The sequence below is a fragment of the Castanea sativa genome, chromosome 3 (genome assembly GCF_040712315.1).
Source record: "Castanea sativa cultivar Marrone di Chiusa Pesio chromosome 3, ASM4071231v1".
Classification (NCBI taxonomy): domain Eukaryota; kingdom Viridiplantae; phylum Streptophyta; class Magnoliopsida; order Fagales; family Fagaceae; genus Castanea; species Castanea sativa.
This window is the reverse complement of record NC_134015.1, coordinates 25,824,126-25,896,214: the sequence shown is the minus strand read 5'-3', so window position 1 is coordinate 25,896,214 and position 72,089 is coordinate 25,824,126. Positions and strand designations below refer to the sequence as shown.

Below are 72,089 nucleotides of genomic sequence, written 5' to 3'. Positions count from 1 at the left end.
GGTTAAAGACATTAACCTCCTGATAGTTAAAAAAATCAGATCAATTTTTTTATCCGAATGAAGGATAGATGATTAGATGGTAAAAAGAGAAGGGGCAGAAGAAATTTATTTAAATATTTTAAAAATTAAATAAAAGGGGGAACAAATATCCTTCTCTTTTTTTACCTTTTGTTTGGATGTTTTGAATATATATATATATATATATGTATTTTTTTAAAATAAAATTATTAGAGGATAATTTAGATATTTAAATGAAAAAGAAGACAATAAGATATCATATAAATTTTTAATTACATCCCTCCTTTTTAATTTAAAAATTAGATATAAATTAATATCAAAAGGAAAATTTAATATATATCTTTTTTTAAAATTAATATAATTGAAACTCCTCCAAATTTTCCTTCCAAACTACCCCATTGAGGAATTAAAAATGAGGATTTTGAAGGGATACTTTTCCCTCTAAATTTGCTTAAACTCTTGCCCCTTTTCTTTTAAAGAGACCAAAAACTCAAAATTTTCTAAACTTACAAATTGTTGGTATACTTGTATTGCACTACACTCACTACCCTCTTTATTAAATATTAAATATAGAAATTCTCTTTTTTCTCTTTTGGGACAAAATTCTCCTCTTTATTAAATATGTAAATTCTCCTCTTTTATAGTTTTATTATCACTACAGGTTCAGAATATTTACTTTGATTATTCTTTGCACTTTTCTTTTTCCCCTTTTTTTCTTTTTTAATGGATGAAAAGGTTAAAGACAAAAGCTCATAGTTATAAAATCAGATGAATTTTTTTAACCGAACATGGTTAAAAAAAAAAAGAAAAAAAAGAATGGAGAAAAGAAACCTGTTTGAATATTTTAATATTTAAATGGAGAGAGGAACATATATCCTTCTCTTCTCTTACTTTTTCTTTGGATGTTTTGAATATTTATTTTATTTAATAAAATCATTAGATGATAATTTAGAAATTAAAATGAAAAAGGAAGAAAATAAGATATCATATAAATTGTAAATTATATGCCTCTTTTTTAAATTTAAAAAATTATATATAAATTAATATGAAATCCTCCAACTTTTCCTTCCAAACTGCCCCATTTGAGGAATTAAAAAAAAAAAAAAAAAAAGAGAATTTTGGAGGGATGTAAATCTGCTCAAACTCTTTTTCCCATTTCTTTTTTAGAAAATATCTAAACAAAATTAACTAAACCACTATCTCATTTCCTAATACAACCCTCTCTTTCCCATTCCCCTTCATCCAAACATAATGTTAGAGAATTTGTGGAATATGGTAATATCAAAAGTTCAAGACATAAGGACCATCTCGGTTGTTATTCTAATATTACTTGAAAGAAGCTATGTTAAAGTTATATATTAAATATTTCCTATAAATATATTTTTGATAATGACATTGATAATTTTGTAATGGTATTACCTTTTGTTTTTGTGACACTGACAGCATTGCATTTGCATTTGCATGTTTAAAAATCAAGCACCGTCTTTTACCAAAAAGCAAAAAACACACACCAATAATTGTTTTTTATGCTCTAGAATGGCAGTTAAGCCTTTTCCTTTTTAAATTGCTGTAGCCAACCTTCTAGTTCTAATCATGCATATCATTTTCAACGACTATTGCTTGTTGCTTGTAGACACTAGATAAGGACCTTGGCACCTTTATGCTGTGATATTAAGCCAATTGCCAATTCGCATACAAAGACAAACATTGCAGCTAGGCATTAAAATATGATGTATCAACTTATTATCTGATCAATATTTGACATTTTTTTTTCCTTTTTGAATATCCTTACGGTTACCTACAAATAATGATATATATATATATATATATATATATATATATATATATATATATATATATATATTAAGCCAATTGCCAATTCGCATACAAAGACAAACATTGCAGCTAGGCATTAAAATATGATATATCAACTTATTATCTGATCAATATTTGACATTTTTTTTTCCTTTTTGAATATCCTTATGGTTACCTACAAATAATGATATATATATATATATATATATATTAAGCCAATTGCCAATTCGCATACAAAGACAAACATTGCAGCTAGGCATTAAAATATGATATATCAACTTATTATCTGATCAATATTTGACATTTTTTTTTATTCTTTTTGAATATCCTTACGGTTACCTACAAATAATGATATATATATATATATATATATATATATATATATATATTTAAGAGTGGGGACAATCTTTAATCCAAACCTCTTCTTTTGTAGTTTTGTAGTAGTATTATTCAAAATAATTTTACAACACCACCTTATTTTCTTACCAACCTACACATTAATTATAACTTCAAAAAAAAAAAGAGTTGGTTGTAGTGAGCCAAGTTTGAGATGGTAAGCAAATTAGAGAATGTTGTGAATTTTGGTTACGACCTTATTTTGTCAAAAGCAGCACTAATATACAGAAATTCTACCTCTATTAAAGAAGTTACCTCCAAATTGACACGATATATTTTACTTTTAAGAAAATTTTAAGTACATATGGTATCTCATTGTGTAATACTCCAACGTTTTTTATAAAAGCAATCAAAGAATCATTGATTCTTTGAAATTTTATTTTGAGCAAAGATCAAGCTATCGTCCTATTACATATTGACATTTTTTTTTTTGCTAAACTATTACATATTTGACATATTGTGCAATTTGGTAACCAACTATTTTTAATGTCAATTCATACCAGATCAGTGCATGTATGTATAGAAACTTAGTAAGTGTACCATATCAGTGCATGCATGTACGATAAGAAAATAAAGCAATGATTTTAATATCTAATATAGATTAAGGGTTGAAATGTGGGACCAATTATCTTTGAGTGGATCTTTCTCTCTTTCTTTTCCTCGGCTTTTTTTTTTTTTTTTTGTAATTGTTAATGTATACACTTCTATATGACACCATATTTTTTATATATAAAAAAAGGCTTTATGGTAAAAGCTTTTTACCAACACATATATGGTGAAAAAAAAAACTTTTTGAGACTTCAACCATTAGAAAGTATACAACTCTTTGTGTCATCAATTTTAACCGATAAGAGTTAGGTAGACATCAATAATCGAGGAGAAAAAAGAAGCCCCAAAAGAGAGAAAGAACCCCATGCAAGGCCATCGTAAAAACTAAAAAGTCCATCAGTTTGAGATTGAAGAAAAACATTTCCAGGTTCCAATCCTTTTCCCTATGTTGGGTTTGGGTTTGGGTTTGCGTCATCATTTTAACCCATAGTAATTAAAAGTACTTGAGACTTGATAGGCCTTAATCTAGCATTCGTGAGGCAATAACTTCAATCACCATCATTTAACACACACAAAGTTCTCTCCACCTTTTTATTTCTTTAAGTTATTTAGCACAAAAAAAGAGCCAAAAAGAGATTCTTCTCAATAAAGATCATTAACTTGAAATTCTCTCCTCTTTGAAACCAAACTCAGTTAATACCAAAAAAAAAAAAAACTTTTTCGTTTATTACACATGATAAAAGCTTTCAATCAATGACAAAAAAAGGTTCATAGAGATTCTAAACATAGAGACCCCACAAAAAAAGTAAGCACACGAATGGAAAGTAAGATTAAATGAAGCATGGAATTTGGTTGCCCTTGTGATACAAGAAACTCATATCCCATCCGTCTATATAAATCCATGATTTGCTTGGCTATGGTTAATTGGTTATAATAATAATTGTGCACCACCTTGCAGAAATAATGCATGCAGGTTAAAGTGGGGGAACCAATCCCACGCCAATTAGGATTCTCTCCAATATGCTTCTTTTCATTTCAGGTAAATTGCTTTAATTCAATAATTGCCCTTATTGTGAGTTCTTTTATTTTATAGTTTTGGTCATTTTTATCTTTCACAGGAATAAGTTCAGAGATCAAAATGGACAAAAAGAATAATAAAAGAAGGTCAGGTTTCACTATGAAAATCATAGAATTAACCATTCTCCTAAAACTTGCCCCACCCCGCACCCCCCCCCCCCTCCAAAAAAAGCATTTATTTTGGGAATGTTTTTATGTGATATATGTTTTTGCTTATGTATTTATTGTTCACTACATTAATTTCTCTACATTTGCGAATCTTGAGATCAGTTGTCGATATTGAAAACATACAACACCTAATTAGTAATTAGTGATGAAAGCAGTTCAACCTTAGATAGTGATTAAGAAGATGTTTATAATTTGTTTTGCATCTTAAACACGGTGAGTAGTTTCTACCCAAAAAAATGGATTCAGATCCTCTAGAGTTCCTAGGGTACTCTACCAAGTAGAGTTCATTAAATCCTAACCACTCTTTAATGATTTAATGGTCTAGATTTTGCCATGTCAGCATTTCATTAACAATCATCTTAATTGTTTTGTTTACAATATTATTTTATTATTTCAAGAATATTATTAATGAAATACTGACATGGCAGAATCTAAACCATTAAATCATTAAAGAGTGGTTAGGATTTAATGAACTCTACTGGTAGAGTACCCTAAGAACTCTAGAGGATCTAAATCCCAAAAAAATACAGTGAGTAGTTATTTAGATATTATCCTTTTTTCTTTTTGGGATTTTCAAGTGTTATATTGGACTTAATGTGAGCCATGAGAATCAACTTAGACTTTTGACTTTTAATTTCTACAATTTTTTTTACGACAAAATTTGACTTTAAACATGTTTAGAGTTATAAACTCATGGAGAGAAAGAGAGCTAGATGATGAAAGACATGAGTTTTGACTAGAGGAATAGTGTTTTGTTTTCAATCAGCAGAAATATAGTTGAGTTAACTAGAGTTAGGTAAGGTTACATGTGTTTAAATTAGTCATGTGCATTACATATAATAAAGACATGTGTCATTTTATTAGAGTGTGTTAGAGTTATAAGCTCTAAACATGTTTAGAGACAAACTCTGTCCATTTTTTAAACCAAAGATATAGATATATTATATAGAATCAATGAGTACAATTGGAAGGAGGAAAGCAGGACAACTCTCTGTCTAGCTCCAAAACATGTTTAAATCCAGTAAATTTTGTCATTTTTTAAACCAAAGCTATAAATATATCAAGGAGAATCATTAAGTATAATTGGAAAGAGGAATAAAAGACACCCCTCTATCCAACAAGAGAGGTAAGAATGACAACAGGATGGGTTTCCTATTCCTCTCCCCATTTACCCATCCCACTACACTCAAATTTATATATATATATATATATATATATAAAATAAAAACTTTATTTTGAATACATTAAATTAAAACTCATAAGACATTAAAAACAAAAACAAAATTAACATTACAAAATTTTCTCAAAGTGTAAGAATACAACAACAAGTGTTAAGAAACACAAAAACAATTCAAACAAAATAATACAACAAATAAAAAATATAAACAATTTAAATCTTAAAATATAAAAATATAAATTCAATAATTCAATATAAAAAAAATCATATTTGAATGTAAAAAGCATGCGCGCGCGCACACACACACGTGTGTGTATGTGTGTGTAGGTGTATGTTTTATTAAAAACCTATAAAAATATTTTTTAATAGTTTAAATATAAATAGGGTGGGTGTAGAGCAAGTATCGGGGAAAATGTTAACCCCAATCTCTGCTTTATTTGCTATGCAAGATGTTTAAAACCTATTCATTAAGTGCGGGTACCAATGAGATGGGTTTAAATTGCCATTGGACATATGTCCTCCACCTCCATAAACTCACGAATCTTAGGTTTGTAACAAACTAAACCTTTTATCGGTGTTTTAGATTAAAATCTAATGGATTTAATCATGTGTGAAGACATTGACATAATCATGATAGTATTTAAAAATTATTGATGACATAGCAAAAAAAAAACCATATGCATATCATATAATTAAATTCGTTAGGCTTAAACAAAAAAAAAAAAAAATGTAAGATGTTTACAACTTAATGAACGTAAGAGGAATCAAAAAGAACGTACGTACATAAAAGAGGCATGCAAAAATATTTTGGACTATTTGAGATGTTAATTAATGGAATGATCAAAAGTTTTAAGTTGTCAATTTTATTCATCTTCTTCTTTACCGAAGTAAAATAAAATAACTTTCTTAAGTGTTGTACTCTCAATTCATTACCTTTAATTATGTTATACATATACACATATTGCAAGAGTCACTTGGGTGTGAAAAAATAGAAGAAACAAAATTATTCAGCTCAACAATCATATTTCATCATACAATGAAGACCTAATGGGAAAGTCATTATCTTAATCATCTGCTTAAACTCCAATTAATCAGATTATCAAGACTAGCATATTCTACCATATCTAACACGCTAAAAATGATTGACATCTGACCTAACAACATTAATATCATTCATCTCAATAATTATCGAACGCCCAAAGAAAAAGAATGTGTTAGTTTGGTAGTTTAGGTCACTAGCTATTTTATATTTATTATATAATACTCCAAGCTTAATGCATTAATTAATGGAGAGTGACGAGGGTGCAAAGATGAAGACAAAGGAACTATAGCTGGCCTTATAAGAGAGTATAGGATTGATGGACCCAGTATTGTTTTTCAACATCAATTGTTGTAGCAAAGAGAAAATTAAGATGCCATCTTTACTATTCATGGTCCCCGCTTGAGTGTATCCGTTTCTTTCTTTTTTGTTTTTGTTTTTTCAACTAGGTGAAAAGGAAATAATGTAACAATTTAATTACTATTCTTCTAACCCCAATCACCCACATCAAATCATATCCAACCTATTAATAAAGTTGCAAATCTAACTTCATTTTCACTTTCGAAATGACAAAAAGAAAAGTAATTTAGAAAGTAAAAAAAGAGCAAGCATGTAGAATCTTTTAAATTCATTTTTTAGAAAGATTAGAATCTGAGTTTTGACGAGTCGGTCCTCTTGCTATTGTTCTCTGGGCTAAAAAATTGGTGAACTTTATTTTATATCACTATCACGTCGGCTTACACTTTGGTCTTTTGAGTTTTGGAACTCCATGCATAGCTCAAAGACAAGTCTTATCTCCAAATAGTTTAAGGATAATTTTGCCTCCAAGTATTACAATTATTAGTGATACACAAAGTGATTTGTGCACTGAAGGCTAATTACTGATAATATGTATTGGTTGCTTTTGAAACTACGCATCATAATATTAGTCAAAAAAGAGAGGGGAAAGTGGGGGAAGTGTCTTTGAACCTAGATATGAGGAAAGTTTATGATAGGGTGGAATGGGTATAACCGGAGAAAATTATGAAAAATTGGGCTTCAATGATAGATGGAGAAGTTTAATAATGCTATGTATTTTCTCTATTACTTATTTTTCAACAAAAACACCATAAATGATATCTAAGAGGAGTTCAAATCAAGATTTGATGCACAAGTTATCCATCAACATGAAAATTATCTTGGTCTTCCTTCATTGGTGGGTAGATCAAAAAGAAAAAATTTCTTGGATTTGAAAGAAAAGTTGGTAAATAAAATGGCTGGGTGAAAAGAGAAGCTTCTAGCATTAGCTGGGAAGGAAATTTAAATTAAAGTTGTAGCTCAAGCTGTTCCGATATACATAATGAGTTGCTTCAAGACCCTAGACTCCCTTTGTGATGAGTTAACTATTATGGTGAGGAATTTCGATTGGGGTCCAAAGGGTAAGGAAAGGAAGATGGTGTGAATCAGTTAGGAGAAATTATGCATTCCTAAAATTCAAGGTGGTTTGGGTTTTAAGCTTCTTAAGGAGTTCAATCTAGCACTATTAGCTCAACAATGGTGGAAACTTCAATCTAGAACCTAATTCTTTAGCCTATCGTGTTCTTAAAGCTAAATATTTTCCAAAGTGTGATTTTATGGATGCTTCTTTAGGGAGGAGATCTTCTTATCTATGGAGGAGTATTATGTCTGCTCAACATGTTGTTAGGAGGGGTTTGAGTTAGACAGTAGGGAATGGTCAAAAGATTAAGATTTAGGTGGAGTTTGGATAGCGCGTCCACGTCCAGCGTCCACGTCTGGGTTTCTTTTTTTTTTTTTTTTTTTTCAACGCATCTGTCACTGTTCATTGGCCATGAACAGTGATTTTAGGCCAATGAACAGTAATTTTTGACATGAACAGTACTTTTTACATATTTAAAAATTATTTTGCTACAGTGTTTTCAGCAATAAGTTCTATCTAAACGAACTCTTAGTCTGATAAATAGCTTCCCACTCCATCGAATTTTAAAGTCACTTCTCCCATGAACCTCTCCTAGGTATGTGATTTGATTTGCAGTGAATGTGGGGAGTGGAAATACAAGGTAGTGAAGACTGTGTTTCTTCCACAAGAAGCTAAAACCATTTTGGGTATTCCTATTTGTTCAACTCTTCTAGAGGATTTAGAGATATGGAATGCTTCACCAAATGACAAGTTTTCTGTAGCTTTAATGATGGGCTGCTTAAAAAAATTTGGAGGAAAGTTTGGAACTTACAAATTCCTAGTAAGTTTAAGCATTTTGCTTGGAGAGCCTGTAAAAATATCCTACCTTGTCTTTCCAATCTTAAAAAGAGAGGTATTTTGGTGGATAGTGTGTGAGCTATGTGGTGTGGAAGGGGGAGTCCTCAAGTCACTTGTTTTGGACCTGTTCTTTTGCTGCAAAAGTGTGGGAATTAACCTCTATTTTTCAAGCTCAGCATAGGGTGCATTTTCAAAACTTTATGGACTTACTCTGGTTCCTTTGGGATAGCCAAAAATGCAATGATGATACTCTCTTTCACTATTTCTACTGCTTGTGATATGTGGACAAGAAGGAATGAGAAAAGAAATGATAAGAAGTTTTTATCGGGTCTTTTGCTTGTGTAAGGGGTTAGACAGCACCTCAGTGAGTTTCAGTTTACAAATGTGAAGCTTCTTCTTGAAAATGAAACTAATGAAACTAGTTCTCATGCATGGATTCAATCTTCTGCCCCTTTGTTCAAAGTTAATGTGGATGGTGCTATTTTTTCTTTTCAACATATGTGTGGTGTGGGTGTTGTGATAAAGCATGATAAGGGTTTGGTGGTTGGTGCTCTCAATAAGAAGTTGAATTTGCCTTTGGGGCCATTTTGAAATGGGTTTCTTATTTGCAAGGGATTTTACAATTCATGAGATTATCCTTAGGGGTGATTCTCTTGTACTATCTAATGCTATTGCAAGGAAAAATTCTTCTCTATCATTGATAGCTTCTATTGTGTATGCAATTATTTCTCTTTCTCATACTTTTCATAGGTTCGAGGTTTCTCATATCTGTAGGAATGACAATAGTACTACCTATTTGTGAGCAAAACATGCTCAAGGTGTTGAACAATATGTTTATCATCATACTTATACACTAATCGGTTTTTAGTGTAGGCGGATTAAACCCTAAATTTCTTATTCAATCATTAGAGATTTTACCAGTTGAACTAACTTAAACTGACTTTTTTTTGGAGTTGACTAAACATAGTTGGAGAATACTAATTAAAATGTCATGGGAACAAGCAAATTTCCTAGTGTGTCTATTCATCTTTCATCAATTGTTTGAAATAGATTTGAGAAAACTACATTTTAAACCCTATATTTAAGATAATAACAAATTAAGCCCTGTTGATGCCCATTTTGGCAAAAGTGCCCAATGATAAAAGAAGCCCAACAATATGAAAAAGGGGTGAGGAAAGAAAAAGTAGCAAAATAAAAACCATTAAAACCCGAATGACAGGAATAATGGTCCACAAGCCCACAAAATAACAAAGTGGCTCCAAAGCAAACAAACAAGCCAAGGAAGCCCCGAAGAATGAAATGGTAAGCCCAAGAGAATCGTAAGAAATAGAAAGAAAGCAAAAATGGGCCGGAAGAGCCCAAAGAAAGTAATTAGTAAATGAGATTGGTTTGAAGGCCAATAGACCCAAAAGCAAAGGATGTGATAATTGGGTTGGGGGAGCCCAAACGATTTAGTAAAAGCCCATGGGAATGTAAGAAGTAGGAAAGAATGAAATGGGCCGAGGATACCCCAAGGAATGAAATGGGCTGAGGATGCCCAAGGAATAAAATCGGCTGGGGAAGCCAAGATGTTATATGGACTGATCCAACAAGAATACTGGGCAATGTGAACTAAAGGATTGAATAACACATGAAATTGGCATGACAGGCCCAAAGGAAGTCCAGCAAAAAAAGTTAAATGATATCATGGCAAAAACAATGCAGTGGCATGGTAGGAGTACTAGCTAGCCCACGAAGCAGAAGTGAAAAGAGACAGGGGCTGAATCAAAGGAGAAAAAGCTCACACCCAAAGAAGAAACAAGATGTAAGGAATGAAGACCCAATGACTCATCCACGCCATAAAGAGTTAAACAAGCAGCAGAACACGTAACAGGGCCAGATAAACCCACAGGTAATGGCAAACACATGAACACCAGAAAAGCAATGGACTTATGGGAGTGGAGTACGCACAAGGCACAAGCACCACTTACTTGTACCTAGTCAATACAAGAGAGGTGGGCCATGGGTTAGAGGTAAGAGAGGGTATGGTCTAGCAGTGGAGAGAAGGGGGAGCCTATTTTGGGGTTCCCACTCAAGCTCTTTTACGAAAATGTTCTGCTAAGATGACATACCACCCAAAAGAAGTAAACATGAACTAGAATCACTAGGTGCATGCTATAGGAGTTAGTAAGAGAGAAACCTAGCCCTTATCCAGATGAGAATGCCAAAAGAAGCAAGAGAAGCAAGAAAGCAAAACAAAACTACTTTTGTCTAGGAATGAAGCGCGGCACGACCAACACAAGGTAGTGGTGCTGGCTAGGCAGCCAGCAGACCAGTGGGCAGTCCGAGAAGGACACCCATAACAAGCTAAAAGTAATTAAGGGGTAAAAATGGTAAATCATATCACGACAGATAGTATAAAAGGGCCTTAGCCATGTACAGTGAAGAAAAACAATGGAAGGAGGAAAAAAAAAAAAAAAAGATAAACAAAAGGAATACAAGGAAATCAAGTGAGAAAGAAAATAGGGCCAGCAAACCAGTGGGCAATCCGAGAAGGACATCCATAACAGGCTAAAAGTAGTTGAGGGGTAAAAATGGTAAATCATATCACGACAGATAGTATAAAAGGGCCTTAGCCATGTACAGTGAAGAAAAACAATGGAAGGAGGAAAAAAAAAAAGAGAACATGAAAAATAGAGAAGTAAAGAGAGAGAAAACAAAGAAGAAAAAAAGAAGATAAACAAAAGGAATACAAGGAAATCGAGTGAGAAAGAAAATAGGAGTGATAGGAGTGAAAGGAATGCAACAATAAGCTACCCACTTCTCTCCCTTTCAATAGCCCACTCTTTAGACAGTTAAGAATCTGAGATTAAGCCACTTAGGTCCATTTTCCAAAGTAAGTAATTTCTATGGCAGGATTCTCCTATGAGATTACCCATATTGGAGATTGGTTCCCTTCTTGGACTTGAATTTGCCAAAGAGCCAAGTTTATTCCTTTAGCAGACTAATTCTCTTCCTTCGTTTGTTATGATTGTTCAAAGACTAACGCTATTTTCTAGTTATTAACTTATGCTTGTTATACTTACATTATCATATGTTCCTTTTGTGAAATTGTTTTAAGTATCATCTTTGTCAGTAACAAGTGCCTTAGTTAAAACATTTCAGTTTTTCTGCTATATTATGTTTCCCTTGCTATAACGCTTTTTTGTGACAATATATCCTGCCATGGGCTTGTGACTTTATAAAGATACCAGGGGTTCTGACTTGCATACAAGCTGGCCTAAGGTGAGTTTCAATTAAGCTAGTCCCGACTCTCCTACCCTAGAATTGTTGAGCCTTAGTGCGGTAAGAGTAACTCAGCCCAGTACATAAAAAGGCTCACCACAAACCCTATAATTCCAAAAGTAACAAATTAAATCCTAAATTTTTAAAAAGTAACAAATTAAATCATATAGTTTCAAAAATAACAAATTAAGCCCTAGGTTTTAAAAAGTAACAAATCAAACCCTCAATCCAATGTTAAATTCCAAATACAATGTAATTCCACTTAATTGCGTGAGCTTTAATTTGTTACTCTTCAAAATTTCAAAATTTTAGGGTTCAATTTATAGCTTTTGAAAATATATGTAGGGTTCAATTTGTTGCAACTCTAAATTATAAGGTTTGAAATATAATTTACCCACATATTCTTCTCAAGCAAGTCATGAATATTCCATGTGACCATATCACTTTCAAAATCTCAATGGGTTTTTCCTATTCCCAGCTACTGTAACAATTGTGTGGTGTCACATGAGATGTTGGAGTTTTTGAACCAAACCAAAGGGCGATTCTTGCCTCAAAAGTGAAGTCATAAAAACATGAAATGCAGAAGAAGCATTTCTGGTACAAAAATGTAGTAAAAAAGTAGAAGCATGATGCCTCTCCCAAACCAATAACCCCCCTCTCGTCCCCACCGCACCTTCTAAAAGAAACAAAAGAATATAAGCCATTATAGTGACTAGTGAGTACATTGAATGATTGAAATCTTACTCGTAAATCATATCCCTCACGAAGTTTTGAAATTTTCCTAAGCACTTTCCTGCTTACCAGTACTTAGGACAATGACAAAAGAAAAGAGCAACCAAATTACTGAACTGGGAGTTTAAAATATGAGAGAGGGGTAAAAATCCAAAGGGTAAAAGTTAACAAAGCTCAATTACTAGTACCTTGTCCACAAAAAAATTGACAAATTCAGTGGTACCTAGTTACCAGTTACCATTAAGAAAAATGAATATGGTTTGTTTGGTAGGGGAGACAAGAAGTACAAATTTGCACCAAGTGGCTGGGGACTGGGTTGATTATTTACAATTATTAGCCGACACAATCAAAGAAATGTGGTCTTAGATGTTTTGAGAGCAATGTCATGGACTCTCTCTTAAGAACTAATCGAGTTTTAGTTCATAATAATAGTGGGTATTAAGAATCTCTAAACAAACATTTCCACCCTCAAGTTAAGTTTTTAGTTACTCAAGCTTCTTATTTTAGTTAAACTTTTATTTATACTGTGGAGAATCATGATTCCTGTACCATGAAACAATCTTAATTACAGTAGGAAAGTTAGTAAGGCCATTTAACCAATCTCTCTCTCTCTCTCTCAAGATGGAGAATGTATGGAGTTGAAGCACATCATAATGAGCATAAAATATCAAATCAAATTCATATCACCTTTGACTTTATGGATTTAATAACCATAAATATAAGTTATCCATGCAATGATTGGAAAACATCAGTTATCCATGCAATTTTTTTTTCCATAAAAAAAAAAAAACATTAGTCCATTTATAGTTATTTATTTTTCTCCAGATAATTTATTGCTGTACTTAGAATTTGAACCTTCCACCAGATCCATCGTCTGAGTCATAAGAAGTGCTGGATTCCCTTTGAGTATTTGAACCAAAAGATAAAATAACAGTTGTCTTACTTTCGGTTGTATAAATTTCACATATCTAGAACAAATATTCTTAAGGAGCATCCTATTCACAGAAACATAAAATTTTCTTATAAAATGATGTGATGACATACTTTTTTTTGCTACGTGTGGAAAAATTATATTGTACACACGATCTATTATATCTTTTTTTTTTGGATAGAAATATATTATATCTCTATCTCGTATAAATGTGAATTCTATATGTAAAATCTATTTGTCATATCTACCTTCATGTAAAAGGAAAGTATAGTATACCGAATATACTAAATAATTTCAACCAAATGGAGAAGGTAATTTTTGCCCCTGGCGCATACAAGACTTTTGCAGTCAAATGAGGGTTGGACATGCTAGATGCTACACTTGATAAAAGAGCTTCCATATAATTTCATATGTAAATTTTGTAAAAATTTTTATTCCAAGAAAAGTAATTCTTATTTTGAAATTACAAAATAACAATAATAGAAATGTTGAAATGTTCGCCACAAAAACAAGATGAAACACTTAAAACCTATTTGGACACACAAGAACATTTTTCATGCATCACAAGTGCTATCTTTCGCGCACAAAAGCTTACAAAATGACAAACAATTCTAAATCGATACACATAACATATTGTCTTAAAAGTGCAATATGTTTGACTTTTCATTAATAATGATTCCCTAAGGGACAAATTAAATGATTAGAAAATCTATGATTTTACTTGAAATTTAAATTTAAAGTTTAATATAAAAACAGTTTGAGTGAGAATCATGCATTTTTACATTATTAATTTGTATTATAATGCCAAATATTGGAGGAACATTATTGAAGATGAAAAAAATAAATAAAAAAGATATCTGATGCGCACAATTTCAAAAGATTCAACTTTTCATTGAAAGGATATTAAAAAAAAAATTCCATTGAGAGAAGCGAAGATATACATAGTTTTCTTTTTTTAGACCCAAAGATATACATAGTTTTTATCCATAAAAAAAGTACAGAATTTATACCCTATTTGAGATTAAGGTCCAAGATTTTTAATTTTATCAATTAAATTCTCAAACTTCTGAAACCGTTTCAATTTAAAATCTATGTCCATCATTATTATTTATTTCCGTTATTCTGGGAAATAACAAAAAAAAGAAAAGAAAAAAAAAAGAAAATGGAAACTGTAGATAAAATTTTATGTTTCAGCCATTATTTTTTTTTTTTTTTTGAGAATATTTGAGCCAATAAATTGGATTATGAATATGCATACCCTTGGTGAAATGCAAAATTTCATCATTGGTTTCTTACATTTCTTTGCTCCATTATTGTTTAGCATTACATAAATAAAAATTGGAGATGAACAGAGGTTTCAATTTGAAACAATTTCATAAATTTAAAACCATAATTGACAAAATAATAATTTAAGAACCCAATGTGAGAGTACAATCTTATTCAGCAAAAAAATATATGATATTATAATCTCTAGTTTATTTTTTTTTTTTTAAATGTAATTTCTCAACAAAAAAAAAAAAAAAAACAAACAAACAAACAAACTGGAAATAAGACTAGAATTCACATGTGGTGCATATGAACTTGCTATGAGTACAAAGTGTTGGCACTCTCTCCCCCTCTCTTGAGACTTACATCTGAAGGGACATGAAGAATTAAGAGTTTTTGTCCATGAACTCAATAGGCCGTGTGGTAGAGCCCACACTTCATGAACTGTCCAAAAGTACTTTCTGGATTTGGGTTGATGAAACCCCACCCACCCTTTTCACAATTTTCTGGGCTCATCTTTATTACAATCACTTTTTACAGATAAAAGACCTTACTATAACGTAAATTTAAGTAGCTTTTAATGAGGTAATTAGCAAAAAAGGGTAAAAAAGGAGCTTTCCTTGGGATGCTACAATACCCAAAAATGTTTGCTTCAGCACCAGCAACCCCTGGTGGGATGACACGAGTGAGTGCTAAAGCAATACTTTTGAGGGTGAAAATAACATTTGCCTACTTTGCATCCATTAGTCATTAGTGCTTCCTGTTTAAAAATCAAATACCTTGTAGCAATCAAGATGGCTCAAACACATGCTTCAGAATGTCTGTGACGATCTCTTTGATATCCTCTTCTTTGCATGAGGTTACGAACTTCACTGCAACAACAAAATTTTCCTCAATTAGTGCTCAATTTTATTTGACAAATTGAACTGCTTAGTTTCACTTTCACCATACTTAATAGGAGATAGTATCTCATTCGCTAATTCACCTGTCAATGAGAGAGTGATCTCATATGCCCAGCGCATGAGAAATTTCTTCTTGATAGAATGAAAATTCCATAATATAATTAATGAAACAATTTTTTAGCTATTACTATATCATTAAAGAAGATTAACAATTTTACCCACTTAACATGGTGCAAGTTGTGAAAACAATTTTCCACAAAATTTTGGGTTTTTGATAACTGAAACCTTACAAGGAGGATCAATGCCTTCTCGCAGCAAGTTCACACCTAACTAGAATTATCAACACAAATTCCAATAGATTATGTTTGAGCTTAAGAAAACTTAGATGAGTATTAAGCTTGTATTAGAAAATACTTGGGTTAGCTTGAAATCTCCTAACTCTAAATGTTTTCCTAATTACAAAGAATTAGTTTTTGGCTAACTAAAATCAGATTACCGCCATGATTTTAACTCATGATTGACCACAATATTGAAGTTTATATTTGTTTATGGTAGACCAAAACTTATGGTCCAATTGAGAGCAGAAAAAAATATCCCAATTTAAGGGAGGACTGGTATGATATAGAAAAGATGACAAAAGTAAACGAAACAATAATTCAAGACAGTATATGTAGGCAGGGCAAGAACTGATTATACTTGGTAGGTAGTACCGTAGTAGTGGAAAGAGAAAATGGTCATATTATTAAAAAGTACTGGTGCAAGAAGGACCCAAGTACTGGTAGAGTAGGTGGCAGTGCCAGTAAAGCATCAGTTTCCTTGAAAGCAAGCAAGCTAGCTGGCTATAACTAAAAACGGTAAAAAATGCCGTTCAAATGGACCCTAACAATACTTTTTATACAAAATTTGACAATATTTTTATAAGAAAAATGCTAACAGGTGCATTTAAAGTAATTATTAATAATTTATTTAATTAAAAAAAATTTATGAGAAAAAATTATTAATATTTTGACAATATTTTTTATTTTTAATAAAAGTGTTATCAAATTTTTTCTAATTGAATTCTTAATCGTTGTTTTTAGTGTAAGCTTTTTATAATAGGTGAGTTAACAAACTTTATCTGATTTTCACATATGTTCAATATTATATTTTTATTTATCACTAACAATCTCGCGCGAGTAGGTGTAAAATTTTTTTGACTGTGCGAACCTTCTCCCCAAGATTTTTAATGATCTTCATCGTCATCATAAGTTGTGTCTTTAGATAAATTCCAATACATGCAACATTGAGTAAAGACAGGTTGTAAGAACACCAACACCCCTACTACTCCCACCCACTTTACTCACAAAAAGATTCATCCTTTAGAGAGAGAGAGAGAGAGAGAGCCAATCTACAGCAAGAAAACAAAAACAAACCCAACAGCAAGCCTACTCCTAAGATATGCGCATGCAGGGAGAGTTATTATGGGAAGGCTATTCTCTAGTACAGACTGGTTTTCATATATTTATTATGCCTTTACTCGTCGCATTCACACGTGTTCTTTTTCATTTGTATGTTTGGGAAGGCTGCTCTCTCTAGCACAGGCTGGTTCTCAAGAATCTCAACAACCCTTGTACACCTAGACCTAGGGGTGAAGAGGCATGACTGTATGTGAACAGAAAATGCCAAAGTCCTTGCCCACCTATCAAATCGGATTGTCATTTAAAGGAAGAATATGGTGGTCGCTGGGTCAAATATCTTTGCTGACTGCTTTAATCCAGATGTATACCCAGTGAGTATTACTGATCGATGAAAATCTTGACATTAGATATTGTGTTTGATGACTTCCCCACTGGCCAGAGAAAATTTTGTACTCAACTGAAATTGATTCACCAAAGCGAAAACTTAATTGAAAGGATAAATTTACGTAATCTTCTTTAAGTATTGTCATTTAAGTTTTTTAGGTTGATTTTTTAAAAATATTAAGTATTTTTAATAAACACATAGAGATAAGAGAATATTTTTTTAAAAAAACTTACAACAATATATATCTAAAAAAGCCTAACTTTTGAATTTAATTATTTTTTAAAAAATAACACTATTTTTATTATATTAATCAATATAACCTAAAAACCTATGTTTTGTGCTGTCCTAATTGATAATTTCTTTAAAAAATAATATTGGAAATAATAATTTTTGATTCACTTCTCCAATGTGACTCTTTTACTAATGCATTCAAGCTTTGTTTATTTTGCTGTAAATATTTTTTGGAAAATATATTCAGATGTGTTTCATTGTAAATTTGGTCAAATTTGAAAATATTTTCTATTGCATGGAAATTTTTTTATAAAAATTTGTAAAATGTTTTATTTTAAAGATATTCAATTAAACATTTTACAAATCACACAGTCACACCCCCCACCCCCCCTCCTTCCTTCTCTGTTCTCTTTCCAAGACCCCCACCCCTCCCTTCTTTCCTTCTCCAACTAGCATAGAGTTGGGAAATCGGTGCAATGGCAAGCAAATTGAAACAAATGTGTAGCAAATCGTCAAAACCTCTTATTGTTCTTTGGATCAGATGATGACTGGCATTTCACAATGGTTGGCAAAGCAAATAATGGCAAGGAGGCTTGATAGCGGCCGGAGGCCCCAACAGTGGTTGGGAGGCATCAGTTTTGGATTGATTTGGTAGTTCTGGTTGGAAAATTTTAGGACATACCAAAAACCTAAAAACGTTTTGACTAAAAATATTTTCAATTGAAAACATTTACAAAAAAACAAAGAGGATGCAATTTTGGGCAGTATTTATTACACACTGCCCAAAATGAACTAAACTCGTGACTTAAAAGTCACAGGTTCAGTTTATTTGGCTATGAATCCAGACAAATGTGTAACAAATTTCCCCTTTTTCCTTTTATCACTTCAGCAAAAAGCTCTCCTCTTCTCTCCCTAGTCGGAGGGGGGTATCATTTAGACATTTACTCACCAATCTGGTAGAATTAGCACAAGAGGACAGATTACAGCTACTATCCTCATAGACAAATTTGTACTTCAAAAGAATATGGACTATACCAAACAAAATACTTCGAGGCTGTGATCTAAATTTACTCTAGCATTCTCTATAAACTAACAGGCTTTCCATTGCCTTTTTGTACTTTACGACTAAAATCACGGCTCACATCCAAGTACAGAATATGGGTGGACCCACTAGGGAATTTCATGTAATTCTTGTAGCACAATCTTTGTCACACACTATTTCACAATTATTTTATGTGACAAATTATAACTGATTGTCTTTCATTTTTATATGAATCCAATACTTTTTTTTCATCCATCACAATTGCTACAATTATTTTTTGGGAATTTGTGGATACAGCTCAAAGTCCACCGACATAAATCCCAAACAGAGATATATGAGAGAGAAATATACTATGCATTCCAAAGGAGAAATCCAGGATCATATATATGTTGTCAGGAGTGATTCTATGTAGTTCATGTAAGTAATGTACAACGGACCACAACGATGGCTTTACATTTTGGTGGACCACAAGATTGCTTATCAAATACGGCATGTGGTTATGAGTCAACGTTGATGACTACTAACGTTGATGACTATGGAATGACAAAGATCACCGGTTAATGAATGAACCAGCAGTGCATTAAGAAAAGTTGTCCATCACTGATCACTCACTAGTCACCACCTTCAAAGTTTGAAAACCCTTACACTTAAAGGGTTGGAATTTGGACTTGGAGTTTGGATTGGGACCCCATCAACAATCGAATACAATGAGTACCCCCACATCAACCATCATTACTCGTATCTCATAAGCTAACAAAATTGGGCTCCTTCACTAGGTGTTTATTTGGCCCAATAATAACAGTTAAATGGGCCTAATGAATTTGAGGGCTCCCTGTGTAGGATCAACAAAATGTCAAGCCCAGGTCCCACGGTAATGGTCAGGGAATGGAAAGAATTCAAGCACAACCTATAACAACTAAAAGTAAAAGAAGTCTGGACTTAAATATGCCATTTATACCAAGAGTAATGCTAATTCTTTTTTTTTTTTAATTATTATTTTTATTATGTATCCAAAACTTTATTATGCACCAACCATGACATGCCCACTTCAATATATATGTCAAAAAAATTATGAAATTTGTGTCATTAAACTTTTTAAACTTATTGACATCCCAAAGGATTACAATGCCACTATTAAAGCGTGGCAGTCACTATAAAAGTGAGGTGATTACCAAGTTGAAAGTATGAACTAAGCGGATGAGTTGCTATCTAAAGGTAACATGGCAATTGAAGCACCGTGAAGTTTAGCATCGAAATAACATAACTGCCACACCATCAAAATCACAACTGTCAACGCCTTCACAATTGCCCCTCACTACCATGCCCATGCCACCATGAGTGTTTTTAGACATAATCCACAAACTCAAAATTACAGGGTAAATGTTATTTGAACACAAACGGATTGTTGATGTGGTTTGGTCACCTATAAGGTGAGGATACAACCATATTGGAGTTTTCAGGTAACAGCTTGTGCACACACATGCAAGGTCTGCCTAGGAGATGATGACTAAAAAGGGTTTACACTTGGCAAAATAAAAAACAGAAATAGAAATAAAAGGAGTAAGGAGTGCTCATATAGTGTCATAATCATACTAGCAGTCTTGATGCATATACAATATGATATTTCATCAAATACATTTCATGATTTTAATAGTTTAAGTTATGCTTGAAGATGCAGTGGCATCAATTTTAATAGTTTAACAAACCTTATTGTCAGAGGTTTAGTTATGCTTGATGATGCAGTGGCATCAATCTATCTATTTATAAATTAATGTTTTAAATAGAGTAAGAATTGAGATAACAGCCTTAAATAGATAGTACTGTAAAAAGCTTCATGTATCACACCCTCTCTATGTGTGTGTTTTTGTTATTTTGAGTGCAGAACATTCTCATTAATGAAAGACACTATGCTTACAATACTAATACAAATACTTGCATGAGCCGTTTGCCTCTTTTTCTTAAGTTTTTCAAAGTCAAATAATGTTTAAAACCTACAATCTGTTTCTTTATAAGTATTTATAAGCTACAAGATATTTAGAACCAACAAGTAAGATTAAAGTCCAAACAAATCATTGAAATCCCTTTCTAACAGGCTATGGTTTACTCTTAAAGCAAATCCTTATCCCCCCATACAATGTTCCTAATAGTGGAAGAAAGCAGTATATAATCCACTACGAGCAAAGCAAATGAAATGTGGTTTTCAATGAACAAGCAGAAGAAATAATTAAATAATTCAAGACAAAATTACCTTAAAAAACAACAGAAACTAGCCAATACACAGAATTGTGGTCCTGTCAGCTAAGCACCTTGTTAGCACATCACTTGGAGATAGAAATTTCTTGACTCGACAAATATTGCACACTTTACCTAGTGATTGGTAATAGGCCTAAAAGATTACAGTGGCCTTGATCCTATATGGCAATAAATATTGTATGAGTCAATCCCATGCAGAACCCTCAAAGTCTCTTCTACTCATATTTTATGGCATCAATTTAGCAAGAGGGAAGCATTACCTAAAAGCTTTCGAATTGAGTCCAAAACCATATGCTATATCTATTTTGTTCAATATGCTTGTGGAATTCCAGATCTCAATTCCTAAACTTAATTAATCAACAGGTTGGATTAGCATCAATTAACAAAACTCTGTGAACTATGAAATCAGCAAGTTGAACAATCATAGGTTGAAGTTCCAAATCTTCAATAATCAGAGTTCTATGAATTCCAAAGTCAGCAATAAGTTGTGATCCTCCGAAAATTAATGATTTCTCCAGATTATTTATGATTATACCTAACTCTATTTCTATTTTTACCTTTTCCTGTATACCATAATTTATATCTTGTATATTCAATTTTCTAGATTTTTCACCTACCCACTTTGTCTCCTAAGTCCTATAATTATTCACTTTTTGATCATTGTATCTATTATTTACATTAGTTTCCATGTTAAAGACCCTATATTCCAAGTTCCTATATGAATTCTATTCTCTTGGACTAACGTCTTTACCCTCATATGTCCATCAAATGCAGGAACTTGTGTCCAAATTTCACTACACCCGATCTCCCATATAGGGAATGCCCTAACTAACCCTTGTATTCTTTTCATTGCATTTGGGGCCTGATGCAGCATGTCATCAATAAGGGATGCCCCAAAGTGTATTTACATAGATCCATTCATAATAAATTTACCAAATTTTAGGCTGGCCCTCAAGCTACCACAACCCCTCTAGGCTGTAAACAGGAGGTAAGACAGATGTTCTCAAACCAAGACCATCCTCAGCTGATAGAGCAGACTATTTCACACGCTGCAAGAGTCTAACGTTCTAATCCAAATAGACTGTGTGTGATGAAAATTATTAAGAATGTAATTTTTTTTACCATATGGATATATTATATAAAGAAAATAATAGAAACAAAAGGTTACTTGACAAACAAATATGAATATAGTGGGATGAAAAAAATGAAACTGAAAATTTTGAAACCTAGACTGATAGGTAATTTACGGTTGAACTGTCCAATTAGGTCCAAGTTTGAGATGAAAAAAATGAGTTTATGATATTTACAAGCAGTATCTTACCCCAGGGAAGAACAGGAAACTCCTGCCTCTGTTTAGGGACTGTAATGACATATGAAGCAACCTGCAATAGATAGAAAAATCTTATCCCCAAAAGAAAGAAAATGAATACATGGGCACCAAATTATAATTACTTGAATTGGAATATAAATAGTTAAAAAGGAAAAAAAAGAACATGCCAAAACTGATGCAGCAAGAGAACGAGGAGAACTATAAAGAACCGATGTCTCATCCCTTTCATAAAGAAGATCCATAATATCAATGCATGCTTCAAAGTTCAAAACCTCGCCCAATTTCGCCACTTCCCTGAATTCAAAAACACATAAAAGAAGTACCTAGATGAACCCAGTTATAATTAAGATAAACAAACTATATATGTCTATGACTATTGTGAGGATACTTCCCCAATTAATCGGATTTATCCGCTTTGGGGAGCCAGTCCCTCGGAGGGAACTCTAACCGATGTGGGACTTGATGTCAAGCCTGCGAGTCCAAGGTCTAGCCCTTGCTCCTGGTGAAAATCCTGCCTGCACTCGGGGATGAGCCGATAAACCGTGAGGGACTGGCTCCCCAAAGCGGATAAATCCAATTAATTGAGGAAGTATCCTCACATTAAAGAGTGTTAGTAATGGTACACACATGGTCGCTCCAGAAGCTTATAAACCATGTATGGGAGGGAACTCTAACCGATGTGGGACTTGGTGTCAAGCCTGCGAGTCCAAGGTCTAGCCCTTGCTCCTGGTGAAAATCCTGCCTGCACTCGGGGACGAGCCGATAAACCGTGAGGGACTGGCTCCCCAAAGCGGATAAATCCGATTAATTGGGGAAGTATCCTCACAACTATGTAACTATAGAAATTACGAGTCTGAAACAAAGGGGCTTACTTGAACTGAAAATAAAGCTCTTCGAGGAATACAAAAGCATTGTTTGCCGTACCAATCTCAAAATCCAACACCTTCAAAATGTCATCTATATCTTAATATCATGTAGATCGAACCATAATGGTTCAAGAAATCTCAACGATTCAATGAAATTAACCTGCAATAAGACCACCTCCTACAGAATATCCTCATCAACCACAGTGAACACGACAATATAAAAAGCAAGAAGTTTCTAAAACCATAGTAGCACACAAGTAGCTTACTGCTTCTACAAAATCACGCGTTGTAAAATGTTGTTCCGTGATAGTCTTGTCTCCCAAAGACTTCAAACTTTTCACCGACAATGGACGGGAATCATGTATCTACAAAAACATCAACATTGTAAAAAAAAATTAACCCAAAAGAATAAAAGAGAGACTGCAGCAAATTAAAACATGAAAACCCACTTTGCTCGAAACCCATATAGAAATAAGCGAAAACAACTGCAAGTTGCTCTCTCTTATTGGTTGCAAAAGCCAGTTTGCAGTGTCATCCCCTTGTTGTGTGAACCTTTACAAGAACATTGCAATTTTAGCATTACATCATATAGGAAAGGAACAAAGAAATTGGAAAACAAAAACAAAAACAAACAGTAACATAGAGAGAATGCAAAAGAAATGCTTGAAAATTCGATTCTTCCTAAAAATAAAATTGTTCAAACCAAGTCTGAGGTTTATTGTCATCCTTAACGCACCTAGAAATAATTGAAAAAATAAGATTAAAAAAAAAAAAATGGAACAAAGCCCTCAACTATGTATGCAATCCTAATGTAATGGAGTAATCGACAGCTCAAAACAAATAATAAGGGCAATAAAACAGTGAATAAATAGTGTTGTGATACAATTGAAGTTTCAGTTCATGAAAATTGCAGATTCATAGTGAGTGTAATTTGAGAAAAAATTGAATCAAATTCATGAAATATGTGTGTAAGTGAAAAAGCTGGAGCTGGACCTGGACAAGGAGGGGTAGAACCGATCAAAGAAGAGAGACAATGCGGCGTATTTCACAATCGGTGCGACTTTCAGTTCCTTTTTGTTTGCATTGCATTCACAACAAAGTTGAATATAAATTTGGAGAGAAGTGATTAGATATTGAATATGAAGAAGAAGAAGAAGAAGAAGAAGAAGAAAAAGAGATGACCTGAGCGGATTGGATGAGGAATTGGAGCAGTGGAAGACGCAGAGGAGAGCTTGAGGACCGCTGCTGCTCACTCCACATCCACTTCTTCATCTTTCTCAAAATGTGGAAGCGGGAACCCAATATTTCGCACTTTTCAAGAATGAATTTGAAACTTATAGTGTTAAACTTATTTATAGCTTTTTTTTTTTTTTTTTTGAGAGAGAGGAATAATTATAAAAAATTCTTATTTAGTAAAATGAAATTTTAACCATATTTTTTATATGAAAAAAAAAATTTTGAAGGTTGTTCTTACTCCTTATATTAACTTTTTTTTTTTTTTTTGGTGTGGATAATTACTTCTTACATTAAAATTGATTGGAAGAAATGTTACTCATTATGTGAGTACAATTTTGCCCCAGGGGGGAGGAGGAGGGGGAATGACAATTTTTTTTGTGGATAATTACTTCTTACATTAAAATTGATTGGAAGTAATGTTACTCATTATGTGAGTACAATTTGGGGGTCGGGGAGAAATGACACACTACCACTATTTAGCAAAAAAATTAGTAATCTATCTCTGTTTTAAAAATATATAGGAATCTACTACCTTGTAAAACAAGAGTACTATGTAAAACTTTATTTCGCTAAACTCGAGTAATCAAAAAGTGGTAAGTTCTTACATATTTTTAAAACAGTGATAGATTACAACATAGTTTGCAAAAATGTGCTATTTGGCTTTTCGCCCAATTTAAGGGCTAAGTAGTTCAATGATATTTTATAACACTTCCTATCACAAATATCTCAGAACTTTCACATCATCTATTTGTTATCTCAAAAAAAAAAAAAAAATAGCATTCAAGTCAGGTTATTCAAAATTTTTTGTTTATTTTAACATAAAACATAATATTTTTTTCTATTTGACCTACCAACTTTTCCAAAGACATACCTTAGATTATTTGTTATACAATTTTAATGGGATGCGCAAAAAGACACAAAGTGAAATAAAAGAATAAAAATGACTGGTTAGATTTTGCAATGGGATGCGCAAAAAGACACAAAGTGAAATAAAAGAATAAAAAAGACTGGTTAGATTTTGCGCGAGCTCATTTCTTATCATTATTCATACTATAATTCCTATTAGTCCATATCTGAGGAGCATGAGCCATGAGGGTGGTACCTACCAATCTCTAAATAAATAAATGCCCAATTGTAGAAAGAGGGGCGTGCAGTTTGGATTTAGTGTTTTCGAGTTTCCTGCGTCGCGTTTTTCTCTCTCTCTTTTTTTTTTTTTTTTTTTTAAGCCGTAAATGTTGACTTTTCCTGTGAACAGTGCAAGCTTTTTTTTAGCCGTGAATATTGACTTTTCCCGTGAACAGTGCACATGTGCACTGTTCACGGGACCCACAAATATCACTTTTCAACAACTTTTTTATTAAAAATTGATCCCATGGTACTATTCATACATTTAAAAATTATTTTGTTATAGTGTTTTTAATTTTCAGTTTTCAATTGTATCAAACAGGCGCCTCTGTTTGAATACCACTTAAAAATGAAAATTATTTCATTATTCAGCTTATTTTTACTACTATTTATGAGCTCCACTGCACTTTTTGGTACTATTCATGAGTCTCATTGTACTATTTCAACTAACTTTTACCTTTATTTACAGTACTTTCAACAATAAGTTTTCCGTTTTAGCAAAATAAGTTGTATTCAAATAAACCCTAAGCAGGTAGCTCCAAGAGGATTCACATGTATAGAGGGCACATCTGCAAAGAAAAATGCAGTAGATAATTATCCAACCAAGTCCATATATCAATGTACAAATTGCAGTAGATCCATCCACTATCTTGCTGCAAAAATTCCCTCTCAACTACACAGAACATCCCCTTTAAGCAGTCTTGTAGGTTTTTTAGGATGTTCCTTGTAATCCTCTTCTTTTGCTTAGTGCTTTTCAGCCACGCCATGCATTCCCAAGAACACCTTACATTCCTTTGATTTTGAGGGTAAATCCTCAATTTGGCATCAAAGGTGAAGCTGCAAAAGAAGAAAATAGAAGTTCAATATTGTTTACCCAAGAAAATTGGGGAACAATTCCAAAGTACATTAATTAAGCAGCCTACATCATTCATTGAAATATGCTATACAAAGAAAATCATGCATATTGTAATTGATGGTCAAGTGCAGGCTTCTTCTTTGTACTCTCTGTCCCTTAAAAAGAGTTAATTTTGAGACAAATTACCTACAAAATTTAACCACCAAAAGCATATAAAGTAGAAAGCAGCAACCAGCAACGTTAAAAGAAAATAATAATAATAATAATAATAATAGTAATAATAAAAATAACAACCAAGGCTATGGATAAGGTGGAGCTAGCTAGGGGAGCTCACGTATGGCTCTGAAGTCATTCCAATCAATTTTGGGCGACCATTGCAACAGTAAATAAAGAATTTGATGGAAAGATAGAGGGTAGACAAAGTATGGGGTTTGTGCTGAGCTTGAACGTGACAACTCACATTTGTTTGAGAAGATGGTGGAAGCAATGGTGGGTATATGAAACCCTTCAACTGAGAAAGGGAGAGTAACGGTTGTTTGCATGCTTGATTTCAGATTCTTTGCCTAAACTTGTTTTTAAAATCAAAATGAGCATTATTTAGATCTATTCCTTTTTCAGAACATGTCTTTTAAGTTACTTACAGAAAAAATTGTTGGGAATAAGAAGGAAAAATTTATGGAGTAATCAAAGGAGTTTATAGTAACCACAACACACCCTTGGTGCGTTGGTCGCTCCACAAGTATAAGTGCTTGTAGGGTGTGGGGGCCAAGGGCCGGGGTTCAAGTCTCCAGGAGGGAGCTTCACACACATATACACTTAGATTAGGCTATAGTAGAAATTCTATCTTGTATAATAAAAAAAAAGTAAAAAAAAGGAGTTTATAGTAGATAATTATTATTAAGAGATGCTACGTCCATAACATTTTTACAATATTTTCACAACAAATCATGGTGATTAGTTGTTATTGGTTCAAATTTGAACCTAACACTAAGGTTACTTTTTTGCCTCAATAATAACAACCAGTAACAACCTGCTACTTAGGATTTGTTGTAAAAATTTTGTGAAAATATTGTGAACATATAATTTCTCTTATTAGAATTGTTGAATTTATAGTGCGAATTTAAGTTTTTTATTATTATTTATTAGTGACACATAGCAAGAAGATTCACATGTGCCAATAGTTGTTTACTATGTGGCGTTTGAGAAGCTTGATATGTATTAATAGTTGTTTACCATATGGCATTTAATGTGTCATTGTTTTATGTATTGTGGAAGAGACATGTGTTACCATTTTATGCATCCATCCGTTATAGAGATACAACTTTTATAATACATTATAGATTATAGATTGGATAAATAGATTGATTATCAAATTATTTATTTATTTTTTCTATACAATCTGTAGTGAGTCCTAGTGTGACATGTTGTTGGCCATGCAACAAAACAAAAACATTAGCATAAATTCTATCGATGACAAAATAAAAAACACAAACATGAGCATAAATTCATGGAGAATGTGGTAGGTATTATAAAATTTACAAATTGATATGACAATGAATGTGGCTGATGAATTTCAACCACCTCTTAAATAAATATTTAAATGACCTCTTTGTAATTAGTTACACATCAATTTTTAAGTTCAATGCAATAAAATTTGTATTATTCATAAGTCATAGCACTACTCTAAATTTAATAGTGGCATTATAAATATCTAAATTAATTATATATAACTAAACAGTGATATATTATATAAGTAACAAATATATATACTAAATAATTAATATATAAACTAAATAAATAATAAATAAAGCTTAGTTATAAACCTGTCATATGCCAAATAATTTTTTTTATATCTTTTTTTAATAAATATTATTAGTTATAAACTTGTTATATATTTTTTTATAATTTTTAAATTACTGATTAATTATTTATGACATCATTTATTTGATCACTAGTCTGACTTCAATTCGATTAGAGAACCAAGAACCACTTCATTTTTTTGATTCTTTGATCAGTTTGGTTTTTAAATTCCTTGAGAGAGAGAGAGATGTGAAAGTATGAGCTCTAGACAAAAATATCAAGCAGGTATGTGCATAGAATTGAGGGTATCTGAGTTTTTGGTAATTGTAGCTAAACCATAGTGAATGACATCTATAGTTTGTAAGGATAAAGAAAGAGAGAAGAAAGAAGTCCAAATGATTAATCATGTATTTTGCATTGTAATAAAAGTGACTGAGTTCTTTTTGATATTGGCTTAAACTCATTTCTTATAGGAGAATACTTATTATTTCTTAGACCAAGTGTAGACACACCTTCTTCTTCTTCTTTTTTTTTTTTTTTTTAATACAAGATAGAAATTCTATTATAACATAATCTAAGTGTATATCTATGTGAAATTCCCCCATAAATACTTGAACTCCAGGTTTTGCCCCTCACATCGTACAAACACATAATATGGAGTGACCACCGCACTAAAAGTGCACGGTGGTAGTGTAAACATACCCTATTTTGTATCTCGTATGACTTAAGCTCTATTCTTTAATGAAGATAGTATAAGAAGCCCAGTGCTAAAGGTTTGGCCATGTCTATGAAATACATAAGCAGAGATTGACACATTCAATCAGGTAAACTTGAGTGTCTACCACTTTCCTAAACTCGTATCCTAACTCCAGACACACATATGGTTTGTTCAACCTTTGTGTAAGAGTCCTAGGTGGTTTACACCTAACCAAGTGGCAACTCCTATTCTTTGCTCTAGCCTTGAACTATTGGCATACATCGGTATTGTTGGGCTAAGATATTGACCCCAATTAATTAACTGATAATAACTTAATTTTGCATATTTATATCATTATAAAAAGCATTATCATACTTATTTTGTATTAATTCATCATCTTGTATTTGGTTTTGGAATAATGTTGAATAATTAATTTTGTGCTTAAATGAAGTTTAATGTGTAAATATGTGATTTGTAAGAGCATTCTCATCAGGTCTTTCCTAAAAAATGTCATTTTAACACACCAAAAGCCTACTTTATTAGTTTACCACATCATTTTACAATATCTCATTCTTCAAAATTTTTATTCTTCAATTCTATACATTAAAATAATATTTACAATACATTAAAATAATATATTAACTCCTCCCATCATTGTCAACAACAACAACGCAAAACCACTACTGCCGCAACAATGGCCACCAACAATCACTGATGCAACAACACCGACAACCACCACCGGCACAAACCCACATCCACCAACACCACCTTAAAAAAAAAAATCCGCAATAACCCAAAAAATAACTCCACCACCACCCCACAATCAAATGAAACCCACAACTGGAAAGAAAAAAAAAACAAAAACAAAAAACGCCCAAACTTACATGCAATCTCCACCAGTCAACCTCATTGGTGAGGCCAAACTCCACGGCAATGGTTGAGGCAGAGGAAAAAGAAGAAAGAGAAAGAATGACTAGAAAAAAAGAGAGAGAGATAGAGAGGCGCAGAGAAAGTGATAGAGAAAAGAAAAAAGGAAAAAAGAAAAAAGAAAAAAAGAGAGGTGAAGCTTCTAGAGAAAGAAGAGAAAAAGAAAGTGACAGAGATGGAGTGGCGGAGAAAGAAAGAAGAAAAAGAAAAAGAAAGAGAGAGAAGAGAGAAAGTCAAAAAGGATGAGAGAGAAATGAATAAAAAGCTTTTTTTTTTTTGCATCTCAATCCGTACTGTTCCATCTTTGGAATGGTACTGTTCATATGTGGTAAAAATTATGAGATTTGGAACACCTCATGAGGGGTTTTTTGGTGTTTGGTGTGTCAAATGCCAAATATTTGGCATTTGACACACCTGATGAGAATGCTCTAAGAGAATGAAATTAAATCTAGCAAGAAAGGAGAAAATGGTGAGCAGATTTGTACAAAATAAAAGGCTAATAGACTTTATTTTTACAAACGCCATAATAAAGTTAAAGAATGTCAATTAAGGGAGTCAATACTGTACTAGAGACTATTTCAGTTTGGTTTGGGGAACAAGATATTTCGCTATCAGTTAATACCATTGTACCATTTCGAGATTGCCGCTAATTTGATATATATATACACACACACACACACTAATAAATAGATATAGAAATTGATTTACTCAAAATTCATATTAACTCAAAATTCTTATAGGTTAACATCATCAACTCACTAATAGGACATTGATATACTTTGTTGTTGATGATGATAATAATACTAGTTTGATAAGACAAGGAGTAAACAAAAATTGAGCACTTTTTTCTTTAAAAAAAAATTATTGGAAATTTGAATTTTTAAGTTCACGTGGGTGGGTGTCAGGACTAGGGGACACCACCACACTATTTTTGTTTTATTAAAACACTACACCATCACATTTAATAAAAGGCAAAGAGTATTATTTTTATAAATTTTTAATAGCAAGTGGGTGTTAGGGTACACCAACAAAAAATTTAGACTTCTTTTTAATTTTTATAACCTTTCAAAGGCAAGTCAGAACAAAGCCTTCACTCTTCATTCACACTTCAGTTCATGAAAGTTGAAACAAGGGAGAAATGAAGAAGACGACAAAGAACAAGAGATGGTGAGGAAGATCAGTGACATTGGTTCACCACATAAAAAGTGGTGGCGACTGCAAGGATATGGGTTTCTGGTATTTTTCTAGGTTAAATTTATTTTTTGGGTACTTTCGTTTATTGTTCAATTTTCATTTTCCGGCCGAAATCCAAAATCTTTCCTGGTATGGCCGGTACACCCTAAAATGATCTAGTGTTTGGAGCAGTAAGAAACAGCTGGGATTCTATATCAGTGTAGGCACTGGTATGGTAAATTTTGACCATCCCGGTCATTATGGTACAAAATTGACTCCCTTGAGGTCAATCCAATTAAATTTAAGTTCAATTGGAGTAAAGAATTAAAGGAAATTTGCACCAAATGCACCCTTGACCATGTGTATGCAGTCCAATTTTCAAGCCTTCAAAACTTCTATTTTAGGGCTCCAAAACTTCATTTTTTGATGGGAGGTGGCCTTCAGACCCTTAGGAATGTTAGCCTCTAGAATGACTCAAAAACCCTAGTTTACACACACACACACACACACATACTCACCTTATTTCTCCAATCAAAACCCTAACTAGAAAAAGTGCCTCCATCTTTTCAAAACCTTATTCTCTCTTTTCTAAACACACAATAGCTAGCACATTTTTTTTACATGATTCAAAACCTCTTTCTATCACTTTAATAAGGCATAAACTAGTTCCTAGTTTGTTTTTACAAAATCTTTTCAAAATATTTTGTTCTTAAGTAGTGATACCTAAGTTCTTTTGTGTTCTTTTGATTATTCTTGTTATCTCAATCTAACCTTTGTGTTGTAGGAACTGAGGAATCGATTAAATAAATCTAAATCTATGAGCCTAAAGCAAGGTAGTTTTCTTTCAATGATTTCCTTCTTTGCTTAATAAGATCCACATGAATCTATTGTTTTAGTTTATTTATATTGTTTTTGTTTGGTTTAACAATAATGTATGTTATATGATGTTGTTTAATATAGACATGTGATTTAATTGTGCTTTGTTGGAGTATTTCCTTTATGGTTCCTTTTGTTCATCCCTCTATATTTCAAAATAAATATGTTCTAACATATAGAAGTATTTACATTTGCTTTATTAGATTATTTTGATATTTTTCTCATGATGTTAACCTAACCATGATATAGTTTTGTTTGGTTTTTGGTGTCTCCTTTGTACTTCTCATTGATTTAAACTCATGTATGTGTTTGATTCGATCAAAATGTGTATTCTGCAAACTTTGTGCTAAGGATACATATGCATGGTTGAGTATGCGTACACACCCCGAACCCAAAATATGGAAAAACTTTGTTTTGGTTTAATTCATTGATTCCCATGTGTTTTGTGATTAGTTTGATTTTGAATTCTATGTTTTAGATTAATTAATTGATATTTTGTTTTTCATGTTTACTTTAGTCTTTTTTTGCCATGTTAAGTTTGATTTGGCATATTTCCTTGCATGTTTTTTTTATTTGATCAAACTTTTTAATATACTCTATTTAATTGTGTTTTAATATGTTTCCATTTATGTGTGATGCAATCTTTAACATGTTTTGTGTGCTCTTTTCATTTAATGCATGATGTATGTTTATGTTAAGGATTATGACTCTTTTAATAACTTCTTAAACAAAGTTTAGCTACAAAATTGATTGTAGCTTAAGGTTACAACCTTCCTCAATATCATTAACATTACTAAAAATCTAATGGTTGGATTGCATGTTCTTTACGCTCTTAATATTCATATCCAATCGGATATTATTTACTATAAAATCTATAAGTTTATATTTTATGCATAATTTTAAATTACAAAAACTTGCAATTTAAACAATTTTATTAATGACATGACCATTGATCTTTAATTTTGTAGAAATTTTGCAAACATGTAGGATATTAGAAGAAAATGTAATCTAATGGTGGATTTGTCAAAATTCTCCTCCAATAAAAAGATATTGAGTAAGGTTGTAGCCTTAAGATATAACCAATTTTGTAGCTAAATTTTGTCCTAACTTCTTTTTTTAAACATGGACTATTAACTATAATGAAGGTCGTCCCATAAGTCAGGTGATTTTGGATACTTAATACCTTCTCAAGTCGCATGCTAACTCCGAACTCAATGTCTAATGTGCAAACTTATGTAAGTAAGTCGCCCAAAAGGCCCAATTTGGTTCCTAGATGGTGGATCCCAAATATTTGCCTCCAGTCCATTCGATTAAGGTGTACTTCCCATGGGGGCATGAACTGCGTGAGAGAGTGCGAGAAGGTACGCTCGCACCTATCGATTTATCAAGATTTAAGGAACCTTAGTACTTTGCTTAATACCTCTCGATCTATTGAGATTCATGAGTTTTGAGTTTCAAGATCTATTTTCGACCCACAATGACAAGGCTTTCCTAGGGTTTTGTGCAACAAGTTTTCAGAGCATATAAAAGCTATCTTATAGAGCCATCATCATAGATATAGAGACATATTCAGATACATGCAATACAGGAGCTATTGCGACTTCTTTTGCGCCTTGGGTTATGTTCCAAGCTACTTTCAGATCTACAAGAGATGATTGATGAACTCTGCATCATACAACAACATTAAGTTGTTGTGCTGTTAGTCACCTATTGGAATTAGTGCAAAGAGAAGTTTCAACAAGAACAAGTCCAATTGGGTATTGGAGTTGATACTAGTATAGTTTAGTAGGTTCAACTGTAGGTTGGTGTTTAAGATATACTAGTGGGGTAAGTTTTTTTATACTTATAACCGCTTGATTGTTGATTAGTAGATTCCTCGGGAGTGGTGAATTGAAATTCATCTAGTGAGGTTTTTGTCTACATAGATTTTCCTCGTCGTGATCAAATCGCCATGCTAAATTTATTTTTCGCTACATCTAATTTAGTTTGGTGATTTGATTGTGTCTCCACGTTCTTTGCATGTAATTAAAAAAATTAATCACCTTGGGTAATTGAATTAATTAATTAGGGAAATATTTAACCTAACACTACCTAATCAACAAGAAAGCTTAGCTCCAATCCCAATTGGACTCCTTCTTGCAAAAGACTTCTCATTTGTATGAATCTTCAATCCATGAGTAACACCATGACAACGTCTCGATTGATGTAGCTTTTGCAATGTTCTTCAAATTACTCTTTGATGAATCGATAGTAACTTGGTATAAAACTCTAGGCTCATAGATCTATGTATATGATTACAGTCATGAAATATCTCTTTTGTATGTTCCAGAATCCTAGTGCACAAATTCCAAATGGGCCAAGTCATCGTGAGTTGAAATAAAAATTATTGTTAAGTTTTTCCGTAGCTCGATAAATCAAGAGGTGTCAAACTAGGTATCGAGAATTATTTATTATTGATAGATTGGTAGGTATTGAAATCCTGTATCTTCAACTTGTCTTGTGTAGTCTTATATTTTCAATAATACCACTTGTGTTTGTTCTTGAACACACTTAAAATTAAGACTTAAATACATGTAAAGTGTGTTTTCACTCAAATATGCCAATATATAAAAATATGACCCTTACAAGAACACAATTTAGAATACGTCCAATTAGATTGAACCATTGTTTTTGGGGGTGTTCACACAAGTATTTCTCGATCTGGTTTGGTAAAAGAAATTTAAACCATCAATGTAACAACATATATTATTATTAACTAGCATGTAACTCCATGTAAGGGCATTGATGCATTTAAAATTAAATAAAATTTTTATTATAAAAATATAAAATAATTAGTCAAATTAAATTTTTAAAGCATATAACACATGCATTCATGCATACATATAGATATATTTAAAATTAAACACAATTTTTATCATAAAATATAGATAATTGTCAAATTATATTGTTAAAGTAAATGTGATTAGTCACATATTAAAATTCTTACCTAAGTCTAATACTATTTATGATCATTTTTTTTCTTCTAATTTTTAATAAGATAGAACATGTGGTGATTTTTGTTATGTGGTGATTTTTATTTTATTTATTTTATGAAAAACATGTAGTGATTTTTATTGAGTATATGTGAGTTTTATTTATTTATTTATTTTATAGTTCATTAATATTAGATTCTTAGTATTTTGCACTCATTAACTCACTTGACACAAAGATTAAAAAACTTAAGTAGACACATGACACAAGTTTAAGTGGATAATTATGGTGTAATTCCTATATAAATTTGGACACATGACGCAAAATTGGATTATAATTTCAAATTCTAATTCAATTTTCTCTAAACTTTACCAATTAATATATATATATATATATATATATAGATGAATTATAAATTTGATTTTTTTTTTGTTATATGATTATGTTTTTTTTATGGTTTATTATATTGCACTTATCGTTTTCTACATTAAATTAACTAATTTGACATAAAAATTTAAAAATTTAGATTAGATGAGACACGTGACGCAAAACTAAATTTTAATTGAAATTCAATTTTTACACTAAATTAACTCATTTAATACAAAATTCTAAAATTTAGATTAAATGAGATACATGACGCAAAATTAGACTCTAATTAAATTTCAATTTAAAATTTAATTGAATTCTCTCTATTTTATCTATTATATATATATATATATATATATATATATAGATTTGAGCTTTCAATAAAACGGCTATTAAATTATCTTGATTGGTATGTGAATATTAAATAAGGTATAAACATAATGTTATTTCAATTGCTATCTAGCAACTAGGTTAAAGAAATATTCATCCGCATCAATTTGGAGAAAAATTCTAGCTATATTTGTTTTAACTGTTTGTAGTTATTGAATCATATGTATCTCAAATGCATAAAAGAAAAATAACTTTAATCTCCCACCCCATGTTAATAAATAAACAAATTAGCAGCGGTGTATTTGTATATGGAGGATGACGCATGGTCCAACTCAAAATTTTGTCTTACGATAATAACTTGTTCTTCTTTCTCATCTTCTCCCCTTATTTCTTCAATCTCAAAGTTGAAAATGCGCCTGCCAAATTTTTTTTCAAGCTGTCACTGAGAAGTATTTGGAATTAATTAAAGACCACATGCTCTGCATGAGGATGTAACACCCTGGCTGGGAGCTTCAGGTAAGCTCTTCAATTTGGACTATTCTTCTTGGATAAAAACGAACCATCATATTATCTTTGAAAGAGAATTAGCGACTTCTTGGACTCGCTCTGCAAGACTCTACCTATATAAAACCATGGAGAATAATGAAACCAACTTCACTGTACACTTTCCAAAAAAGAAAAAATCTCTGTACACTCGTCTGCTAGCATATATAAAAATATATGATAGAAGCTTCTACACTTGGTGTTTTTTTTTTTCCCTTTTCATTTTGTGTTCAAACACCATATATATATATATATATATACCATCTTATAGGTTTAGTTTAATTTTACATTTGCAAACTTGATCTGCCTTTACATAGAATTTCATCAGTGGAGTCAGATAACTCAAAGTGGCTTGTAATTCGCTCAAACCTGTCGGATAGGAAAAATCTTTGAAACCCTTTCAACGTTTGTGTAACCCCAACTTCTGCTGTAAATATTGCTTTGACAGGTCTATGATCTGACAACTTTAGTTCACTTCTACTGTATTCATGCTGCTTTAAACCCACTCCATACCAAATTACCCGATCGCACCTAAAAAAGCAGAAAAACAATATGATGTTCCTGACATTAATTCCCATCTAAAATCCAAAATGTCACTTTGATTTTTTTTTTTTTTAACTATAACTTTAATGGCAACAAATTTTTACACATTTTCATAACTGTTAATCCCATCTACGTAGAAGTAATGTTGCGTTAATTATAATCTATCATTGCAGCTAATTGTGAAAATAGCTATAAAATTTGTTGTGCCCATATCATTGTTATTTATAATTTTTCAAAAGATTATACATAAAGATAAAATTAAAAAATATTTATTACCACGCAGGAGCGCGTCTTTTTTCACCCTTTATGCCTTCAAGACATCCATAATATGAATCAGAATTCGGATAATATTTGTAAGTGGGAGCAAATTTGATTATTCCTTCTTGCCAACCTTGAAATATTTGACCATCCCTAAGCTCCATCCTTAGCTTCATTTCCATATAAAAAAAGAAAATTATTCCAGTTAACTAGAGTAACAATAGGAAGAATTTCATATATATATATATATATATATATATATATATATATATATATATATGGCTTTTAGAATTTAGACATCTAAAAATTGTGTATTTGGTTACCTGATCGTTTTCTTGTAATGCATTCCACTCTTCTCTATTTGTTAATAATCGTGTTGTTGCTTCTGGTAGGGAAATTCTATAATTCAAGTCTCCAAGAAAGATAACTTGGCTGCATTGAACCAAACATATGGTCCATTTGAATTGAGGGGGAAGGATGGGAAGTAGAATAGAGTAGATTTAGCACAAAATTAATTTAGTTTCAGCCAGTTCTACTCTACTCACTTCCACTCCCCCTCCTTCCCCCTACATCCAAACAGGCCAATAATTAACATGCTGACATCATCAAGATATTATAAAGTCAAAAATTAACTTAAATTATTATTAGCTTTATATATAGTCTATGGTTATGGTTATGGTTACTATCAACTTTTTATTTATTTATTTAATTTAGAAGGATGTTTATTACACTAGTGGTTTTGCACTTTGAGAAATCATGTTTTTCAGGTGGTTTAGCAACCCTAACTCACTTAGCCCACCATATTAAATATTCTTTCAACAACTACCCTGATTGAAAATGAAATTACAGAAAAATACCACATCTAAACCACCTAGGAATAATTTAACAATTTGGCGGCCTTAATTAAAAGGACAAATTCAAAGTTGGATGGAAAGCAATAATGCTGTTTAACCTGTTGCAGATAGTTTTGTATCTTCTATATTTTTATTTGCACAAAGCTTAAATACAGTTTCTTGAATATTGAACTATTAGTTTTTAATTAAAATTAAATGTATTGTTGCATCAAATTTCATTGTCCTCAAGATAATTTTATTTTATTTATTTTTTTGATGAGCAAGATAATATTATTTATGCTAAAATAGTTAATACAACTGTGTGTTGAAATTAAATCGGGAAAGTTATGCTACTAACACTTTAGAAATTATATCTTTTTTTTGCCATTCTTATTATGGAAAGTGCTAAGATTATTAACAATTTTACTACAATCATATTTATGTAATAATGAATATTAGTAGATTGTAAACAATACAATAAATGAATATCTAAGTTTTATTATTTTTTTAATTTTTTTTATCGGTGATCAGTTTGTAAGGTGTATATATATAATAAATTTTTTAATATTAATAATACTACTCTTTCATTATTTTTAGCAAAAGAAACGTTGATTAATATATTTTTCGTGAAAAAATAGTGGTTTGGTCGACCATTAATTTTTGATAGATACACGATAATGTAATTTACATACTCATGATCAAGAATCTTTCGCGGCAAATCAAGTAAAGGGCCTCTAGGAAAACTTGTCCGAGAGAATATTTCAGCTACATCGGAGTTTCTATACTTCTCATCCCCTTCTCTACCTCCTGAAGCTAGATGACTGCACACAAAGCATAGGTTTGTTCCATGCAACTGAAATCTAACAGACACAGCCCCCTGCAAACAAAAACATTAGAAAATAAGATCGTTTTCAACAATATTCAAATGTATTACTTTTTCATATATTTCAGTTGATTGGTTCAACATACGTTGCAAACACATGGGAGGCATCATACATAGAACCCTATTGGTTGGCAAAACAATACGTACGGCTATGCAACTATGGCTTGTTGGTTTATTATCTAACATTACTTTGTTGACAATTGATAAACATTCAACATCATCAGGTTAAAATATTAAGGAACTAGTACTGTGTAAAATAAACTATGAATCACCTTGTTTCCTAGGCAGCTCATGATGCCACAACCTACACATGAGACGCTTGGATGCTTGATGAAAGGACGGAGATCGTTTCGAACCCAAACCGATATCATTATCCCAACCATTTGTTTACTTATGATACACTGGAATTCTTGAGGAATGCTGATTTCAATGGACTTTCCATTTTTTGCATTTTTTACACTTTCTTGTAGATGATTGTTTTGCTCATGTTCCCGGCTGTGTATTTTCTTGTTCAAAGCTTCTCTAATTAGGGAATTCCATTTCATGGAAATTTTACTCTTCTCTGATCCTAAAACATTTGATGCTCTTAGGGGCACGATTTCTTGAAACCTGAATAGAGAACATCGTTAGATCATTATTCATTCTAGTTTCTTTATTTGGAGTTGTAGAATTACCCAATCACATAAATGTCACAGGAATTGTTGCATGTATCGAGCAAATCCTCAATATTCAAAGCATCATGTGGTGCAATCCCACCAACGTTCCAAGTACTAACGAAAACCCTAAGAGAAAGAGATTAAATAAGAAAATAAAATAACAGAATAACTCAGATATATTGTATTTCTTGAAGTACATATATTAGAGATAGACCCACTTTACAATATGGGGTTGAGGGAGATAGCATTAAATGTTTGCTTACTTATGCACGTCGTTGCGATGATTGAAGATAGTCTTAGGTCTTGGAGATGTTTGGTCTGAGCTTGGAATTTCCAGAATGCCTTCTATGTTGCCCGGAAAATCTGTGACAAAATTGTTGCTTCCCAATGTCTTCCTGAGGAATTTGTTGGCTACTAATCTAGGCCACATGACCTGAAAAAATAAGAATGTATTATATATTTATTGTTGGCTACAGATTATGCAAATAAACTAAGGAGACAGAGAGGTAGGTGGTGCTCACTTCTCTCTTCATTTCTGGAATTGAGGGGCGGGAGGGAAAGTTGGAGAAAGTCAGAGGAAAAAGGATTGGATAAGAGAAAGCCTAAACCTATAAAAGATCATGCTAAGGAAGAGAGAGACCTCGACAAGTTGGAATGGAAGAAGCTCAAAGAGTGACGTTGACGATGATGCATCAGAGACCAAATTGCATGAAATTAATATACAATTACAATTTCATTAAGAAGTTTGTCCCTGAGAGAGATAGATAGAACATGGGTCTTTGCAGGCTTGAATTTTTCTGTTTGTTGGGTTGATTTGAATAATATCTTTATGTGTTAGAGATTTGTTCAGGTGGTGCAAGTGGGGTGGTCCAAGACAAAATGTACAAATTGTTAAAAAGGATTATGAGTTGCTATTGCCATCAATAAAAGGAAACCATGCTTTTGCTGAGGTGGCCATAGGTTATTGATTAGCATTTTTTCCTTCAATGATGTTTTCAAGATTATCTTATAGCCCTAAATGATGGAATATTCTCTTCCTTCCATTTCATTGGTGAGGATTGATCAAGTTTTGGATTGCATCTCTGATTGATGAACACAGATCTCATCCCATCCCATCCCATCCCATCACACTACAAATTCTCGGCCGAAGTTGCAAAATTGGAAGCAAGATCGCTAATTGGATATGCAAAAGCAAAAAAAAGGAGACTGAGCTGAGGAGTTTAAAATTGAAACCTGGAGCTCAACATCTCACAAAAATAGCATCAAACCGATTACATGGTGATTACTGTGAGCAGGTTAGTCAAGATGCTAAAAAAATAGCTAAAAATTCACAAAAAATCCACAAATCAGCCCCAACAAACTAAAAAAAAAAGAGTTAACAATGAACAATAATTATTTACTTTTAGCTGGAGATAAAAGCTATTAAAAATAAAAAGTTAAAAGCATTCACATAAGATGAGTTAAAATTTTTACCATTTAACGGTTAAAAAACTTATGTTATTTATTTTAATACATCATTTCACAACTCACCCTACATCTCATATCTCATTTTTCATATCACAACCAACACTATCAATTTATTTATTCATTTCTCTTTCTTCCTCTCTATCTCTCTCTCACCTCATCTGATCCATCAAACAGATACCCTCCCACTAGCCACTACCACAAACCGAACTCACCCACCATCTACCACGATTAACCTAAACCCACCCACCCACTAGCCACCACCACAAATTGAATCTCACCCACTAGCCACCTCTGCAAACTCCAGCCTAAAATCAACCAAGCCAAAAAATAGCAACCTAACCACCATCATGACCACAACCCAACCACTACTGCCATCATGGCCACAAGTCGGAATCATCCCAAACACCACCAAAAGGATCCACAAATCATCCCAAACAACATCCAAAATCAACCTAATTTTTGTGATCCACAACCCATATACATGATCTAGAAACCAATGGCGTTGCCTTCACTTTCACTACAACAAAAAGTGGGCTATAATGACGAAGCTTTTCATCACAATATGTCCTTATTTTATCACCGAATATATATGGTGACAAAACAACATTCATCACCTAAGCTCCGTCACAAAATGTATTGGTAAAGAAAATGATTTGTCACCAATAATAAAATGATAGGTGACAATTTTTTTTTTTGTCACCAATAAAAAATGATAGGTGTCAAAAGTCTTTTTTTGTCACCTAATATTTCCGTCACTAAACCTTATTCTTAGTGACAAAATATTTTGTCATCAAATGTATTTGTTTTTCCAATCTATATATATCTAAAAACTGAAGTGTAGTATTTATTGTTGTTACGCTCCAATTAAGCCAAATCAGCATCCACTTTTTCTTTCCATTTTTCCTATAATTTTTTTAACATTTACTTTTTTTTAATAATTACACTTTCTCCAACCTTTCTAATTCTTTTACCTTTTCATTTCTACAGTCCCCACTACTCTCAACCTTAATATCACTATTCATCTTTTATTTCATCTTCTTTTATTTTGTCTCTTCATCTTTCCCTGTCTCCATCCTTAAATCACACTAGTAGTAGATCGACGTCCTCAACCTACACATACCAATCTCCACAACAACCCACGTTGATCTCCACCTTGAAGGCACCAATGGCGAGGAGAGAGAGAGAGAGAGAGAGAGAGAGAGAGAGAATGGAATAAATTTTTTTTTTTTTAATTTTAATTTTAACTTGTAGTTGCAGTGAACATTTTTTTTTTTAATTTTAATTTTAACTTGTAGTTGCAGTGAACAACTATAGATGACAGTTTACTATAACTAGTTGGAAAAAAATTTAGATTTAGCAATTGGGATGTAGCATGATTTTTGTTTTTTTAAGTGATAAAATAGGTTTTTTGCTAGAGTAACACCTCTAATATGAATGCTCTATTATGGAATGTACATTTCTCACTAAAGATTTAAAAAAAAATTATTCTCTCTCTCTCTCTCTCTCTCTCTCTCTCTTCGTGCGTTGTATGCTACCACCATCAACGACTACCTAAAGACCTAGCAACCATTGCATGTAGCCACTTGTTGATCGATCATCAAACCACCATCATTGGTGACCTAAATTTGAAATCCAACATGAAACCTATCAAAAAAGACAAATATCAACCCATCAGATCCAAAATCCACCCTTACGGTTCAAAACCTATCAGTAATCCACATAAAAAAACCCATTTTAGATTTGAAACCCATCAGAAACCCACATTAAAAACCTATTTCAGATCCAAAACCCATCAAATTCCCACATAAAAAAGCTCCATCAACAACCTAAATGCAATTCACTAAGTTGAAGAAGACTCATTTGTTGGGAAAAGATCCAATTCATGGTCCCAGATCGAGTTGAGCGATGACATTGAGATCATCATGGGTGGATTTTGGGTTTGATTTTCTTGTGGGGGTTTAAGTTGGGAAGAACAGATTTTGGAGCAACTATTTGTGGTTGTGCCAAAAACATTAGTTGAAGATGGGGGAAAGATGGAATAGATAGGAGAGAGAGAAAAAAATTATATTTATGTAGAATAGAGAAATAAATATTGAGCCTAATGTAAGAGTATCTTCAAATGAGTTAGTTTAAAATAGCATTTTAGACCACATTTTAAAGAGGCTAATGTGAGTACTCTTAGCTACATATGTATAGTATTGGTTGGCTGTGTCAAATAGTGAGTCTTGTTGTGTTTTAAAGTTGTTGTTGGGTTATAAATTGACCCTAGTTAATTAATCCAGTTATTCAAATTGATTAATTAGTTCAAATTACATACAATATCATGGAGACACCAACAAATCACAATTATAATCTAGTGCGTAGCAGAAATTAAATTTGACATAGTAATTTTTTGACTAATGGAGAAAACTTTCACAAGGCAAAACTCCACCAAGTGAATTTCAGGTCACCACCCCCAAGAATTCACTAATCAAGAACAAGCGATTATAAGTACAATGAATCTTACCCTATTGGTTTATCCCATAGTACGTACCTACAATAGAACTTTTAGGTTAATCTCTAATTAGACTTGATCTTGTAGAGACTTCTTCAATTGCACAAATCTCTAATTTGTGACTAACTCCTAGCAACTTGAAACTTGTTGAATGCAAAGTTCTTCACTACACACTTGTAGAATAAAAAGTAACTTGATTACAAAACCCTAAGGCGCAAAAGAATGCAATAGTTTTACAAGAAATATGTAGATTCTCTATATGATTATTTGTGTATGATGACGGCGGTAAAATAATGCTTTTATATCATTTAGTAGATTTGAGAATGAAACCCTAGAAAAGCCACATCATCATAGGCAGAAATTAGATCTCTGCAAAACTCGATAGATTGAGAGGTATCAAGCCTTATTAGTTCTCGATAGAAGCTTGTATCGAGCCAGGTGTCGAGCATATAGTTTTCATCTTTTTCACATTTGTTTCTTTGTGTAGTCTTCGTATCATATACTACCACTTGAAAAAAATTTTCAAAGTACTTCATGATATTCTTAAATTCACTTAAATCTATTCAAATATAAGTAAAATGTGTTTTGTCATAGAATATGCCAACTATCAAAATATGACCCAAACAATTGTAATTCAAGATCAAGATGAAGACCCAAAATTAATTAAAAAAATAGATGGTTTTGTAAGCTCGATAGCAACCTCAATCTATTGAGCCTTGGGAACAAGGTTTTTAATCAGGTCTATTAAGTTAGCTAAACTCTTGGATTTCGATCATTACTTGTCAGAGTATAAAAGGGACATTATAAGTTGACCTAAATGAGAGATTTTAGAGGAGAGAATTGCGTTTGTGTGCCTAGGATTTTGTATCCAAATTTCTCTCAAATTATCAAAGTATATCTAAAGAAAATTAATGAAAAAGTTGATGTCACAGCGTCTAACAAAAACTTGCTGGTATGAAGAAATTCAAGAGTTTTTTGGCATCAGTCAAAGATTCCAGTCGTGGACGAGATTTATAATGGAAGACTTCAATTAGGTTGATGTTAGGTGGTGTCTTGATAATCAGTTCTATTAGAGGTAGCGAATTAATTAGGGTTAATTTTATTTGTAAACTTCGATTTCACTTGTGGATTCTTTTGTTGAGTATTAGCAATAAACCTCTTGAAGGTTTTTTTTTTTTTTTTCAAATCGAAATTTTCTCTTTGTAAATATATTGTTGTCTCAGTTACTTTTCCACACTATAATAATTACAATATTAATTATGTGACTCGTTTAAGTTTAACTGAATCTAAATTCAAATAACATAATTAATTAATTAATTGAACTGACATTAATCTGGTCAACATATATCAATAGGGTCTAAACTATTGTATTACCATTACAGTTACTTTCTTGTTGGATTTATCAAAAGTTTATGATACCTAAGGAATTTATCAATAGAGAAAGGAAACAAAATTAATATCATTTTGTTATATAAAATTACAGTTATATTTTGACAAATATGATAATTTGAATAGGCTGTACCTGTACATCTACATTCCCTTTAACCGTAGAGGTGATGCAGTGAAAGTGAAGCTGTTCAGATCAGAATGTACAGCATTCCGGCCCGGCCCCATTCTTGTTAATTATTCTGCATGATATATATAAATATATATATATATATATATATATATATATATATATATATATATATATATATATATATATATAACATAGTGTGTACTTTCACATGACTAGTTTTTTAATGCATGAGTGGCCCCAAAGGGATTTCTCATATGGGTCTGAATTAATGAAAAAGAAATGAAAAGAATACATATAAAAGATGGTATTCACTTTTTCATGAACTATCAGCTCAATTCAGTATATACATTTTAAGATAAAGTCGTTATCCGCTTAGTCCAAAAAAAAAGAAATCAATCGGCTAGCAGGATTGGTTGGGTTAGTGCTAATTAGAACAAGTTGGTGTACGTTCTCTTTAAATAATTAGAACAAAGATTAAACGATCCCTTGTGTAATTCTGTCGTGTAATGGATATGATTATAAAAGCGAAGATGACCTTGTGATAGTATTACTAGTATCCAACCTAACCTGAAAAGGCTCTAACTATGCCTCACTCACCAATATCCTTTGGTTTATATATAAAAATGTCAAGTGGTTTTTGGTTGCATTTCTACTTGTACATTAAACTATCCTACGCTGAATCAGTATGCATCTTTCAATATTTTGGATTTGTTAGGCATTAACAGGAGTCACGGAAATCAAATCAAATCACCATTAGGTGGAACAGTGGCCCTCAGAGCGACAGGAATCATCAACAATAGGTGGGTTTCTCTCTCTCTCTCTCTCTGAATTTTTGCTTCCATTTTATAGATGGTGATAGATACAATAATTGTTAATGGAATTGTCATCTCTCTCTCTCTCTTTCTTAGACATATTAAAATATACAGTTTTTTAGTCTATGATGAACAATTTAAGTTCCCCAACGATTTTGTTTGTTTCATTGTAGCTTTAAATAAAGCGAAAACAAGATTCATGATTTTGCATTAAATAAGAAATGTCTCCCGATAATTAAACACTTAATTATATAATTATACCACTAGGAGAGTGAGATTTGGGGAGGTGGCCCATGTTAACTCAAAAACCAAATTTCACTTTTGAGCTTGTTAACAATGTCAAACCTTCATAAACTTGATTGGATTTATACCTTGATTTGTAATTATTTTGTTAAGCTTCCTCCCCCTCCCCTCCCCTTTTTCTCCTTATTTTACTATTATTATTATTTATTTATTTATTTTTATTTTTGCAAAAATTAAGCATTGTGTGAACAAAAGTAATCTCTAATTGTGCCACGTTAGGTACCTTTTTCCAAACCTTTCTCTACTTTTTGGCTCTTATTATTTCCCATCTTACTATTATATTTTCCCTAACATTAATTTCTTCTTCTTTTATACCTCTTTTTCTCTTTATCTTTCCTTATCTTACCTTTACTTTTCCTTTGACCTATCATCTCCTCTCTTTTTTTTTCATCTTTTTTTTTTATTGCTCTTCTCATCCTCATCTTCTTTTCTTTAATTTTCTAACCTCTTTCACCTTCAACCTACCAATTAACTTAATTAGTTCAGCTTTTAATCCACTGTGAACTTGACATTCTCTGTTTTTGGTATAGTAGTTTGACATTGCATGCGTGCCTTTTTAAACTGCATTATGAACTGGGGTTTAATTTTCACCTATACCAAAAACTGATTGATATCTTGGTCTAATGATAAAGAATTATCAGTAGGAGCAGACGCCATAGGTTGAAACTCTCTCTAAAAAAAAACTTCATGATGAACTGGTCTACAAATTCATCAGGTTTATGCCTTAATCTAGCTAGATCAATCATTGATATTCCTAATTCAATTCGAGAGAAATGGGTTTGAAACTTGTCTTCCATATGTGGAGGACAACCTTCCACTCACTATGGTACTTCCACATGAGTAACTTCATTAAAAATTCTTTATGGTCCATTTGGATTAAGGGGGAGAGAGGGGGAGTAGAGGTCCAAAGATAGGCTAATTTTCAACAAATTCTACTCTACTCCCTCTCTCTCTTCTCTCAATCCAAACAGGACATTCAGGAGGATCCTAGTGGATACTTCATGCTCCTGGGTATATTATTGGCCACTAGGTCATTATTTCCTCTAGAAGTTTGCCCTAGATATCTTGCATTATTTAAATTGTCAATAAGTTCAGCAAATTTATTCAAGTTTTGATCTGGAAAGGAATCTAGTTTGGCTGTAATAAGTCTAAGATTTCCTTCTAAAGTTGTCTAGAACTTATCCATATTATTACTTCCAACACTTGTTGAAACCTTGCACCAATCCCTTCACCCTGTCCTATTACAGGATGATGATTTTTTCGTGGTTCTTCATTATGTTGAAAACTAGAACCAGTGTTATTATTATGAGTATTTCTCATTCTACACATTGTTATTGGCATGTACTCCCACTGTGGTTGCCAATATCTTTGAGTGAAAACCATGATTTTGTTCTCTCGAAACGATTAAACTAAAAACTCCTTTTACGTAGTAGGACACTGATGGGACCGACGAACTTTCCTGCCCAGACGACCTCATTAAGAACATTTGTCCACCCTACCATGACATGGACGAATGCACGCAAATCATTAATAAGAAGTTTTAATGTCTTAGTCAGTTACCAATTAGCTGTCATACTGTTGGAAGCTCATCAACACTCACATTAATAAGCCCTGAAGCGTTATAAAAGGGGCACTAAAGCCACAATTAAAGCCCCAATGGCTAGAAACTGTGAAGCTATATATACAAGTCCACCGGGACCAGACCAGGTACATACATACATACAACTGAAATACACTAGCATATATAATTTTGATACTTTGAACTCTCTTACTTCCTAAAAAGCTTCCACTACTGACTTTATTATCGGAGGCTTTGTGGCAGGCACCACACCGGTGTCCACCTAAGGAGAGCTTTACATCACATTTGTAGGTTCAGTGACGAGGACTCGACTCTGCTTGGATGAACCTACATTGCTGAAGATTTTGGCATCATCAGTTTGGCGCCGTTTGTGGGGATGACATTTCCGCACTAAGGTTCGAAAGCTTAGTTCCAGTCATTTTCTAAGTTTAGATGGAGTCCAATCAAGATCTTGCAGCATTAGCTCTGCAAATCCAGGCACTTACAGCTAGTATGGAAGAGCTTACCAGACAAAACCAAGAAATGAGGCTGTGACTCCATCAAGAAGACAACTGTTTCGAGACCCACCAAGATGACGAGGGAGACAGCCCAAGAAGGAGTGACCACCGGCGAGCGGCTACTCTAGAAGGACAAAGCTCGGATCTTCTCCGGGAAATGAGGAAGGAGATGGACAAGCTAAGGAATGCCACAAGGGGGAAGACAAACCGGGGTTTGGATAGAATAGTCAGGATAATGGATTCACCCTTCATGGCGGCAGTCCTAGAATGGCTGGTGCCATCCAAATTCCGCCTACCTCAACTTGAGCCGTTTGATGGACTGAAAAATCTCCTGGACCACCTCAACACTTTCAAGACGACCTTAGGCCTTCAACAGTCTCCTAACGAGACACTGTGCCTCTCCTTCCCCACCACTCTCAAGGGAGCTACAAAGGAGTGGTTCATGAAGTTACCAGCATTGTCCATCGATAACTTCGAGCAGTTGGGCAATTCCTTCATACATCACTTCGTTGGGGGACAACGCTCGAGAAGGCTAGCAGACCACTTACTTACCATCAGACAAGGAAAAAATGAGACCCTGAGGTTGTACGTGAAACATTTTACTCGAGAAACTTTAGAGGTCGACGAGGTTGATGACAAGGTGCAGTTAACAACCTTTAAAGCTGGGTTGAAATCCAGGGAGTTCATGGTCTCACTTGCAAAGAATCCCCCAAAGACGATGGCAGAGATGCTCCTGAAGGCGCAGAAGTACATGAACGCTAAAGATGCCCTAGCAGTGATAAAAGACGTGGAGAAGTCCAACGACAAAGGAAGGAAGGAAGACAATCGGAGAGGACGAAAAAGGGAGCGTTTAGATTGTCAAAATAGCGATGGGGGTAAAAGGAAAGACGATAAAGCTCCTTGGACGATAAAATTCACTCATTTAGTTATGCCTGTTGATAAAATCTTGGCATAAATTAAAGATGAGCATTACCTTAAATGACCAAGGCCATTACACTCATCACCTAATGTACGTGACAAGAAGAAATATTGTCGTTTTCACAAGGATCACGGCCATTACACAAAAGATTGCAGGGACTTGAAGGAGATAGAGGAACTCATACGAAAAAGGAAATTGCAGAGGTTTGTGAAGAAGGGAGAACCCAGCAGGTCTAGGGACGATGACAAGGATAAATGCGAAGCTTCTCCAAGAGATGAAGATCACGTGTCTCAACGACCACCAAGTGTGATCGGGGAGATAAAGACGATTACAGGAGGACCATCGAAAGGGGGATCGTTCAGATCCCTTAAGAAATCATATTAGAGGAAGGTGAACGGCATTTATAGGACACCAACCTTAAAGCAAAGACGAAGGGACAAGGATATGTTTTTCTCGGAATAAGACATTAGAGGAGTGAAGCAGCCACATGACGACCCCTTGGTCATAATGCTAACGATAGAAGGGTTCAATACAAAGAGAATTCTCATGGATAATGATAGCTCTGTAGACATCATCTATCTCTTCGCCTTCCAGCAGCTAAAGTTAGATCCAGGAAGGCTGCGCCCTTTTGAGTCCCCTCTCATCAGCTTCAGTGGGGACTGGGTGTACCCCAAAGGCATAGTGACATTGATGGTCATGGTGGGGTCTTATCCGCGTCAATTGACTTGTCAGTTGGGCTTCCTCATGGTAGATTTTCCCTCTTCATACAATGTGATCATTAGGAGACCCACACTCAACCCCTGGAAAGCAGCCACGTCCACGTATTGCCTGAAGGTAAAATTTCCAACAAAGAATGGTGTAGGTGAAGTAAAAGGAGATCAAGTACTGGTTAGAGAATGCTACCAAGTTGTGTTGGCTGCAAAGGAAAACCATACGTGGATGATCAAGGAGAAAGAAGAGGAGAAGGTAGAAGCCCTGGAAACCGTGGAGCTGGTAGACGGAGAACCAATAATGACCATAAGAATAAGGACGACTATGAGCACGAACGTGAAGAAGAAACTAGTTCAATTCCTCAAGGAGAACCTAGACATCTTCGTCTGGAGCCACGAGGACATGCCAAGCATATCCACAGAGATCATCCAACATAGGTTAAATGTCGACCCCGAGAAAAAGCTCGTCTATCAAAAACGATGAGTGTTCGCTTTAGAACAAAACTAGGCTGTCGTGGAAAAGGTAAATAAACTACTAACAGCAGGCTTCATTCGCGAGGTTTACTACCCGGATTGGCTGACCAACTTCGTCCTTGTAAAAATACAAATAGAAATTGGAGAATGTGCGTGGGCTTCATAGACCTGAACAAGGCTTGACCAAAGGACAGTTTCCCCCTGCCAAGAATAGACCAGCTAGTGGATTCCACAACAGGACATAAGCTCCTGACTTTTATGGACGCGTTCTCAGGTTATATACAAATAAAAATGGCAGAGGAAGATAAAGAGAAAATTGCCTTCATCATAAGTTAGGGGCTCTATTGCTATAAGGTGATGCCTTTTAAACTAAAGAATGCAGGAGCCACCTACCAGAAGCTAGTAAAAAAATGTTCAACTAACAAATTGGGAGAAACATGGAAGTGTATGTGGATGATATGCTCATCAAGAGCAAATAAGAGTCTGCTCACCTGGACGATCTCCAAGAAACATTCACAACCCTAAGGCAGTATCAGATGAAGTTAAACCCCAGCAAGTGCGCTTTTGGGGTGGTGTCAAGGAAGAACCTAGGATTCTTGGTGTCCCAAAGAGGAATAAAAGCGAACCCAAAGAAGGTGTGAGCCATACTAGAGATGACGTCCCCCAAAACCGTGAAAGAAGTCCAAAAGCTCACAGGGAGGATAGCAGCGCTCAACAGGTTCGTCTCGAAAGCAACAGATAAATGCCTGCCCTTCTTCAAAACTCTAAAACAAGCCTTCGCTTAGACGGACGAATGTGAGACAACTTTCTAAGAACTCAAGCACTACCTAAGCAATCCACCTTTCTTGAGCTCGTCCAAGGAAGGAGAAAACTTGTATTTGTACTTAGCAGTGTTAGCTACAGCTGTAAGCACTGCTTTGATTCGAGAAGAGGACGGAAGACAGTTCCCAATTTACTATGTCAGCCAGGCTTTTTAGGGAGTAGAAGCCAAATACCCACACATAGAGAATATTGCATTTGCTTTGATTGTAGCTTCACTAAGCTGCACCCCTACTTCCAAGCAAACCCTATCTTGGTAATGACAGACCAACTTATAAAGAAGTCGATGAACAAGCCCGAGGCTGTAGGAAGAATGATCCAGTGGGCTATCGAGCTCAGCCAATTCAACATTGAATACCACCCTAGGACAGCTATTAAGGCGCAGGCATTGGTGGATTTCATCTCTGAATTTACAATCCCAGACGAAAAGGGAGCTACAGATGAAGAGGGAGCTATAGACGAATTGGAAAGATGGACGATTCAAACTGACGGTTCGTCAGTTCGAAAGAAGGGCGGAGTAGGGGTCATTATAATCACCCCAGAGGGAGAGACGCTCAAATACGGAGTCCAGCTAACATTCTCGGCCACCAACAATGAAACTGAATATGAAGGGGTACTGAGGGAGTTGAGGGTCGGGAAGGCACTAGGAATCAAAAACTTACTTCTCAAGAGTGATTCCAACCTAGTCGTAGGTCAGATAAAGGGGGAGTTTGAAGCAAAGGAGGAAAGGATGCAAAAATACCTAAATTTGCCGAAACTTTTGGCACAGGAGTTCGATCAAGTAGAGTTCACGTAGATTCCCAGAAGCTAGGGTAGATGAGTTGGCGAAGCAGTTGTCGTCAAAGGCAGGGCCAACGGATAAAGATCTGAAGATTGAAGTCCAAAAACGTCCTAGCATCGAAGAAGTCCCTACCTTCACAATTTGGGGCAAAAGCAGCTGGATGACCTCGATCCTATCCTTCCTTCAGGACGAACGGCTTTCATAGGACGTCGAAGAGACCCGGAAGGCCAGGAAGAGGGCAGCGTAGTTCACGATCCTGAATGGCACCCTGTACAAAAAGGGCTTCTCCATGCCCTACCTGAAGTGCATCAATAAGGAGGAAGCTAAATATATTCTGGAAGAGATCCACGAAGGAATTTGTGGAGACCATGCAGGCCCGAGATCCCTGGTCAGCAAAATTATCTGATCGGGCTACTTTTGACCTACCTTGCAGAAGGACGCAAAGGAGTTCTTCAAGAAGTGCGACAAATGCTAGAGGTTTGGGAACGTCCAACGCACCCCGTCTGAAAGACTGACGACAATAGCCTCCACGTGGCCATTCGCCCCGTAGGGACTTGACATCCTTGGACCATTACCCCAAGGTAAAATATAGGTAAAATTTTTGCTAGTTGCTATTGATTATTTCACGAAATGGGTTGAAGTAGAAGCACTAGCAACCATAACGGAGGCGAAGGTCCGGAACTTTGTATGGAAGAATAATTCAGGATACTACGGACGATCATATCAGACAATGAGCGGTAGTGTGATAGTCAAGTTTCAGGGACTTCTGCTCGGGATTAGGAATCAAGAACCAATTCTCATCGCCCTGCCACCCCCAAGCTAACGGCCAGATGGAAGTGACAAACCGGAACTAGCTGAAGATCATTAAGACGAGGCAAAAGGTGCATGGCCGGAAGAGTTGCCCAACATTTTGTGGGCATACAGGACTACAACAAGAATCCTGAAAGGAGAGACCCTCTTCAGTCTCACCTATGGCACTAAAGCAGTATTCCCAGTCGAAGTAGGAACCACCAGCTTGAGGTAAGAAGTCTTCCACGAAGGCAGCAATGACGATCAACTAAGAATCAACCTGGATTGCTTGAACGAATCTAAAGACGGAGCATCCTGCAAGATGGCAAAGTACTAGCAGAAGATGTCTGAGTACTACGACAAGAGAGTAAAGCTCAGACGACTAAACATAGGGGATCTCTTCCTGCGTAAGGTCACACCTGCTACCAAGGACCTAACCTAGGGGAAGCTTGGCCCAACCTGGGAAGGACCCTACAAAGTCGCACATTATTCTAGGCAAGGTAGTTATCACCTAGAAACGTTGGACGGGAGGAGACTACCGCGATCATGGAATATCGAGCATTTGAAACAATGCTATCAGTAAATGTAATTGACGATTATATTTGTGTTCGAAATAAAGCAATAAAAGAATTATTCAGCCAACATGATGTGTATAAAGCTAAAAAAAAGGAAAAGAGAGAAGAAAAAGTGTCTAAGTAACAAGATTCTGCCTAGACGGATGTAAGTTACTGACGAATCCAAAAGTGACAAGATCTCATCAATAGGTGTAAGTCACCAAAAACTGTCTAAGTAACAAGATTCTGCCTAGATGGATGTAAGTTATTGACGAATCCAAAAGTGACAAGATCCCATCAATGGGTGTAAGTCACCAAAAATTGTCTAAGTAACAAGATTCAGCCTAGACAGATGTAAGTTATTGACGAATCCAAAAGTGACAAGATCCCATCAATGGGTGTAAGTCACCAAAAATTGTCTAAGTAACAAGATTCCGCCTAGACAGATGTAAGTTACTGACGAAGCCAAAAGTGACAAGATCCCTTCAATGGGTCTAAGTTATCAAAAATTGGCTAAGTAACAAGATCCCGCCTAGATGGATATAAGTTACTGACGTATAAGAGATAAGTCACAAAAAAATATAACCAAGGAAAGCGACAAAGCAGACAGAGGTCACATACAAAAAAAAAAAAAAAACCATACATGGCGATGCAGGAAAGTAAACAGGTAAACACTGAATAATCAATAGAATAAAAAGCCCAAAAACACTGGGCAACCAAAATTGTTCTTGAATTAGAATATTGTTCTGAAAGTAGAATAAAAAAGCCCAAAAAAATACATTGGGCACCCAAAAAAAGAAAAGAAAAAGGAGAGTAGGCAAATGTAAAAACAGGTTCATCAGCAGGTTCAGGCAACGGCTGTGTCGTCACTGGCAAGAGGAGGCAGAGGGGCATCTTCGAGGGCATCACCAACAGGAGCTGCAAACTGAGAGGCCTTGTTCGCCGCCATCTCCTGGTCTACCTCTTCCAAATCCAAGCTTTCTAGGTTTACTGCAGAGGGATGTTTGACCAGGTACCGACGAAGGAGCTCAAAGTCCTTGTAGTACCAACTGAAGAGCACAGTGTTGTACTCCTCAATTTGTTGGAAAGCCTCAATAACCTTGGCAGCAACGATCTTAATTTTCTCCTTCGTGGCTTGGAGTTGCTCATCCTTCTCCAGAGTCAGCTTCCTCTCCGCTCTGAGATCATCCCCTAAGACCTTGGCCTTGTCCTTGACAATGTTGGCCTCGTCCATGGCAGAAATGAGATCCTTCTTCAATTTAGAGTTATCTGCCTCCAAAGCCTTCACCCTGGATGTCGCTAACGTGACCTTTGCTTCGTGGGTAAGGAACTCCGAAGTGAGGTGAAGACTCTCCCTCAGCACCTGAAAAGAGGATCCAGCCTTCAAAACAATGCAAAAAAAGAAGAAGAAGAAAAGGGTGAAACAGCACAAATACGTTACTTGGACAAGTTGATGGATATGTCGACCCACAACCTCGTTAGAAGGCGTGCCAGGAAAGGCCTTCAATTCCTCAACAGTGAAGACCTCTTATGCCCTTGCCAGCGTAACGCCAGCGTTGTCCCAAGTGCTGGACGAGCGAGAATCAGCCTTCTCTTTCCCCTTGTCAGCCATACGTGGCTTCTTCGGGATGGGAGTTATCTCTTTAACCGAGGTAGCCGGGGAAGTTGTCCTCGTCGTTTCAGTGCCGGGGGTAGCTATAGTGACGGAGACCCCCTTCTCCACTACGCGAACTGTCCTCTTCCCGAGATTGGACAGAGGCTCGTTCTTCTTAGACCTCATTTTTTCATACATCTCCTAGTTAAATTTAGTCGTCATCTCTGCAAAAGGGAAACACTTGTTAAAAAAGAAAAAGAAAAAGCAAGAGCAAAAACAATGACGAACCAAATAAAGTGCTTACTTTTCTTCTCCTTAATCTCTATGGTATGAAGGACGTAAGTGGAAGGCATTGGGCTAAGGCAGTGCAGAGCTAAAGTACGGGGACCGACCAGATCGTCGAAATCGTCGATCGTTTTTGCGTACTTGATAGCCGCCGCAATGCGTAGCCTGTACCTGCTCTTGAGTTTAGGCCGTCTCTTAACTGCATGAAAGCAAACATAAGGATTAGCTATGATAGTGTATACAAATGAATGAAAGACGAAGGACTAACAGAAAAGACGACGCACCTAGACTTGGGGTTCTCCACCGACGGAGCAACCTCGGGAGATCACCCTAAACCTCGTCAGAAGGAGTCTCCCATTCATCTTCAGACACAAAAAAAGAATCGGGGCTTCCAATATTAGAATGACAAGGACAGATCCTTGACAATCCTAGTCTTCCTCTCCCAAGGCACCAGTTTGTAGTACCCATGTTCCTTGGACTTCTTTAAATGATACAAATAAACAAGCTCGTCTACCTTAATCATATCTCCTTCAGTGGCAGCCAGCCATATGTCCATACAATTGACCACTAACCTCTATGAGTGAGGCATAAGTTGCCTGGGAGCAATTTTGAAATGGCCTAGAAGCTCCATGATAAAAGGGTGGATGGGGAATCTAAGCCCGCTTAGGAAAGCAGCCTCGTAGAAGCATACCTCCTTGGGCAAAAAGTGACAAGCTCGTTCCTCCCCGTGAGGAAGATGAACCCTAACCTTCTCGGGAAACTGAAATCTCTCTCTAAACCTAGAAAGCGTTTCAACGTCCAAGCTACACGCCTCCCTGAGAGCATGGAAAGCCTTAATTTGTCGTGGGCTAGAAGCCGCGGTGTCCTCCTCCACCTCCACAGGATCGTCTCTAGATGACAACCCCGTCTCGAGCTCACTAGATCTCACCTCTAACATCGCTCTTTGCTCACCAGCTAAATTCTCAAACTAATCTACTGACTGACGCAGTAAGGGGAACAAATCAACCAACACTACACTTAGGCTATTACCCTAAAAAACAAAACTTTCAATTAAGGGGGAAAAGGAATAAGAAGCACCTAAAGAAGCCTCTAAACACGCAAAAAGAAATGAAATGGAATGGAAAACTATCCTAACTTTAGAACCATTAACCATGGAACCCCTAAAAGCAAAGGAAGAGGGACAAAATTCTAAAACCTGTACAATTCATCAAAACCCAAAACAAAAAAGAAAATCAGAAATTCATACAACTCATCTACATAACAAAGAGCAAGAAAGGAGGGAAAAAAGACATATCTCAAAGAAAGCAACCACGGAAAGGAGAAGCTTGAGAAAATCGCAGGGTAGAACAGCTTAGAGAAGAAGAAGCATAGAGCAATAATGTCGAAAGAGTGGGAAAAGTGAAGGGAAATGAGAAAAGAAAGGAAGTTTAAAAACTAGGCACAAAAAACTGAAAAACCAGTGGGAAACTCAAGAGTCACACAAATGGGGCATTAACTCCACCAGTTAGGGCACGCCACGTGGACACGATGTGTACAGCACTGCCACTACGCATTAAATGCGGAACGAAATCCCAAGAGTCGTGTCTAGGCAGAAAACCTCACCTTCTAGTGGTCATCACAACACGCAATGACAAACACAGAACCTGGAGGGGCAGCTGATGGGACCGACGAACTCTCCTACCCAGACAACGTCATTAAGAACATTCATCCACCCTGCCACGACATGGACGAATGCACGTGAATCATTAATAAGAAGTTTTAATGCCTCAGTTAGTTACCAATCAGCTATCATACTGTTGGAAGCTCATCAACACCCACATTAGTAAGTCCTGAAGCGTTACAAAAAGGGCACTAAAGCCATAATTAAAGCCCCAATGGCAAGAAATTGTGAAGCTATATATACAAGTCCACCGGGACCAGACTAGGTACATACATACATACATACAACTGAAATACACTAGCATATATAATTTTGATACTCTGAACTCTCTTACTTCCTAAAAAGCTTCCACTATTGACTTTATCATCGGAGGCTTTGTGGCAAGCATCACACTGGTGTCCACCTGAGGAGAGCTTAACATCACATTTGTAGGTTCAGTGATGAGGACTCGACTTTGCTTTGACGAACCTACATTGTTGAAGATTTTGGCATCATCAAAAACTAAATTTGCACAAAGAGGAATGGGTACTTTACACAAAGAGGAGTGGGTTTAGTACAACCCAACTTAATTGGACTTTTTTGTATAATGCACAAGTTATCAATGAGAACAATTAAAGATGCTTTATTAGTAAAAAAACAAAATTTCAATGCCTCCTAAGTTACAATGCATAATTCACGCAAGGCGATGATGTGCTTACAAGCATGAAGCAATAACCTTCGGATTCCAGGAATGAGAGAATTAATGTCTCTGATTTGATAGATGAGTGTACATGTGTTGTGTGGGGAAGTATTTTCCTATTTATACATGGATCCCGACAGTTAATCTTGATCCTTGCCATGTGTCATGCTGTGATTGCTTTACTTTCCTTGAACTTTGGTTGAAACCCTTTCATAAATTGCTTTAAAGTAACTGCTCTCACTCACATGCTTATAACGTTACGTCGTTACCCTCTTTCCTAAATTGATCTTGCGTGAGGAAAGATTGAAATTGTTCAAGTAATTGTCATATGTTTTTACATTGGCATATATGCGTGAGTTGCTCCTTGTGGCTTGTGGAAAATATCCTGACTTAGTTTCCAATAAGAGGATACCACCTGTCTCTCTCTAAAAGCTTCATTTTACTATTATTGTGCCAACGACATAACACTTTAATATATATATATATATATATATATATATATATATATATATATGTGTGTGTGTGTGTGTATTAATACAACTAAATAGAAAATGGCCACAATAGTACCACACAATATTACAGCGTGTAATATCTATAATACTTATATAAATTAAAGGAAAAATACTCTTCCGTGTTATTATAAACTAAAACATGAGTTAAGCTTAAGCCCATATTTTCAGTCATAAAAACACACTACGTGTAAAACAAACTTTGTGAAAGAAACATCCCCAAATTAAATATTTGGCCCAACAGTTACTCTTACTTTTGTGGTCAGGATGAAGCACAGAGCAAGGGTGAGTATTTGAAAATTTGTACATTTTAGGCCCTTAGGGATTTGTTTGTTGTCGTTGTTGGGGTGTTGATGAATGTAGATATTAGTCAGGTACTAACTCGGATGTTGGTCATTTTTCATGAAATTTAGTTGAAGCACAACAGGAAGATGTTGAGTAGAGAATCATAGTGGATACCGCAACGCTAGGTTCTCCAAAACAATATCAAACAAACTCAATTATGATAGACTTAATAAGAATGATATGTTGCTTGTAGCAACTAATTCGACAAACATGTATAAGAACATATACAATCACTATCGGTCAAAATGTTTCAACATACAGGTATATATAAATCATGTCATGCAGTAGTTGCCCATCACATCTTTGAGTTGTGTTTGAGCTCTACAAGCGAATGTCCGATCACACATAATTAGGTAGAGATACTAAAGGACAATCAATGACACGAGGGCTTCAATTCTTTCAATCCATTATAACTAAAAGTGCTACACTTTAACTGACCTATATATATAGCCTAGACACTTTTACCTGTTAAACAATTTGACATTTTGGTTTATTTAATCTGGTCGGTCTGTAATCATAGAGCTAATAGGAATTCTACTTTTACTATCAATTTAACCCTTAATATAATGTGGTGCATACATATTTATCCATTATAAAGCACATGGTGATAATCAATTATTTAGAAGCTAGGAGCTTTTTGATGCAATGAGGTCCTTAATTACCATTGTCAGGGACATATTTTATGTAATTGGCTAATCCTTTAACAAAATGCATTTTACTTGTAATTGAGTAGATCTAGGATGGGTTTAAAACTTCAAGAAATATGTTGTTCAAGTCAAGTGTTAAAGCCATGGAGATCTAACCAAGAAACAAGTGAAGAAGAGTTGTTCATTAAAGCTCAATAGCAATCTCAACAGAAAGATTGCTATCGAGATTTAATGTTGAAGTTTGACAGAAGCTCGACACAAGTTGTTTCTGTTGAGACTTACGAAATCAGAATTTCTAGATCTGATTTTCGGCTCATGCTAAAATATTTGAATAGGGTTTCTTTTCTTACAACCCTAGACATATATAAGGTTTATTTTAAAGGTCATCGCACATGCAAAAAAGTGCCCTAGTTCATTATTCTCTCTGAAGAAGTTACTGCGTCTTTACTCCAAGGGTTTTGTGACCAAGGAGCTTCCTGATCTTCATTGTTAATGAACTGAAGAACTTTGCAGCCAACAACCTCTTCAAGCTGCTGGAGTTAGTCACATACTGGGATTCGTGCATCATTGGTTAGTCATGTACTGAGATTCTGCATATTGGTTAGTCACGTACTAAGATTCATGCATTGAACGGAAAGATTGCCGCTACAATACAAGTCCAATTGGATATTGTGGTAAGGGTTCAACTGTAGGTTGGTATTTTGGGATAGGCCAAAGGGTTTGGTAAGATTCCTTATATTTGTAACCGCTTGTGATTGATAATAGTGGATTCTTAGGAGTGGTGACCTTAAAATCACCCGATGAGGTTTTGCCTTGGTGGTTTTTCCCATTTGTAAACAAATCACCTGTGTCAAATTTATTTTCCGCTACATTTAGTATAATTGGTGATTTGTTTGTGCTATCATGCTATTGCATGTAATTTGATCTAATTAATTAACTTGGGTAGTAAATTAATTTGCAAGGGGTCAATTCGTTTTAACCCAACAAGTTGTATCAGAGTGGGCACACTCTGATTAGATTTTAATCTTTGCTGTGTGATCCATTGACCCATATTTGTCATGGATAGGGAACAATATCTTATTATACCTCATTTATTTGATGGCACTAACTATGCATATTGGGAAGTACGCATGAGAGCTTTCTTGTAATCTTTAGATGAGAAAGTTTGGTAAGCTGTGGAAATTGGCTGGGTGAATCCAAAGGAAGCGCCGACTGATTGAAATGAGGCCAAGATCAAAGTGGCATACTTCAATAGCAGAGCATTGAATGCCCTATTCAGTGCGGTGACCAATGAGGTGTTTAAGAAAATATCCTTAATTGAAACTGTAAAGGAAGCATGGACCATCCTCTAGACAACCTATGAAAGGACTAAGGCTGTCAAGGATTCAAAACTCCAAAGGCTCACGATTAGCTTTGAGGAGATAAATATAGAGGAGGATGAGACGTTCGATAAGTTCTATGTCAAGCTGAAGAACATAGTGAACTCAGCATTCAATTTTGGTGATCATATTCTTGAGCCCAAGATTGTAAGAAAGGTGCTTAGATCTCTCCCTAAGGGATTTCGTGCCAAGATAACAACGATTGAAGAATTAAAGGATATTGATACCATTCCTTTGACGGAGCTGAAAGGAAACTTGCAAACCTATGAATTGGGTTTGACTAGACTTGGGAAAGGAACCAAACGTAAGAATATGGTATTGAAGGCCAAAAGTAATGAGACTGATGAGTCTTCAGATAATGAAGATTCTAAGATGAAGTCCTATATCACTAGGCAGTTCAAGAAGTTCATGAAGAATGCCAATGCGAAAGGTTTTGACAAGGACCGTAAGCAAGGCTTTTAGTGCTACCTTGAGTGATACCGAGCTTGAGACTGAGTTAGATGATAGTGATGATGAGGGAATCTTGAGTGATTTCACTACCACAGTGGATCCTACTGAGGGGATCGTAGAAGTAGTGGATGAAGAAGAGGACTTGGTGGAATCTAAGTTTGAGAAAATGGATGAACAAGATGACATCCATATAGCCTATGCAAAGTTATACAAGGTATCTGAAAAGCATGAGAAGTTGTATAGGCTATCTACTAAGAAACTTAGTGAAGTAGAGCTGGAACGAGAGGAGTTATCCATAAAGGTTAATGAAGCCAATTAAACCATTGGAGCCCTGAGGTTCGAGAACAACTTCTTGGCTGAAAGAGTCAAGAAGCTTGAAGGAGAATTGTTCCAAGTTCGAGTTCAGTTGGAGAGGACTTCCAGTGCAAAGCTGGATGAAGTGCTAAACCTCCAGAAATTAGCTTCTGATAGAACCGGCTTGGGGTATAAACCCTCTAACTCTTCTTATATTGCCTCCTCTAGTAGGATTGTTTTTGTCTCACCTGCTAATAATGAAAATCTTGAGAAAAATGAAACTTAAACTGAGATAGCTAGTGAGAGCAATCTAGACAAAGGCAAATCTATTCTAGGAGCACCTCCTAAGATAGAGAAGAAAGAGACTAGAAACCCTAAGAGCAATATGGCTAAAACTAAGAAGTATCAACCAAAGAAGCAGCATTTCTGTCATCACTGTGGAATTTTGAGACACACTTGTCCAAATTGCTATAAGTGTCACTCAATAGAGCAATAGTTTGTTATCATCTGGCGGTCAAGGTCAGTTTACATCCTCTCTTGCTCCTCTTGGAGATCTTCTCAAGGCTCTTATGTTCCTTTCAAACTTAAACAGTTTCAATTCTTCCCCCTCACCTCTGGAACAAATATTCAATTCTAGGAAATGATCTTCCTCCAAAACCAAAGTTTGGAAAGGAAAAGGTTCAAAGTGATTCAATCACGTTTTCTTTCTCTCCCTTTATGCTTTTGTATTACTTGTTTGTTTTGCTTTCTTATTTTTGAGTCAGTCTAGTTTTATGCTTTGTATGTTTTACATGTTTTTGTTTGTTTGTTTTTAGTTTTGTTTTATTTTGTTTTATATAAAATTAAAAAATCAGATAAATACAAAAACAGTATGTGATTGTGTATATTGGTACTTGTGTACCCTAGATGGCTATTAAAACAAAGTTTTCTAAACTTTGTATTTCTTGTAGCTTAGATGAGCATCTCAATGTACAACTAAGCAAGTGAGCTTTGTGGCTCGTGTTTGTGATGAGTACGGTTAAAGATTTTCTTTTATATCTCATACTCATATCACTTTTTTTCCGGGTCGGACTAGAAAATCCTAAGAAAAGGCATAAATAACCATCTCACCACTAAAATCAGCCAATCATGTATAATATTTGTGTGCTTCAGCATAGCAAAATTGTGATGTTTTGGCTTACATAATTAGGTATTTCTTTTCTCTCTTATATGCCCATGCATGATATGTTCAAAAAATAAATATGCAAAGAATATAAAAGCAAAAAGAATCAAAATGCTTTTAAAATGATTGTAAGCGTGTTTCTAGGAGATGTGAGAGTTTTATGATGTACCTCAAAGGTGATAGTCCCTATCAAACAGTTATGATTGTGTGTGAGTGTATTAGATTTTCTCATATCTCAAATCCTCAAAATATGAGAAAATTGTGTACACTTGTTATGTTTTCACACACAACACGTAAACTCTTTGCTACTTTTGGTACATGTGCAAGTACAACGTGATTTGGCCATCATAGGTGATACATGTGTTAATATATGCTCATTAAACTGTCTTAATTTGTTTTTGAAATATAAAATTGGTTAAACTTGTTTAGTGTGTGTGTGTGTATGTGTGTGTGTGTGTGTGTGTGTGTTTGGATCTATATGCTTTGCATCTTGTTTAAGACGAGTTTTGAGAGATTAATATGTTGCTTGGATCTTTGGTTGAGTAGCTTGCTTGTTGCATTCATCTTTATGTGTTTATCCTCCCTTGAAAAACTCATTTTCTTCAGGCTCAACAGGTCCTGGACAGATCCTCAACAAATTCTCTTTCTATCGAGCCTTCTTTCCCTTTTCTCGATAGCATCTAGACAAATTCTTGATCCATCGAGATTTCTGAGTTTCTTATCGATAAGATCTTGACAGCTTCTAGATCCATCGAGATATTTGGGTTCCTACTTGACACATTCTCGACAGCTTCTTCAATCCATCGAGCCAAATTTCCGTGCATTCTGTTTGCTCGATAGATTCTTGATCCATCGAGGTGATTTTTGCCGTCGACAGATCCTCGACAGATTTGCTTCTATTGAGATTTAGAGCTCGACAGATTCCTGATAGATCCTCGATCCATCGAGATGCACTTTCTATATATAGCTAAGGTGCGATTTAGTTTTCACTTCTCTCCTTTTCTCTCGATAGAAATCTTTCTCTCTCGACCCAAACAATCTCTTCTCACTCAAATAACTCTTCCCACTGAAGATTCGGCCTTGTTCAAGCCTCAATCTCTTGGTAAGTGTTCTCAATCACCTCTTTTTTCATGCATTCATGCATTTTTAGACCTAGGTTTTGGGTTTTGAAAATTTTTGGGGTTTTTGAGATTTTTGTGAATATTTTTGGGTTGGGTTGTGTTTATTTCTTGTTATATGCTCATGCATTGCATCCTCATTGTATTATAACAATATTTCATGCATATTTAGATGTGTGTGATTGATTATTGTTGTTGAGTGCTGTTAGGTTTGGAAATTCTCATGTCACATGTTCATGCCTTTTTCATGCATACGTTCTCTTCCTTTTTTCTTTTCTGAACTTGTGTTGTGTTTCTATTCTCTCTCTCTTTCTCTCTCTCGGATAGATTGAGTCATGGCACCCAAACAGCAAAAATCTACTCCGGCTCAGAACCCTCATCAAGGCTTCGGGTCATCATCTTCTTTTAATCCTCCTATACCCTTTCATATTCGGTTCCTATGATGAGAAAGCTTAAATGAACTTCTTTGAGAACTTCCAGAAACGTGGCAATCTTCCAGAATGCCAGGTTATTTTGTCGGATTTTGCCGACATTCCTCTCCCCGAAGTTATTCGGACTCGAGATTGGGCTTCTCTACTTGAGAAACCCTCGAGTTGTCCCATTGTGTTTATACAGGAGTTTTACTCCAACATACACAACATCGATACCTCTGTGCCTTAGTTTGTTACCACATTCCGAGGTACACGTATCGTACTTACTTTGGATCTTATATCCGAGGTACTACACGTCCCTAGGGTAGTGCATCCTGACTACCCTGGCTGTGAGTGTCTCTGGACTGTGTCTAGAGACGATCTTCTTTCTCATTTTTGTGAGAAACCCTCTCTTTGGGGTGGTGCTCTAAACGCCCCTTGCTTAGGCTTTGCTAAAGGCCTTTGCTTTCTTAACATGATGATGACTTTTGATCTTACTCCTCTATCACAGTATAACTCCATCACCGAGCCTCATGCTCGATTTCTTTTGTCTCTTATGGAGGGTCTTTCTATAGACTTTCCCTTTCACTTCATCACATCTATTCTAGATGTGTATTAGGACAACTACTACCCGCGATAAGCTCATCTTCCCTTTGGCTATCATGCGTATCCTCACACATTTCACATTCCCATTCCTCTCTCTCCTCTTTTCACCATCATGGGTGCCATTAGTGTTGGGTCTGTCCGATGGAGCGAGGCCCAGCTTCGACTGAAGCGGCCACCAATGGAAACGACCGATCCTGCAGCTTTTGCTATTCCACCCTCTTCCTCGACTCCTTCTCCCTTTGCAACTGGTGGTGTGACCCTCGAGGCCATCATGGCGCAGCTTTAGCAGATGGAGACTGGCTTTGGTGGTCGTCTTAATTATCTCACAAATGAAAGGTGTTAGATGAACACCCAAGTCGATCACATTGCCCGCAAACAGGCTCGCATGGCTGGTTTTGCTCCTTCACCCTTTCTAGAGTGCCCCGCGGCCTCTCCTTCTGTAGATGATGCGGATGATAAGGATGATGCTGGCTCTTACGATGATGACGAGATGACAACCTCTCAATGACTTTCCATTTGTCATTTGTGACAAAAAGGGGAAGTGGTTTTGGTTTGAGAGTAGTCTTATACTTATGGGGAGAGTTAGTATAGGACATTCTTGATAGGGGAAGTGTATATAGTTTTGAGGGATGTAGTGAGGACTTTATGTTTTTTTCTTGTCTTTCTTTTCAGTTACATTTGCCTCTTGTACACTGGTCTTGTGACCATTTTTATTATGACATACATTGTACTTTATTTTTTATATATATATGATGAAGTATGTTCATTTTCTTCTCCTATATCTACAAGTGTTGTTTCTTTTCTATCTTTATACACATGTTTCTTTATGTACGCAATCTTTATTTATGTTTCACACATGATGCCTTGATGAGTTTTGTTTAAGTGTTTCAGAAAGACAGGTTGTGAAAGTCTATCTTGCCATGAACTCTCTTCTTGTAAAGTTTTTCAAGAGTTTGTGGTAGGGATAGATTTATTTTGTAATATAACAAGTGGTTATGAGTTGAGTGATTTAAGACGTCTCTCATGATTATTTGTTTTATTGTGGTTTTGTTATGGATTTCCAAAGGGAGAGATTGTTAAGGATATATTTTATATAATTGGCTAATCTTTTGACAAAATGCACTTTACTTGTAATTGGGTAGATCTAGAATAGGTTTAAGACTTCAAGAACATGTTGTTCAAGTTAAGTGTTAAAGTCATGAAGATCTGTCCAAGAAACAAGTGAAGAAGAGCTGTTCATTAAAGCTCGACAGCAATCTCGACAGAAAGACTTCTATCGAGATTTAATGTTGAAGCTCAACAGAAGCTCGATACAAGCTATTTCTGTTGAGACTTACGAAATCAGAATTTTTAGATATGATTTTTGGCCTATGCTGAAATATTTGTATAGGGTTTCTTTTCTCACAACCCTAGACATATATAAGACTTATTTTAAAGGTCGTCCATGCAGAAAAGTGTCCTGGTTCATTATTCTCTCTAAAAAAGTTACTGCGTCTTTACGCCAAGGGTTTTGTGACCAATTAGCTACTTGATCTTCATTGTTAATGAATTGAAGAACTTTGCAGCTAACAACCTCTTCAAGTTGCTGGAGTTAGTTACGTACTGGGATCCGTGTATCATTGGTTAGTCATGTATTGGAATTTGTGCATTATTGGTTAGTCACGTACTGGGATTCATGCATTGAACAGAAAGATTGCCGCTACAATATAAGTCTAATTGGGTATTGGGATAAGGATTCAACTGTAGGTTGGAATTTCAGGATAGACCAAAGGTTTGGTAAGATTCCTTATACTTGTAACTGTTTGTGATTGATAATAGTGAATTCTTAACAATGATGACCTTAAAATCACTCGGTGGGGTTTTGCCTCAGTAATTTTTCCTATTCGTAAATAAATCACCTGTATCAAATTTATTTTCCACTACATTTATTATAATTGGTAATTTGTTTGTATTATCACGTTATTATATGTAATTTGATTTAATTAATTAACTTGGGTAATTAATTAATTTGTAATGGGTCAATTCGATCTAACCCAACAACCATCTTATTAACTTCCTAAAATATTAGTTTGCCACAGCTAACAAAACCTATAATAGAACTAATAATAAAAAAATTGAAAACGTATGTGGAGCCCACACGTGGGAGATCAACTACCACTTGTCTATTTTATCATATCATCCACGAAATAAAAAATATATATATTTGACCTTGCCTGCTTTTCTTTTTTTCTTTTTCTAAAGAAATTAATATACGACTAGCTAGCCTTTGGAGCCATGCATGCTTTCGTATTCCCTTTTCCATTTTTGGACAAGAGAGTTAACATTTAACAATATATGGCTGCTCTTTCCTAAACTTAACAGATTAAGATTATGTTTTTTTTTTTTTTTTTAATCAACAGATTAAGATTATGTGCTGCTTGTACTTTTCTATGATTCCATTCAAAGACGCAAATCATGTAGCATTGGATGGACGGCATAACAAGATTACCATGGCGCACCAAAGAATGAAATGTAGTACCAAAGAAAAACTTTTTCCACAGAGAGTCGGGTTGAACAATGAAGTTTACAATGAGAAAGTGCATTATTAATATTGCAAATTGCAAGGGTATGACCTTGTCGTCCTATCTTCTCCAATTAACACTTTTTAAGGGTTAAAAATTGCCGCAAAATAAATATCATTTGTCCATTTTATGCTGTTTAGCTAACAAGCACTATACTTTAGGGACCACTTTCAATTTTTGGCTTGTTGAATTTAAAAATGGGCGGTCTTCAATTATTCATTTCTAAAGTTATTATAACTATATATCCACTTACACCACTAGTTGTTTTAAAATTTCAATGATCAAATTTTTATATTTATTTATACAATGCTTATCTACTAGTGAAACTTCTCGACCATATAATTTCTTTCCTCCAAAACCGTGGGAATAAACTTACAAGCTTTTAATGTGAATAATAGGAAATGATTTTTGACTCAGAAACCATTAAAAACAATTGTATATTTCCTAGCTTTATAGTTATTATAAATTACTAGAAATAAATCTTGAAAGAGAAAAAAAAATACTATAGTACTAAATCTCAAGGTATTTGTGTCAAAAAGTCAAAAAAAATTTCAAAATTTGTTTAGAATGAAAATATCACATTGTAGTCAATACATATAAATTATATAATATTTCCAATTATAGGTCTTATCTCAACCTACCATGGCTGTGGGGTAGTGAGATAAGGGATTATTCTATCATTTGAAAAAAAATATCTGGTTCGTCCTCTCAAATTGAGGTTTAAAAATTCAAAATTAATGTTCCAAAGATTTCATATATTATATGCATGGGTTTATATTTCAAGATTCTGAAAGAATAAAATCAAATGACTAAATTGTTTAATACATTTTTTCTGAAATCATGCATAGTAATAATGAGCCTTCAATCCTATTAAGCTAGTTCAGAAAAATAAAATATAATATAAAAACTGTTGAGCTTGATATGCCTAAGACATGCTTGGATAGATATCTATATAGGCTGAGGCAGTGACCACTACTAACAAAGAATGTCAAATTTACATTAAAACATCCAGTATTTAGTTTTAAATCAAAAGAACTTCAATCTAAAGAGCATAGCTATAAACTGCTAATGCTTTCTTACACAATTTTTATCATATTTTGTTAGATTTTTATGCGCTTTTTTGTTCTTTGATCTGGTTGGGAACTTAGTGCAATAGTGCTCCATACACTTCTTGGAGTAATCCAATTATACCAAGTGCTAGGCATGTGTGTGCGCGTGCATGCATGAATGATGAAACAGAAAGAAAGTAAGGATGGAGACATGGAGTTTAGCCATATATATAAGTTGGGCCTGCAATAAATTTCAGCCTTGGTTCTATAGACGGGCCATTCAGACTAGTGGTGCTATCCAACCCAAAAGAATAAAATAAAATAAGATTATTGGTGCTATGCCAGTGACAGCTGCTATATATAAATTCTTTCTGATAATTTAGAGCATCCACATCAGTGGATGTAAAAATTTCTAAAACAAACATAACTATCAATTTTACATATTTTGAGAAAAAAAACACCCACATCAGTGGGTTTAAAAATGTCTAAAATTTTGTAAATCCATCCCCGAGCTGCAGTAATCGTGTATATTAACACGGTTACTGTACCTCGTTTATACAATTATTTTATCATTTCTGTTCGCTCCTTTTTTTCTCTCTCCTTTCCATGCTCAACCAACCCAGCTAAAACTCAACTCCTCATCCTCTTCTTTTTCCTCATATGCACACAAACACACCCACACACAAACACATCCACACATAAAATCAACACAGACACTTGCTCAAAAAAAAAACATAGATACACAAACACAGATCGACGCTTGATCGGAGCTTGACTGGATCGAAGCTCAGAGCTCGTGGATCGGAGCTAGGGAGAGTAGATCGGAGCGTGGATCGGAGCGGTCGGAGCTTGGATCGGAGCGAATCGGAGCTAGGGAGAGTAGATCGGAGCGTGGATCGGAGCGTATTAGAGTGGATCGGAGCTCGGATCGGAGCTCGGAACGAGTGGATTGGAGCGGATCGAGGCGGATTGGAGAGTTGATCGAAAGGGAGAGTTGATCTGGGTAGAGAGAGAGAGAGAGAGAGAGAGAGCGAAAGAGAAATGAAAGAGAAATGAAGAGAAGGAGAGAGAGCGAATCAGAAATGAAGAGAAGGAGAGAGAGAGAGAGAGAGAAATGAATCAGAAATGAAGAGAAGAAATGAAGAGAAGGAGAGAGAGAGAGAGAAATGAATCAGAAATGAAGAGAAGAAATGAAGAGAAGGAGAGAGAGAGAGAAATGAATCAGAAATGAAGAGGAAAGAGAGAGAGGCGCGCGTATATAGTATGGTAGTTGAGAGAAATAATAAAAAAGTGAGGAAATTGATTATTTAATTAATAAAGGTGGTAGGATAGATGAACTGATGTGGGTGTTTTGTAAAAGTGAATGTGTAAAATCTTAAAAGTAGGTTTTTTGTGTAAAATAGACGGAATCTTTTAAACGAGCTGATGTGGTTGCTCTTATTACAAGCAAATATCTCCAGCTTGGATGGCACAATTTCTGTATATTCAAGTTTTTCTTGTTGTAACCACCACTCACTTTTGGTGCGGTTATCACTCTACAAGTATAAATGCTTGTAGGGTGTGGAAGGTAAGGACCGGGGTTCAAGTCTCTAGGAAAAAACTTTACACACATATACACTTAGATTAGGCTAGAGTAGAAATTCTATCTGGTATAAAAATAAAAGTTTTTCTTCTTGTAACAACGGATACCAGTTTTTTGAGATAATAGATGTTTATGTATGTAACCAAATAATCGTGTGTTTATATACAAAATAGAAAAGATAATCAAACAAAAAAACACAAAGATTTACATAGGTTTGTTTTAGACACACGTCTAGTGGCATTGAGGAGAAAATTTCACTAACAAATTAGGGAGATTATTACAAAAATGGTACCAAAGCACTCTCACAAATCCCAAATTTCAAATACACGCAAAGTGCTCTACGATCACACCAAAACCACATGACAATAAGAGAGAACCTGAAATTTCTCTCAAACCAACGCCACGACTTAGCTCTGTTATGCGGCACTATCAGGATTTTAAACAGTTGCCGGCTTGCTGCACATGTACATACATATTACTAAGCAAAGTTGGTTAGGGGGTTGTTGATTGAGAGCAAACCAAAAAGCGACTAATTCTGGAGTCCTAAATAGGACTTGGTCAATCTAATTGACCAAAGCAAGCCATACATGTAAAAAATTTCCATCTTAATTAGCTTGAATATGGTCAAGCCCCACAAATAAAACTCTTCCAGAACTTCTATCAAAATTTTTAAGGGCTATCACAAACTGTAATCACTAACCAAGTCCAAACATCTGATTTAATCATCATATATATATATATATATATATATATATATATATTTTAGAATATCTATTGTAGCAACCTTTATGACTGTAATGGTTCCCTGAGATATAGTCTCACCAATGAAGTGATATCTGACATCAATGGGTTTGGTTCTCACATAATACATTTGATTTATAGTAAATGTATGACTCTCTGGATACCGCAAAACATAACAGCATTCTGCTGCAAATCCAGATGCTAACTAAACCCTTCAACCAAATAGCTTCACGTGCATCTGTCATTGCCACATACTATGCCTCTGTGGCAAGCAAAGTGATTGTCAACCGCAACGTCGCCTTGCAACTACTGGAACAACCAGATAATGTGAAAACATAACTTGTCAAAGATATCATCTTATCCAAATCACCGTCACCATCATAATCTACCAATCCAACAACACTACTACTTTATGTAGAAACTATGTTATATACCAAGCCAACATCAACTGCACTATATAATAAGGAACATGATACATGTGTTTTCATCGTCAGACTGTGGTGACAAAGCCATTAAAAGCTTAAAATGTATTGCTAATGGAGTACTCACTGGCTTAGACCGGTGCATACCGAAGTGTTCAAGTAAATTCTCAATATAGTTCTTTTATGACATAAACAACTACTTATCTGCTTCTCAATCTTTATGAACTTCCATTCCCGAAATCTACTTAATTGCACCCAAAACTTTCATCTCGAATTCACTGCTAACTGGCCTGTTTATTTCCATATTCAACATTTGAATATGCACGCAATGTGAATTCGATTCACGTATATTGGGCATAGATTGTTCGTTTAGGATTAAAAGTGATTTAGCTGTAAAATTGATAATTGAGGTCTAAATAATTACCTAGGTTGTTAGGTAACATCTTCAGGGATGAATTTTTTATTTTATTTTATACAAGATAGAATTCTACTCTAGTCTAATTTAAGTATATATGTGTGTGAAGCTCCCTCCTGAACACTTGAACCCCGGCCCTTGCCCCCCGCACTCTACAAGCACTATATTGTGGAGTGACCATCGCACCAAGGGTGTGCGGTGGTTTTCGGGATGAAAAATGAAATTGGTGGGTTGAGACATTGTAGATTAAAAAACCAAGTAAATGCCATTAAAAATAGGCTACCACATTGTTTCATTCTCTACATATAAAATAAAAATTAATGGAACATGATAAATGGACCAAAAGAGTTCATTAATTTTTAAATCTTTAGACTAAATTCAATTATTTTAATCATTAAAGACTAAAAGCGTTCAAAGTGTACATTACAACTAGCAACAGTGTCTTTTGACCCCCCCCCCCCTTTTTCCTCATGGATTCTTGTAAGAGCATTCACACCTAGTTTCTAAAAAATATCTTCTTTTACTACCTGCAACGAGAGAGAAAGAAGGAAGAGAGAGAAGAGAAATAATGAGAATGGGTGGTGGCTTGTCGTGGCCCATGACACTGGGTCCGGCCAAGGTATGGTGGCTATGGGTTTGGGTCGAGAGAGAGAGAAGAGAAGAGAAATAATGATAGAGAGAGGAGAGAGAAATTTTGTTGGAATTATTAAAAAAAAGTAGGAGAGAGATAATTAAAAAATAATTTTTAAGAATACCATTCTACTTCTGTCACGGTCCAAACCTGTACTTCAGATTTTAAAGCATGACCAGCATGTTAATATCAAGTTTACCACAATACTAACACGAACTAACTTAAGCTGAAGGTGCTTATAAAAAAAAAAACCGTTTCTTGTATTCCTTTTTATTTCCTTGCATAAAAGTCATAATATACAAAATTGATAAAAACTTTGTAACTTCATTTCATTTCAAATTTTGAAAGATTACAACTTGGCTGTAACTTAAGATATTCGTGTAAATATTACATAACTAAACGTTTAACAAAATTCTTATTTAAAAGCCTAACCCTAAAGACATACAACTGGGATTCAAAACAAACTAAGGTTCTGAAATATATATGTGCTCAAAAGGATTAAGTACATTTTGATTCCTCCTATATAACAAAAGAGCTAAACTACTATACAATATATATATATATATATATATATATATATATATATATATATATTGATAATCATAAGGCTGATGTGTCTACTTCAGAGTCAAATACTGCCAGCCAAGAGTCCAAACATATTGCCATAAA

The 72,089-nt window shown here is 34.6% G+C and overlaps 5 protein-coding genes across 7 annotated transcripts; 3 read left to right on the top strand and 2 right to left on the bottom strand.

Moving 5' to 3' along the window:
• Positions 1-14,968: 14,968 nt before the first annotated feature.
• On the bottom strand, positions 14,969-24,396 carry LOC142629846 (cyclin-J18). 3 transcript variants are annotated; one of them, XM_075803888.1, is made up of 9 exons: positions 24,275-24,396; positions 24,086-24,162; positions 23,542-23,644; positions 23,359-23,457; positions 23,253-23,270; positions 23,099-23,169; positions 22,394-22,520; positions 22,218-22,278; positions 14,969-15,558 (listed from the first exon to the last, which is right to left on the bottom strand). In XM_075803888.1, exons 1-9 carry the CDS (start codon positions 24,362-24,364, stop codon positions 15,476-15,478), a joined length of 729 nt encoding a protein of 242 aa, XP_075660003.1. In that variant the 5' UTR covers positions 24,365-24,396; the 3' UTR covers positions 14,969-15,475. The 3 variants fall into 3 exon arrangements, with proteins under 3 accessions (XP_075660003.1, XP_075660004.1, XP_075660005.1); XM_075803890.1 differs by lacking the exon at positions 14,969-15,558 and adding an exon at positions 19,263-19,475; XM_075803889.1 differs by lacking the exon at positions 23,253-23,270.
• Positions 24,397-36,208: 11,812 nt separating this feature from the next.
• On the bottom strand, positions 36,209-39,781 carry LOC142626680 (type IV inositol polyphosphate 5-phosphatase 9). Its single transcript, XM_075800388.1, has 8 exons — positions 39,686-39,781; positions 39,428-39,597; positions 39,183-39,290; positions 38,781-39,117; positions 38,318-38,502; positions 37,116-37,224; positions 36,811-36,962; positions 36,209-36,522 (listed from the first exon to the last, which is right to left on the bottom strand). Exons 1-8 carry the CDS (start codon positions 39,695-39,697, stop codon positions 36,276-36,278), a joined length of 1,320 nt encoding a protein of 439 aa, XP_075656503.1. The 5' UTR covers positions 39,698-39,781; the 3' UTR covers positions 36,209-36,275.
• An 8,211-nt stretch (positions 39,782-47,992) lies between these two features.
• LOC142628748 (uncharacterized) lies at positions 47,993-48,790 on the top strand. The gene has a single exon (XM_075802789.1). It carries the CDS (start codon positions 47,993-47,995, stop codon positions 48,788-48,790), a length of 798 nt encoding a protein of 265 aa, XP_075658904.1.
• A 510-nt stretch (positions 48,791-49,300) lies between these two features.
• LOC142628747 (uncharacterized) lies at positions 49,301-49,948 on the top strand. The gene has a single exon (XM_075802788.1). It carries the CDS (start codon positions 49,301-49,303, stop codon positions 49,946-49,948), a length of 648 nt encoding a protein of 215 aa, XP_075658903.1.
• Positions 49,949-51,016: 1,068 nt separating this feature from the next.
• LOC142628746 (uncharacterized) lies at positions 51,017-51,553 on the top strand. Its single transcript, XM_075802787.1, has one exon. The coding sequence runs from the start codon at positions 51,017-51,019 to the stop codon at positions 51,551-51,553; it is 537 nt and encodes a 178-aa protein (XP_075658902.1).
• The last annotated feature ends 20,536 nt before the right edge of the window (positions 51,554-72,089 follow it).

Excerpts from the sequence above, each read along its gene's own strand:
- LOC142628747 (XM_075802788.1), top strand. The coding sequence starts at position 49,301 with ATGGATAATGATAGCTCTGTAGACATCATCTATCTCTTCGCCTTCCAG.
- LOC142628748 (XM_075802789.1), top strand. The coding sequence starts at position 47,993 with ATGAGGAAGGAGATGGACAAGCTAAGGAATGCCACAAGGGGGAAGACA.
- LOC142629846 (XM_075803888.1), bottom strand. The coding sequence starts at position 24,364 with ATGAAGAAGTGGATGTGGAGTGAGCAGCAGCGGTCCTCAAGCTCTCCT. Across the intron at positions 22,521-23,098 it reads GAGCTTTATTTTCAGTTCAA|GGAAGTGGCGAAATTGGGCG; the intron begins GTAAGCCCCTTT and ends TTTTGAATTCAG. Across the intron at positions 22,279-22,393 it reads CTCTTGCTGCATCAGTTTTG|GTTGCTTCATATGTCATTAC; the intron begins GCATGTTCTTTT and ends TATCTATTGCAG.
- LOC142626680 (XM_075800388.1), bottom strand. Across the intron at positions 39,291-39,427 it reads CATCGCAACGACGTGCATAA|GGTTTTCGTTAGTACTTGGA; the intron begins GTAAGCAAACAT and ends TCTTTCTCTTAG. Across the intron at positions 37,225-38,317 it reads CGAAAGATTCTTGATCATGA|CCAAGTTATCTTTCTTGGAG; the intron begins GTATGTAAATTA and ends GGTTCAATGCAG.
- LOC142628746 (XM_075802787.1), top strand. The coding sequence starts at position 51,017 with ATGACAGACCAACTTATAAAGAAGTCGATGAACAAGCCCGAGGCTGTA.